Source organism: Bacillus rossius, chromosome 6 (assembly GCF_032445375.1).
Source record: "Bacillus rossius redtenbacheri isolate Brsri chromosome 6, Brsri_v3, whole genome shotgun sequence".
Taxonomy (NCBI): domain Eukaryota; kingdom Metazoa; phylum Arthropoda; class Insecta; order Phasmatodea; family Bacillidae; genus Bacillus; species Bacillus rossius.
The window spans coordinates 30,144,647-30,205,594 of NC_086334.1; the positions used below are offsets into that span (position 1 = coordinate 30,144,647).

Below are 60,948 nucleotides of genomic sequence, written 5' to 3' on the forward strand. Positions count from 1 at the left end.
GCCCCTTTCGCTCTTTTAAAAATACAGTTAAAAACCAAATACGGAAACAGAGCTACTCTCCCGCCTTCATACATGCTTTTTGTAACTATCTTTTGAGCAGTTTTTAAATCACGGTTTTTCCCCCGAGATTCTGCACAACGCACGTGTCATTTAGGTGAGGTCGATTTGGGACACAGTAGTGAGTTGAAATATCTCTAGTTTTTAAAGGCAGGCCAAGAAAGAGCTGTCATTATATAAGTATATGTAGAATGTATATACACTTTTTTTTCTCGATTTATCATCCATCGGGTAGACTGGGCCCTGTAGGTGGGATTAGGCTTCGCCTTCTTGCAATTTCAAATATTTTGATACAGCTTTCAATATAGCTTCTGAGTTTGTTTTTTTTTGACACGGCATAGGATTTAGCCTTGGCTACTTGTTGCAATCAACACTTATGAACTGGTGTGATTATCGTGACAGTTATAGTCGCACGTGTGAAGTAGTAAGTCGTTTTCTCGCGCGCTTACAGACTATAACTTGTTAGTAAATATGTGGTTGCGACAATATAAAACGTCTGGGAGATACAATTTATGCCTTTACGGGACAAAAATTGGGATAAATTGTTAAAAATTAGAATTATATATAAAAAAAAACGTACAAATCCGAGATAGCGGGGCCGAATTTCCTTTTAAGGTGTGAAAGAAAATATCGCAATAGGAAAATATGGAAAACTCTGCCCACGCCTCTAGATGCCACTACCAGTTTCACGCAGTTAAAAATGTAGGTACACTCCACACGGCCAGGTGCTCTGGCATCACTCGTCTCGCGTATTTCTCCCCAGTTTCCCGTGCCGTCCCTGCCGCATTGTTAGGCGTGAGTGGAGACGGCCAGTGTCCGGCGGCCGGGACCTGTCCGGCGGAGGCCGCCGCCAATGCCACCTCGGCCCAGGTGTGATGAACCTGCGACAGTTGAACCCGAGACGCGGCCTTGGCGTGTCGGCGACGTCGCCTTCGGGGAACAACGCCCCGGCTGCATTCCTCCCTCGCTTATAGACGCCTCCCAAGGTCCCCCCGTCCCCCTCCTCCTCGCCTGGTGGCCCGGAGGGGGGGCGGGGAGCGGCTCGGGTCTTCTAGGAATGCCGCTACGATCCCGAGATGATCTCGTCCAGACGCCGTAGCCTCGGGGTGCACCAGGAGCCGTGCTCGCCGCCATCTTGGAATTTTTTTTATTTTTTTATTTTGCTCGTTCCAGATTTGCATTTCGAAAGTTGGAGTGCAGGTTGTTAAGTTGCAAGCATCACCCATCTGTAGAAACAAACTTCTAATGAATGCTAACGATGCAGTGAAAAGATAATGTATTATTTAAAAAAAAAAAAGTTCAATTTTTAGCGTGTGACTGATCTTCCACAAATAGCGTTTCCACGCTAAACCATTTTATAGTTATTCGCAATTCTGACCTGACGGTATTCTGTCACACGAGAAAGTTCGACTATCACTGTAAGAGCGAATAGACGTTATCACGTCAAAAAAAGAACTCGCTGCCTGAAATTCTGACATATAAAGTAGGCACCGACTGTAAACGTTGCCTCTCAAAGTTTCTTCCTTCCAAAAAGGCAAAGTCAGTTTAACCGATAAGGTTGATTTACACGATTTTTTTATTTATTTTTTAACATTTGTTAAACAAGCCATGGTGATTTTTTATGCACGAAAGCCGAGATTGTGCGAAAATGACGGGTAATTTATGTCGCCTAACGTTAGCACGTTGTGACGGTGTGAAGCCAGGGGGCATAGCTTTGCTCTGAATTGAGAGCCAAAATCGTTGCTTCACCCCTTCAGTGAACATAACGTGTATACATATTCGGCGTGACTTAAATTTGAAAGAAGACGCCTTCACGTTTCTGATAATATTTTACCAGTAATCAATTTTAATTGCGTTTCATTATATAAACGTTGTAACGCAAAGTAGAGGCATTGATTCAAGCTTAATTTGTTAAGATATTGCTGCACTGCGCAGTTTGTCCACTTTTTTTACGGCCAGAAACATGACGAAACATTTTTAGTCTTCAAGGTTCCCAGTGCCCGTGTTGTCGCTCAGATTGTTACCAAAAGGAGTCCGGAATGTTAACAGGCCTCCCTCAATTATCTGCTGTTCTCTCGAAACTGATCATTACTGTCACGCATACAGTCAGCAATGTAACACTAATAACACCTAATTTGCGACACACTCGCCATGAGTTTGCAAAGCACCGCGCCAAAGAATCTGTACTATAATCCCCTGTGGACATGTGCTTCCCACGTGTAATTATTATCTCGTTATATCGCCTTGTTTATATTCTCAAAAGGTTCGCCGAAGTGCGATGCGTAGTGTCTGGTTTCAAGGCAAGTAAGTTTTATTATTAAGTACAGTAAGTTACGATCCACCTGTGGCCTCATTGGTACGAGACTTGCTCTGTAAAAAATACCTAGTTTCTTTTTTCAGTCAATGACACGCAGTGTCTAAATTACTCGAATTAAAACAAAATTTCTTTCTAGAGGCCAATTTGAGTTAATCTTTCTGTTAAAATTGGCAGCAAATACTGTATTAAAACTCTTTTTTTAGGTTTTTAAAAATGTTTCCATCTTTATTGTTTTACAATAATTATTCAAAAGTTTTCTAAGTGATAATCTAGTTACTTCAATACAAAATTTAATAGGAAATTTCGAGTAATTATTTTGACCACGAATATTGAGAACACTAATTTTTTTTATTGAAACTAACAATTTGTTAATAAATACAGAAAAAAACGGAAAAGGTTGGGGACAGAAATCCCGTGCGTATAAACCACACGTAAAACTAATGAGTATATCATATTTTTTGATCGCTGTCAATTTACATATATATGTGTATATATATTAATATTTACTTCTTATTCTTGACAGCAGACTACAGTTAAAGCTATTTCTAGTCATATTAAACTAAACCATGTTTCCATTGACTCTGTCAAACCAGCAAGCAAACAATTTAAGCGGATACCATCTACCCTAATTCGTGTGTGTTCACTTTCAAACTAGTTTATATGCAGATTGACCGTAGTCCCTCTAAATGTATTCTGGAAACGTGGGGTTACATCAACTAAATGTTTGGTTTCATAAATTATTTTACTTCTATAATTTCATGTTTTTGCCCGCAATTTAAATCGCATTCATGGTACAACCATGTTTAATTGTTAATAAATAATTTTATCAATTCAGTAAGTTTTTATCTAGAGCTTTGAAACACGTTAAATGCATATTTATATTAAAATTCTAGTTTGACTGAAATCACATAGTCACATTTTTTACAGTTTTTAATTAACCATTCATATGTAGTTTTGTTTCAAATCTTTTCAGGTTTTGACTAATATAAATACTTATCTAAAAATTTTGTTTTCTCATATCCCCGAAAAGAAATTCAGGTATATATAATTTTGGGAACCTCTTATTTTTACAGACTCACGAGCTGTATCCTAAAACTAAAGACTTTTGCGATGAAGACTACGTACAAACGAATAATACAAACTCACACAAACGAATAATACAAACTCACACAAACGAATAATACAAATTTGTTATCAATTTAATAATGTTCTCTGAGTTCATGCTAGGATAAAAATATGATTTGGCCTTTAACGATCATAAAACCATTAAATAAAGCCTCATTGAATAAATAAACAATGTTTTAACAATTAAACATAGTTTTATTACGGGTTCATTTTAATTTAAGGAAAGAAATAGGAAACTACAGAGGCAAAAATTTAGGAAAATATTCTAAAACTATTACGATTTCAATATAATAAACACTACATTTTTGTGTTTTGTTGAAGGTGTACTGAGGTTCGAAAATAATGAACCGCTTCTGCTTTAGATCATAATTTTATCCTCTATAAAAGTAATATAATTTAGAATATTTCGATAATTTGAACTATCCAACTTTTTTATGGATAGTATTTTATTTATTTACGTTAACTTCTTTGGATGATATCTGTAGATCAAAATTTGCAGTGTTTCAAGGCCCTAAAAATACATAATCCGGTATAACTTCAGACATGTACGATGTATTAAAAAAATATATTACAAATCTCTTCAATTTTATATCATATCTCAAGATGACATAAAACATACTTGAGGACTTGAAACACAGAGCATAGTTTGACAAAATATTTTATTCTAGTATTTTTGAACCCATATAAATCTTAGTTATTTCAATATTATCATAATAATAATAAATTTTGATAATGACAAGTTAAAAAAAATATTTAGTTGGTTTTATATGACATCACCCAGCTCAAACGTTTCAGGAATATTTCAGTGACGTCGGAGAAACATTGCAATGTATCAGAAATTACTGAAACGTAACTTAATCATATTAATAACTTCCAGGCTATGGACTCACAAGATTAATTTTATAGTAAATATACCCTTTGTGTTCTATTAAAAAATTCTCTCAATTTATATATGTTTCAAAACAGAATAGTTTTTTTAATCAATACTTTACTTATCTAACTTTTTTTTACCTTTGTACGATGTATAGGCCTAAGTGGAAAATTCTACAGTATTTTTACCTTCTTTCAATAATTATATTCGTTTACTGCTGTGATGATTTTAAGACCTATGCCAGAAGCTCGATGTAGCTCAACACTGATTTAAATATCATTCATTGGGTAATTTCACTCTAAAATATAGATTCAGAGGAAGGAAGAACTTGGGAGAAATACTGAACAGCTCCGTTAGTAGACACAGTATCTGATCTGTTAAACGTTATTGTAAACCTTCCAAATATTATATAAATCTTAAGTCTGAAACAAATTTTGATACGACCAACTCTTACTGAAAGGCATGGGCAAAGGGGTAGCCAGGGTGCCTACACTTCAATTTCCTCCCCCCCCCCCCCCAACTCCACCCACAAAACTCCTAAAATGAAGAAGCCCTTCAGTGTAACTGTGAAACAAGAATGCTAGGCTAATTTCGTGGATCCACAGAGTTTCGCCCTTGCTGTAAGGTATGTCCATGAAGTCGCAGACACACTTAGTGGACACAATGTTCGAGATGGTTGTAAATGTTCTAAATTTTTTTTTTTTTGTAATTGCAGCCATTAGCGCAAGAGGCGATTAGATTTTGTCAAAAGCTGAGATCATGCAAGTAAATGGGTATGTTATTTTCAAGAAAGTTTTCACGAGCAGCATAGCACAGACCCTGCCTACCTGTGTCGGGCCTGTATCAGTCTCATGGCCATGTCATTACTATCGAGAATATTCTAGAAAGCCTACGTGAAATGTTAGATGCAGTGAAACAGTGGAAGGATAACATTAGAAAAAAAATCGGCCTGTTGTAATACTATATTGGGTTGATCCATACTTTTTTATTATTATTTGAGAACTTATAGTTTATAAACTGTGCCAGAAGTTTCCGAAATGTTTCAAAATAAATAACGGACTTCCCGAAATCTACCTGCGCCTTTAAGCCGAGCCGAAAGGGATAGTTTATATAAGCGCTGTAAAACCAGTTCCCGAATAACATTTGCTTGCAACTATGATGCCTGAGAAGTGTTGGGTGAGGAGGGTGGGGGGATGACTTTGATTAGCTGATGATGATAGCAAATCGGACGTGTGCGAGCTTAAAAACGCAGCGAAGAAAAAAAATAAATAAATATGGCGTTTTTACTGTCGAGAGTCTTCTGTCCCTCTTCCCCCCCCCCTTTTTTTTTTTTTTTTTAACAAACCCTGCGAGGATGGCGAGCCTTAATCGAAGCCAGGACCGTTGCTCGAAAGCTCCCCGGGGAATTGTTGAAGCAGAGGGGAGGGAAGCCTTTTAGCAAACCAGTTATCCCCGGCCGACCTTTCCAAGGACACGTGCTGGGGCTCGTGACGCCCATGCTTCTCTCTCTCTCCCCCCCCCCCCCCCCCCCCCCCCACAAGGGGACGCGCGATGGCGCCGGTCCGTGGGAGCGGCCGCTTCTCTGGACGTAAAGGCCACGTCGCACTCCAACTGTATTTTACAAACAAGGTTTGAGAGGTAAAGTTGAACGGAAAATGGTCTCTATACCCCCCCCCCTTCTCCTCCTCGATTAAAGTTAGACAGCTAACCTCAAAAATGTTTCAGATCATGCCAATCTATTACTCTATTAAAGGTTAAATGTTTTGTCTGAGCTATCTCGAACTATTCGAATTCAATCTCATGCTGAAATTAAATAACGCATTACATTGCTGACTTGTTATAATTTTTTGTGAATTTTTAAAACTCATATTAATAATAGTTACATAAAAAAATTAATGTTCAGTAATTTTTTTAAAGTTGTAGACGTGAAAACTGGGTTTTACATATAAAATTATTTTGCCTACGACATTCACATTAACATTATTTTAATTTTCACCTTTATAACCTCTTTAATAGCCCACGTGTTCTATCGCCATTTTAAAGTTTCGTTGTGACGGAAGGGATGCAATATCCATTTTAGCTAGGCACTATTCTGATTGGCTGATGCAAAATGTTTTATGGAAACTCAAGTCCTCTAACTTGTCAAACGAACATGGCTACACTAGAGACGTTTTCAGGGACGTCATAACCCTCCAACATTTTCTGACAAAACATATTGGAAGGTATTGGAAGCGAAATTTTTACCGTGTGGAACGGCCTTAGGCCTTTCAAATATACATTGTTACCAATGAAACAATTTTTATAGTGTCTACGCAGTGGCTTTTCAGTGACAGCTAAATTTTGCAATCACTAATACAATCACGTTTTTTTTTCCATCCTTGTTGCAGCCATCTTCAATGGCTATTAACAACTGAACGCCTGGTGTTCTGACACAATGAAGATGACTGCAACAAAGCATGCCGTAGTCACTATTTTTTTTTTTGTTGAGACTAAACAAATGGTATTTTTGTCACCACTAAATGTTTGGTAGGGTGTGTATTGACAACATAATTTTTTTGCGGTCATAAAACTGTTTTTTTTTGTGTGTGCCCTGGGCTCCAAGCGATTAGATATCTGAGATCAAAAATTTATTTTAAAATTAAATGAATAATGCATTTTTTTTTAATTTGCAGTGTTTACGAACTACTCAAGTGTGCTAAAGCAACCATTCCATTTTGACGCATGCTAATCGCCGTGACGAAATGCTCCTGTAGACCCGTTGGTACTACAGTAAATGTCCCTCGAAACATTCCGTGCAGATGACCCCAGGACATACTCCGAATGTAAATGCTTGTATCTCTAGGTAGACCTCCACGAGACGTGCAATTAATGTTTATTATACTCTTGAATGAGCATTTTCGGGAGCCCTTCTTGGTACCTGCTTTCGGAACCCTTCCACCACGCGTCTAAATACGTAACTTGGGTCTCTGTTATAAAGTTGAAGGCACTCAGGTTAGCAACTGGTAAGCGCAACAAACCGTAGCTGTGTAAAGACCAATGCTAGGGATTCGTTTAAAAGCTTCAAAGTAACACGATAGAAATAATCGTAAAAACGACATCATGAAGTGAGTATTGTATAATTATAGATGTGAACAACACATCAGCAAGCAACTAGCGTTAAATCTTCGTTGTGATAAACGAAAATATTTTCCAGATGGAAAATGAGGTAGGGAAGTCGTTCTCATTTTGACTTCAATTATTAACTTTACAAATACTGCACTCACCGACTGCATGACTTATCACTTCTATGCCTAAACAGAATTTCATAAGCCCAGTGATTTGTAGGCATGCGTCGAATAAGGAAAAATTGATATATAGTTGTAAATATGGAAAAGTATCACACTAAATCTTATTCTACTCTAAATTAACGAGAGTATATTAATGAAAGCAGTCACTAATTTCAAAAACAGAACGTTTTGCAAAAAAAAAATAGATCTATGAACTACTTTACGTGATACACGGCCATCTAACTGGGCGAATGGTGGTGTGCGAACACATAATTACAATCCCAGTTTATGAACAGAAAATTTTTCATCAGTGGTTTCGAAAGTTTTTAGTTAAAGCTGCACTCTCAGAAGTTCGAGATACTACGTTAAATTAATGTAATAATAGCCTATCCTTCTATTTTATTTTCAAAACTCTGTTATTATCAATTCTTAAGCGCTACCATGTCAAAAATATTGGTTGACATTCACAATATCGATTTACTTATATCTTCAAGTAGGCTTGGCAGAATATGATATTTAAAAAATATTATAATTTTGAGGTCAGAATGTATTGTGCTATTCATTCGTTTGATAAAATAATTTAAGTTGTTTTATTTGTTTTTAATTAAAAGTTTCTTGTTTTACTAACTATTTCCAGGGAAATGACTTACTAAATGGTAATGAGAGTAATGCTAAATAGTATGAGATGACTATGCAACAACCAAATTGGCGTGTGTTTGTGTTAGTGAGGCGAGATGATAGGTCGACGCTCGCTGGTGCTTCTAGCGCGATATCACCTCTAGGCGCAAGGCTGTGGGCTGGCGCGCAGTCTTATCGTCTTGCATATAGAAACTGTGAGATTTCAGTGGTAACCGTAACATTAAATGGCGGAGAAATGAAGGTAAAGGTGTAATGCAAATGTCCCTTTAGTGCTTTCAAGAATCTGTACCGGATGTTTCATACCTAATTTTTTTTTTTTAACGCGTGTTATAGCTACTTGTCAAAAAATACGATTTAAAAACGAAACATGGGAACAAAACTACTCGTCCGACCACAGTAAGTTTATGGTTAAATGCTTTTCCGTAAGCAGTTTGCAGATCGCGTGGTTTTTTTTCCCTGAAGCTCTGCCCGGACAGGCGGGGGAAGGGGAGGGTGGACGCGGAAGCGTCGGCGTAGCGGGGCCCGCGCCAAATCCCGACCCGAGACGACGGGGGGCAGCCGGATGCGCGAGGCGCCCCCTCTAGCGGCGCCGCGCGCGCCTACCCGGGTCTACGAGGCCGTCGTGTCGCTACCCGGGTCGGCGCCGACGACGGCTGGGGGGAAACCCCCCCCCCCCCCCGCGACCTCCTCCTCCTCCCCCCCCCCCTCGGGTCAAACACGTCCGTTGGGAGGTCGCGGCGTCCAGCATCCGGCTACTTCGAGTCTGGAAACAGAGTTAAAACTTCGGACGCCGCGGGTACGCAACCCGGTGTTCCGCCTGGGAAAACAAAGTCCTTGCGCCGTGAATCCTTCAGTATAACGAGCATCGCCGGGAAGCGTGATCGTCAGAATAACTTACATATTTTTTTTTTTTTTAATGTTATCTTCGTGCACCACGTGGAATTTTTCCTCACAAACAGCTTTTTTTTTTTTTTTTAATTTTACAAGCTTGCAAGGTCAGCATGCGACAATATTTATTGAGCAATATTTACGCCAAGATTTCATTGAGTCTCGCTTTCATGCGCCGCAATTCCTCCTTTTGTGGACTGTAGCATAACGCATCGTCTTTGAAGTCACCGAACCTAGAATTTATTTCAGAGAATTAAAATTAACAATTACATATATTATATTAGAAATAAATTGTTTCCACGAACAATATTTATAATAAAATGGTAGGCCTATGGCCATAATTTTTTTTTTAGTATTCAGATGTTTTTTTTCTCAATACGCTAATATCACATACGTGCTATGTACTAAGCATAACATTTGTTATCTTTACAGCATATTTAGACATTGTCTGCAAAGCAACTTCAGGGTGAATAATAATAAATGAAATGAGCCACTTTGTTAACCAGTTTGATAAGACGAAGCAAGTGGCATTGGCAGAGCAGTGAATCGACTATGGATCTTTCTCACGAAAGTGCTCATTGACGACTTTGATGTAAGATGGTGGTCGGGTGAAAATGTGACCACGAACCCTGGTGTAACAACTACCCCATGTTATGGGCAGGTTTACTGATTGTCTGTTTTGAAGTGGAAAATACTATATTGAAGTGTTGTGAGTGATGCTATGCTTGACTTCAAAACAAGTAAATTGTAATTTTAAGTCAATACATCTTACTCGGAGAAGGTGGTGGGAGAGAGGTTAGCTGAGGTTGTAGTTATTGGCACGGTGGTATTATAGAAACTTTGAGATACCACTTGTAAAATAATTATAATTACAATCTGCACAAACCTCTTCTTTGATATCAAAAACAGATATCCTTACTAGTTAGTACTTAGTTAGTAGCAATCTATCTGCGATTAGCAAGATGGCCCACTGTGAAGTAGGTATTCTTGGAGTAGAATGCACGTGTTTCTTCAACAGTTTCTTGAAAGGTAACCGTAGGTATCCAAACGATGGGTTGTTTTAGTGATGGACTAACCACAATCTCGAGAAGTACGTGTGTCCTTGGTCTGAGTCGGCGATTATAACTAATGGTCTAAAAAGGAATCGACTTCTTCACTTTTAACATCCGGACAATTTACCCTTCTAGTGGCCTACGCATTTCGATCACTATCTTGGACAATTTTTTTAAGCCAAATTTTTTTTCCGTTAATATGGTCACGATACTGTCAGACTGAAAATATAGTTCGTAGGCCACCACGAAATATTTTGTCAATATAGACCCCACTCTATATTTTGTGGCGGCAGTAAAAAGTGGACATTAAAAATATTTTTTTCTTGTCAACACACATTAGTTTGTTGTGGCCAATTTTTTTTTTTGGCAGGGTTCATATGTTACTGATAACCTTCCTTAAATGTATGATATTATAATAACCCCCGATGAACAAAAGTGTCACCAGCATCAAACATGATTCGCCATGTTGACCCCATGAGGCCAAACGGCCGTATTCGGACCCAGAAATTGCAATGGCCAGGAGGAACTCAGAGTGCAATGGCGCGGAGCCGCACCGCCCACCCGCGCGCGCGCCGGAGATGTCCCGCCTTGCAATGAGCGCCGTCGTAATAAACCTCGCCCACGGGGTCTCCGGGGTGGTCGCCGCCTGCGACACTCCGGCACCGTGAGAACGACCCGAGAGGCCGCACCCGCGACCTCCCGGTGGCGCCGTGTCGCCGTGTCGCAACCCGCCGGCGCCAGTTCCCGCTCCTGTGGACCCTCTGGGATCCACTTCCGAGGGTCGTTCCTCTCTGCAGCCGCACGAAACACAGCTTGCCACAACGTGCCACTTTTTGTTTGGGATGGGGTTCTCTTTTGAGTCCACCGCAGGTTGTCTGAATGGGGCAAGGGTGATGGGCGGCAACGGTGCTGGGATGGTTTGCTTCAGCTTTTTCACCTAACATCTCCGGTTGCGATGAGATGGCGCATTCCTTTCCCATTGCCTGGTAACCGCGCCGGTTCAGTCCTGCTCTTACTGGGAAGTAGGTATATACCTATCCGGCAAGGTATTATGATTGGCTTGGAATAAATTTGCACGGGGAAAGTAATCTAAACAGCGTTCTGGGTCCGGTAGATCCATATTTTGACGTCTTTTGGGGCTTCAAAAGTCTTCAGATCAGCCGGAATGCGCTGTATACAGTTCGCGTGCTCAAATATGGCGCTATGGCCCCCGCGAGTCGCAGCACTCTGGCGCCACTTGCGTGATTCGGAACAGGTCCCTTGTCCTCCTCCTGCTTCGGAGCGGGGGCTTCACCGTAGTTGGCGATCTCGTCGCGTCCACTTGTCAGCTCCGGTCGGTGGACGATGACACTCCAGCGTCGCTTCACTCGCAGCGCGTTCGCGTGTATGAACAGGCCTTACAATCACTAAACAACCAAGTGAACGAGCATCCTCCAGACATTTGGCGTTTCAAGGGGCGTACGAGGCTCGAAAGCTCTTTTCATAACTACTAGAAATTCCCTTGGTCTTTAAGCTGTTCTTCTTGGCACAGGACACCAAGCCTGCTGTCACAGTTCATTGCATTAGTCAACTTCTATACAAGATAACTTTCAGCACACGTTGTGTTGACAGTAGTTGGTCCATGGATGATGAATCTGTGTAAATATATGTTTAATTCCTTTTCTTTACTGATACTTTCACCACATACTGAAACTTAACAATCGTCACAAACTAAGTGACTTGTATATTTATATTTGGCAATAAGAAGCAACTAAACTGTCAGCTGTGGCATTAATTGTAACTAAAATGTGTGAATAAAATAAAAATTAATTTTTAATAAAAAGTTGGAACAAAGAATCAGTATTGTAATTCACTGTGGCGTAATTGTATACTTAACTTATGTAAGTACTGAACTGATGAATTTAGTATTTGTGATTTACTAAAAGTTAGATTCACAACGTTTTCAGTTAAGAAAGTAAATTTATTGAACAACTTGCAAATAAATCATTACGTACATACGGTACTGATGATATTACAAATATAACCACTTTGCTTGTTTTTTTTGTAGGTAACATCAAGTATGGTTGTTTTATTTTTTTGTATTCGTCAACTTGCACACACATGTTTTCCAGCAACATGTCTGGCTCCCCGCACCCACTTGCTTGTACTTCCAACGCCAAATGTTAAACAGGACACAACTTTCGTGATGCTATCTAAAGCTAGGTAACCGGAAACGTACTTGTGCCCTACCACCTTTGCCAGGTTCGGGTGAACAAGCTTCCTCGATACAAGAACCTTCGACGCTGGGGTTCGCAGGTAAGACCAGGCTGCCGAAGAGCGTGGTCCTTCCACCATGGGCGGGGAGACTGCATCACCTTCTGCTTGCTCGAGAGCAGCGGAGTCCGAAATTCCCTCGGTGGCGATTCCTCTGTCGGGAGTCAGTGCACACAAACTTACAGCTCTAAAGCACTTCAACTCGTTACCTCTCATCTTACAGTCTTCTGGAGAGTAACAAGTTCCTCCAAGAAGACTCAACCTCCAATCTCCCCCCACAAAATTATCCGCTCCCTTTAACGAGGATGAACCAACCACAGGTAGGGGGGGTTAGCCCTGGAACGACTCCTGAAGATAACAAGCGTCCATATCGTTGTCCAGGCAGCAGTAATCGGTCAGTATTCGACATCTCAGGTTAGCAGACCTTCAGAAAGCTCTGTATCTGTGTTCTCCGTAGGCGGCACTCTTCCTCAGAGTTCTGTTCTCCAGCGGGCGTCCTACTGGCAAGTACCTCTCTGGAAAGATGGACATTCAGCCTTGACGTCCACACTAACCTTCCAGGCAGCACCAGTCCCCCTCCTCCTGACAGCACGCTGCTGCGACGTGCCACGTGACGGGGGGGATGCCGTGTGTGTCCGCAGGCGTGCCCGTCGGACTACTCGTGCGTGCCGGCGTCCTCCACGCTCCAGAGGGTGTACACCCGCCACGGAGTGCAGGAGGCGAGCGTGGTGGACGCGTGCCGCTGCGAAGAGACGCCTGCCGCCTGCACCCGCACCGACCACGTGGTCCTCCTGTACCCGGGCACGCCGTTCGAGACCCGCCTGGACGTCGGCTCCTGCGCCGGCCACTGCCGGGAAGGTTCGTCTAGGGATGGCAGCAATATAGTATCGATATATAGGAAATATCGATATTTCTGCTTCAAAATATCGATAATTTGATATCGATATTTTTATATCGATTTTTTGAATTTGAATAAAATATTATTTTTCAATTAAAAATATAACTAAAATTATCTGTGAATAAATTTGGTACAAAAATAATAAAATGGTGGATTCGAGACTTCAGAAAGAACAAAACATTATTTAGAAGGAGGGGCAAAGGGGAAATGTTGGATTTGGGCGGTAGGGAATTCCATATGTTGGCAAGTTGAATCACTCCAATTCAGTGACATGTCAACTGTCGGGTAAAGGCAGTGGCCGGTGACGTGAAAGTAGATGCGTGGACGTATGTATGTCTAGTAACTGATTTTATATTCGTATTCAGGCTTTTCAGTGTTGTAATGTTACGGAGTGATTTTGTATTCAGTGTTGTGACGGTATGACTCCTTTACTAAACTCAGTAAAACTAATGGAAAGTTTAATTCCTTTATATGAGCTTGGATGAATCAAGAACTTAATATAGCATATTGTTCGAGTGGGGAAAACGGGTTCGTAAGGATAGCCCAATTAGTTTGTTTACAGTTTTTATTTACTACTAATATTTACATTACTAATTAATTCTGTTCACAAATCACTCGCACTTAAAAATTTATGTTCATTAATCACTAAATATCTGTGCAGTCCACAGTTAGCACTCCTCACTGGAGCTAGGCTCAACAGTGGTTCGCCCCTTACCACGCGCCTGTCCGTACACACAGTCTAACGCCACTCGGTATCGATACAGTTCAAGCGATATATCGAAATACCGATATTTCGATGTGTTGAAAATTTTTGCCATTCCTAGGTGCGTCTCGCTCTGTTCTGCACCATGGACCATGGACTAATGACAAATATAGATGATTATTGTCTTCTGCGCAGGGAGTCATCGTTGACTTGCGATGAGCAGCGTAACTTTCATATTCAGCTTACAAAATCAATGTCATATGCGTTCATTTACAAACCGTACTCAACACACACACACACACACACGCGCGCGCTGTTGTTTAAATTATTTATTATAAAGTAGTAGTTGAACATACAAAGTGTTTTGAGATTTTATAACCTCCACCATGACAGACATATCTGACTATTATATTGTAAAATAAGCTGTTCAGTAATGGGACAAAAAAAAATTTACTGCACAGCTTGCGCGCGCTTTATATATCCTTCATTGCTCTGTGATTTTTACCTGTCAGACATGTCGTAACTACTGTGTTCTTGGCGTGGTGCAACACTGTTTAAGACGTAGTGTCAAAATAAACTAATAACTGAATGACTAATCAGGAATTTTACCAATTCAAAGCAGAATAAGTTATACATCCATCTTTACTGCGGTGGGGGAAAAAAAACAATAAACGCGTTATTTTGATTGGCTAGGAATATAAAAAAACTTGGTTATATTAAAGGAAATTGCGTCAGCGTTCGGGGTCATCACATTGTAACAAACTATACCTATTGGTTCTCGAGATTTAGGTAAGGCCCACTCTATTGCACTCTGACACAGATGAACCTGTAAACACTTCAAATAGCATACAATCCATAAATAACTTTATTTTTAAGCAATTTAAATACCTAGAGCTGTTCATTTACCTAGTGTAACAAATACAGTTAACTTTCAGGAATGAGTGGCGATTTTCCATGTTTTTTTTTTGTACTGAAAATGTCGGAGGTGAACTTTAATTAGTAAGGGGCCGGTAGATAGGTGTATACCTAGGTACAATATAAAACAGCCAACGTTGAGCAGTAACATATTGCAAAGTATAAACGTGATTGGTATCTCAGGACATGTTTTTCTCGGTCTACTTAGGCTGTGCGACGTCAAAATCACGGTACATGCTCCCAAATGGGCAGAATTCAATTAGACTGTGACGGATCTTTTACGTGGCAAGTGGAGGTACTAGTGCCCATCACCCACCATGGGCCCCGAGGACCGGAATTATAACGCTATTCAAACGCGGCATGGTACTAATGACTGAGCGGCTACGCAGAGAGGTTGAGGAGAACCCATCACGACATGCAGATGGGTTGTGTCATTACGAAAGGTCTTCAAACACATTTGAAACCTATGGGCACCAAGGATAGAAACTTGGACCACAAGGAAAACATCTATATCGTCTCGCCTTAATAACTTCTTAACTATTTCCTCTGAGACACAAGTGCGGTGTCGTTTCTTAGCATACGTAGTCAGCCCGCTAATAAGACCTCTGAGTTTGCGTTGCGAGCGATGCTGCGAAGGGGGAAAAGGGGAGGGGCGCAGCTCTTAGTCCTTCCCGTTCATTGTTACGATCCAGACGCGGTAGGGCGGTGATTCGAGCATGTTTGTCGTGGTCGATCAACTTAAGTAATACTAAGTGCACATTGGCAGTGTTTCTTGGTAAAAAATTTAAGTAGGTGCGCAGAAGAAGGAGGTGTCGGGAGGGCGCTGGGGCTCCCGAGTTTCTTAGTTCTTTAGGTGCTGACTGGCGGCGGAGTGAGTGGTCAGTGCAACCACTCACCACCAGGGACGCTTGCGTCCCTGGTCACTAAATCCAGTACTGGACAATTAGCAAGGCGGACCACGAGTCCAAGTGCCCAACCCCCGCATGGTAGACTCTTTTCTACTCTGTCCAACGCTTCATCCAGACCATCCTCTGTCTCCTGTAAATTCCTACACGTAATGCATGCCAATTTGCATCCCACATGAATGTGCCCAGGGTTTTCCCTGTGTCTATGCAGGTTTCACCTGGGCCCAACCTATCTCTAGTTATAGTCTAGATTTAAGAGTGAGGGGAGTTAGTCATGGCGCCAATCGCTGCCATGGCTGGCCAATCCCCTCCTAGCACATGATGCATGCGACCCTCTCCTTGCATGGCTAATCCCAGCATGACTAGGCGTATAGGCTTCGGCCTGAGACGCACCTAGGTCCCTCCCTAACCCGGACCCCTCCAAAATACACTTAGTTTTAGTTAGGTAAAAAAAAAAAAATCCGAGCTGACGGCCGGCCGCGCGGGTTGCAGGCGGCTGCCGCCCGACGCGCAACAGGACAGTCAGCCTGCCGGGCCCCGGCGGCTCCAGCTGCCACGCCGTGGTGGAGGAGTGCGGCTGCGAGCCGAGCTGCTACCGGGTCAGCTCCGAGGAGACCGTCTACGACTACGGCAACGTCGGCAACGACACGGAGGACGCCGAGCCCGAGATCAAGGTGGGTCGCGGCCTCCCTTCCGAGCACCGCACCAGTTGCCAATAAATATACCTTGTAACGCCACGAGAACGATGTCGTCAATTCGCACCAAACCTTGCCAAGGTTATTTTCGCTTATACTAAATACTTCTTTTTTTTTTCTAGATAAAACTTAGTATTCCTTACGAAAAGTAGCTCACAATTTTACATTTCAATTGATGTTTCATTCAAGCACATATTTTTTTTAAACCCTTGGAAAAGATAATCTAATATTAAAACAATTTGACTTTATTTTGTCGTATCATACTTTATAATGTGCGCAGTTAATACTGGAAAACAATTCAGAGAACGGTAAAGAAAAAAATAATAATTGGAGGTGCGGGGAAAACGCACGAAGCATAAATTCCAAACACGGTATATCTGCCAACACTATTTGGTAGTGATGTGTAAATGTACGTGTTATAAATATCTGTAGTTTTACGTGAATATTTGATGTTCCATTTTTAAAAAAAATTACAGTGCACGCTTTTTTTTTTTTTTTTTTTTTTTACTGACGACTGAAAGCTACAAGTGAAGTACTTGCCAGGCCGTGTGTGCGATGGTGTGCCCGTGTTGCCGGCAGCTGATCGACGTGGGCCGGTGCGTGGGCTCGTGCGCCGCGGGGCACGCCGCGGCCTCCAGGTGCCTGCTGCGAGACCGCAAAGACCCTCGCCGCTGCCTCTCGGCCCTCTACAACAAGCGCGCCGCCTGCGAGCCGCACGCCTTCCGCCTGCTCAGCTACGTCACCAAGGAGCGCGACGTGAAGGAAGTGGTGGTCGTGACCGCGTGCAAGTGCGGCTGAGCCCGCCCCCTGCCGCCTCCGCCCGCTTATTTATTATACCTACTCTCACTCGGGTGCCTCTGGTGCCGCAGCGACCATTTCCTTCCCAGTCCCCCGCCACGTCTAGCGCCCGGAGAGTGACTGCGTGATCCCAATCTCCGCTACCCACAAACCTTCACTACAGCTATGAACAGGTGCCGTGCATATTTCGCGAAAAAGATTTCCAGACCAGTTTTGTGTGTTAAAAACTTTGGTAGCACTGTCTGTGTGTTTCGTGGTTATCTGGATTTATTTCAGCATGCTGATGAAGCAAACGTGTCCTGAATGACTTCTCTTGCAGACGGCCATAGTCGCTAGCGCATGCCTACCCTATTGCAGAATGAACGTTTAGATTATTTCGCGATAAATACGTGTCCTTAATTTACGAGATGCGGTTTGGGTGTCTGTTCTAAAGTTTAAGTCGCTTTGATCAGCATTCGGTTAGCAAAATAAACCGCAGATGTATGAAGGCCAATTCTATAAGTTTGTTTGGTAACTTCTAATGAACTCGTTATAGGTATAATCTTGAAAATTCCGTCATAAACTGCGTATTGGTAAACAGAAATGTCAACAGCACATCATTATAAACAAAAATTGCAAACGGAAATGGAGGATGGCGTGGCGGTCTTTATCATTTTGACTTAAATTATTAACAAGAAGTATATTGCACACGTCAGCTCTCCCTAAATGCTTGCTTCCATGGTTTTGTATCATGCATCTACGACACATGGAACTGTTATAAATTACGATTTACATTGTTACGCATACAGATCATGAACTAAATATATGCTATACCTATACCGATCCTGTCCTCTGCGCAATAGTACTGGCAAAACCAGATGCTGTGAACGTTGACACGTGAGTTTGTTTACAAATGATACTTCAAAACTTTTTTTAATCATTTCATTTAAAGCAATTAGTTAACGTTAAACATTTTAAAGTGCACCAATAATTAATTATTAAACACCAACTTCATTGATTCTCGGACAAAAAAAGCTTTCAAATTTTTTGTTACTACTTCTAGGCTTCTGAGGTGAGGCCACGTACTTGTAAGTGATGTGCCTGACATTTCGGCGTGCCTTGTTGCAACCATCTTCAAGGGCGATCAACAGTCGGACATTTCATCACGTAAGGCCCTATCACACGATGGAAGTTTCCTTGTAAGGTCTCTCATGGCCGCTGGCATGGATGGTTCTGCGGAAGAATTAGCAGAACGCTGGCCATTTTCATGGAAGGTTTTGTAATAGGTCGTGTTCGAATTTCTATGAAAGGTTTCGTAGAAGGAGGAAATTTCACTCAATCATAATGAAGTGGCTGTGTTCCTCTAGTGTTAAAAACAGTAATTTATCTTGGAGGGATTTTAGTTTTCTTGATTATTGAATCTTATCTCGGTGAACATATGGTCTGTTGGGTCAGTTATTATATTATATAACAATTATCAGAAACTTCCATGTTTATAACATACAAAAAAAATATTAATTATCATAACATAACCATTCGCACAAGCTAGGCCTACGCCAGTCATAATTCTACGTGTGATAGTTTCTTCCTGAGAAACATCCATACCTGCTGCGATGGAGGCTTGGCTAGCAGTTTTGCTGGAAGCTTCTAGCGGAGCCTTATGAAACCTTCCATCTCAATGTTGTGCGTAAACGTTTTCCACTGCGCAGCTTGCGCGTATCCATGTTCAGTCAATTATACGGATCATTCCGTTGTCGGTACCGAAGTTGGGAACCTTGCTGTCCTATTATAGACTGTTCTCTACTCCTTCCTCTGATCATTTTTTTCTCGGCGTGCGACAGGCGAGGTGACATTTCTCTCTCGCGCAATCACACTTTCAATCGAAGTACAGATGGGTTTGTGTCATTACGGATTTCATAGTTTTGACGCGAAATGTCTTTTAAAACATTTGAAACTTACGGGCACCAGGATAGAAACTTGGACCACAAGGAAAACATCTCTATCGTCTCGCCTTAATAACTTCTTAACTATTTCCTCTGAGACAAAAGTGCGGTGTCGTTTCTCAGCATACATAGTCAACCCGCTAATAAGACCTTGAATTTGCGTTGCGAGCGATGCTGCGAAGGGGGAAAGGGGGAGGGGCGCAGCTCTTAGTCCTTCCCGTTCATTGTTACGATCCAGACGCGGTAGGGCGGTGATTCGAGCATGTTTGTCGTGGTCGATCAACTTAAGTAATACTAAGTGCACATTGGCAGTGTTTCTTAGTAAAAACTTTAAGTAGGTGCGCAGAATAAACGTTCGAAACCAATATCTCGGCATCGGCCCGCACAAGAGCCAGCTGAAAGTGTAGGTTAGGCACATCGTCGGGAAGAGGACGACCTAGGAGCCCGGATGTCCGACGTCGAACGAGACGGGACGGCGTGAGCCCATCTGACGCAGCTGCGTCCGAGATCCGTCAGACGCAGCGAGTGAGGACGACACCCGTGCAGCTGTCGGAAGACATCTCCAAGCCGACGGATATCAACCTCAGTCTAATAGATGCGAAGCATGACCACTTGCGTGTGGCAAACGAACGCTTCAAATCGGAATTTTAAACAACCCTGTTTGGTCCATCTTGCCCCGTTTTGCGTAGGTTAAAATTAAATTAGGAACGCAGTCAAAGTCTCGCTTTCTTTCCAATCGAATACGCTTAACTCTCTGCCGCAAACATTTCACTTTAAACCAACGGTCGTGCGCTCGAGGCAGCCCCAAATATTCCTAAGTAAAAAATTAAAAAATATATATATGCAACCCTAGCTCAATGATTTTATTCTTTTCCGAAAAAAAACAAAAAAAACAGGAGAAACGTATCCTAATAAGTTTTTTTTTAGTTGCGAAAACTCTAAAAGCTTGCAACGAGTATATTTGTGGACTCCCATTAACTTATGAATCAGAATGTTTCATACGTGAATACTACTGTTGATGTGTTTGTTCTTGCTGCTCGCCGTGTATCCGTCAAACGTATCGGGTGCAGCAAGAACCGCGTATAACATAACACGAATACGAATACAAGGTATCGTCGTATTAAACATCATACTCATTAAAAATAACAATTTCCGTACCTCAGGTTCGTCTAATAAAATATAAACATACGTGAGCTCACAAATATTAAGTTATTTGTTTTAGGAATTTATTTTAGTCATAAAAATATATTTAAATAGGCACGTATTGATTTAGAATGTAAAAAATTAATTTAATTCTTATAAACTTAAAATTGTATTTTAAAGGGTGTTCAATAAAAAAAATATAAAGTTGGCGTTCAAAAAGGCTTTTTAGTTATAATTTTACAGTTTTAAAAAAATGTGTAAATAGGCACTTTTCACAAAATGCTTTATCATAAGTTTAATTTGGCTTCCCGAAATTATAATACAGCGATATAAATGTTATTTGATAGCTGAATTACTTACTCATGACTTTTTGAAAACTGTCATTATATTTTTTTTTTCAGGCATTCAAGATATATTTATTATAGCGTGTAGAGCATTACTTAAAAAATATTTTGTTTTATTATTTATGTATTTACTAATCAATTAACTTTTTTTAGAATTCAATGTACGTATATGTGCATGAAAAAGAATTAATAAAAATCACAAAAGCAAACAAAAATTTGGCACATTTATAATTCGTGTTTTGTCATAAATTTGTTGTCGGATTCAGAAGTTATTCAATGAAAATCGAATATTAAAATGTTTTAAAAGTAATTTTGTTTACTTATATTTTGTTAATTGATTTTGACTTATATGACAACTTGTGTATTGCATTCCAATTTTTTGTTGTTGGATTTAAATGTTAATGTGTACTAATATATGTATATATATAAAGTGAAGTACTATAGTGTTGAATGAGTGCTTCCCAACAACAAGAAGAATTATTGTATACTTATAATTAATGGAAGCAAATTATTAATGGTTGTAAGTGTGTCACTTTTTATTTTGTATAGTTATTTGTTTTGAGAACAGATGTGTTAAAAAAAATAAGTATAATGAATTTGTGTGTGTTGTATATCATTCTTACAGCCTGTAATATGTTTATTTTGTAAACAGAAAATAAAAGAGGTGTGAAAATTAAAACCAATAATTATTCCTCTCCTCATTACATTGATAAGTTTTAAATACGAAGATGTAAAACAATATTTTTGTTATTGTTTTTTCTAATATCTGAAACACGACTACAGTATTTGGCAGAACAAATCACTTAGATTATAGCACAGAATTATTTTTCACAGCATGCACGTAATGGTCATTATTATAGCACAGCAATAATTTTTACGACATGCAGAAAATAGACACCATGTATACTTCGCTTTTGAAATTGTTTTTGTACCATTGAGTGCCAGTGATTTCAACGTGATACTGGAAAATGAACTTTGTACGTCCCATATAATCATTAAAAAAAAAAGTATATGAATAGCGCACACCAAATTGCTAAACACGCAGGTTTAATTCGTGCCAAAACATGGTTTGAAGTGAAACAATTGACGGGACGTTCATGTGGAAAACAGGAGCACCCAGAGAAAACTCCCTGGCCATCGGCAACAGACAATGAACTCCGCGTGTCCAGAAACCTCGACTCTCAACCATCGGGCATAAAAAAGAGATAATCGAGTCTGAAGATCACAAAAGCATCTCTGAGATGGTGCTGAGACAAACTCATTTGTCATTTGTTATTAAAAAAAAAAAAGAGCGCGTGTAAGTCAGAACACGAGATAGAAGTGAAACTTCTTTGGCAATTGAAACCTCAACTCGTAAGTACATCGTAATGGTAGAAAAAAAAAGGGGGGGGGGAGAGAGAGAGATAGAGAGAGAGAAACAATATTCTAAAAAAAATAGTATTATTAGGGTTTAAGGTAAGTATTTAAAGGATCAAAATTAAAACATATCCAAAACGCCACTTAAATTTTGGAATTCATTTCCTTGATTTTTATACTAATGTTTATGGGTAGCTAAAATATGAAACGTACGTACGCAACCATTCACACGTTGTGTAAAATATTTTTAACGTAGCTAACCTAACCTAACCTAGCGTTTACAGAAATCTATAGTATTTTAAATACCACTTACCTAACCAAAATAATTAGATTGTTAATTATTGGTAAACTATTTAAAATATTGAAATGCCACTTTGCACAATGATTAGAAATAAGATAACCCTGCGCGGGATTTTTGGCTTTCATTTCTTTTTCCGCGGTTTTTTTGTTTTCATGTATTTAAGAATCCTAACCCTTTTTTTATTAGAAGTGTGGTTGAAATAAAAATAAATTAATAGATATGAATTAACAAAATTCTTACTCAATTCAAAATAACTGTTCAGGATATAAATAATTATTGATCTCTCAATAATGATTAATGAACAATAAATATTACTCATTGTTGTAATACCTCATAAAGAAAAACTGTATGTTACTGCTTCTTCAATCAATTCTGCCTTTTGGAACACGCCAAATCTTTTATCTAAATATGAAATTCATAACAAGTAGCGCTATACATGCGGGAAATGCAGAGACTGTCTCAAAAGCTTTTTCTGCGCTGCTGGTTGAACAAGGCGGAACGCGAGCGCCCTGCTATAAGTAATATATAAAATTCAAGGCATTCTCAACTGACTGTATAGGATACATATATTTTTTTTTCTGAAACAAGAACATGCGCACATGCTCTGTCTTATTCTTTCGTTCATCCATATCTCTCGATTATATATATATATATTTTTTTTTTGGGCGGGGGACGAATCATTGCTCAAAGAGGAGAACGAAAACGAGCCCAGCGACGTATATAGCATAGTTCTCTCTTTATATCTCTTTGGACAAGTACTTATTCTCTGTCCTTTGCACGTCATAAACGTTTCACAACAATGTTTCACGAAAACGTTGCATTTAAATTCGGCATGAAATTTTACTCTCATAGCGCTCAAAGAAGATTCACTTCATAAAGACTGAATGAGTCGCGTTATAACTTTCTGAAACATTGGTTAGGACTGGCAAAAAAAAAAAAAGCCAAACGCCATAACACACATTCTGGTGCTTTGAACTTTTTTCTTTCATCCGTGTGTTTAAATGATAAATTAAATCAGTCGATGATGAAAATTGTAACAAACGACATTTAAATGTATAATAAACAACAATTTTAATATTAAAGCATCATTTTTTTTAAAAAACAATTAATAGTTGACATGAAAACTAAGAACATTAGAAAGATTAGAAAGCCTCTTGCAAAACTAGAAATGAAAATAATGTTAATAATCTACTCTTCGCCGTTACGTGTTTTGTGTCGGCCGGATAATCAGGAGATGGTATTGCGAATATAACTGAAAGTAAGCTTGCAGTGCAAAACGCCACATACAAACACGATTTGCCTGGCATGCAAACCCATAACCACTCGCGCAGACGTTGACATGCGCTTCAACCAACATCACGGAGGTCACATTCGGCGTTTGATTGGCTGGAGAATCGAGAAACTCCAGGGGCCTAATCCACAAGAGTAAGAGTTACAAGTAACAGGTAAATAATCCTACAAGCTGCAAAACACGAAATTAATTGTATTCCACAAATGTGCAATAAAACACATGCAGATCCCAGTGAAATTGTACAAGTTTACGGGAGATTTTCTGCAACTGTACAGTTATAACTTTATCCATATCTTGTAAAAAATTCTTTGAGGAACACCTGTAACATGTAACTTGTGCGTACGGGGATCTTGTACTCGCACATTTGTGATACTACAATTGTGTCTTTGTGCAATAGGCCCCGGTAAGTCCTCATGCAGACTTACACTATGTCACAAAATCCGATTACATAGCTGAATTTATTTTGCTCGTGTACCTTTCACTTTCCTAAAGTCAACTAACACACTGACTAGCCACTCATTCCTTTGTCACAGTTTTGTGACTGCTTACATCGCCACTGCATGGACCAGGACTTGGAGCGCAATTTTTCGCGGCTATTGTCTGAGGTTTGCTTGGCTTGCGGGTTATAGCCAATCAGAAGTAAGCAGAAACAAAAAAAGCCTCTGACTGTACACACAATCGCAGCCAATCACACACCTCTGGGGCGAGAGTGTTTAAAGGCAAGAGACTCTCAGTAGGAGACTGATTGGTTTTATCTGGGCACAAATAATCTAGTTTTAGTCTAGAATAGTCAGTGAGGGGAGTTAGTCATGGCGTGAATCGCTGCCATTGCTGGCCAATCCCCCTCCTAGCACATGATGCATACTACCCCTCCTGCATGGCTTACCACCTGCATGATTAGAGCACATAGGCTTCGCCCTGAGACGCACTTAGTCTCCCTCCATAACCCGGACCCCTCCCAAACACACTTAGTTATAGCTAGATTAGGAAAAAAAATATAAGACTGCTACCCAGAAGATGGTGACTGAAATATCGAACTAAACGTCGGTAAACCCTTCGCCTACGACGCGGTTATCACACACAAAACAAGCACCCTGAGACAGCTGGTCGTTGTCGCAGGATCGAGAGGGCGACAACGTCGAACTGAAGCCGGAATGCGACCAATCAGCGTGAGTGCCAAGCACTCCCGTAGACGCCACAGCGACGTCATTGAGAATTAAAAATGGCGGGTTTCGTTCAGGGACGGATCGTCGCTCCATCCTGCAGCGCCTAGCCGATCCAGAGGAGGCTTCCGTCGGGGACGCTCTCTCGCAGAAGATTCCGTCAGAGAAGTAGTTTGTAATACTGCAGGGAAGATATTGTAACTTTGTACAACACATGTGGCCATGGTTATTTTTCGCATATGTGAACTACAGTTTTTTCGATGTAATACCGAGTATTCCTTGCAAAAACTAGCGCTCAATTTAATGTTTTAATGTTTTTTTTTATCATGCTTATTAGTGTTTTAACGTTTTGACTTTTAATCGTATACCTACATACAAGGAAGGTATTTAGCTTGCAACCCGTTTATTGTAAATTAAGAGAGTGACATGTCTGTCAAGGTTGCGATCTTGTAGCGCAGTTACGATGTTTCAAGAGCACTGGGTGTGTGGATGGGTGTGTCGGCAGACGCTTCTCCCGGCGTGCACCGCGGTTCGGCGACGGGCGCCGGGGCGGGTCGTGACGCCACATCCTCATCACGTGACGCACCAGGAGACGGCGGCGCTCATTGCCGCTGTTCCCGGCGCAAGGCCAATGCCACGGATCCCAAGCAATTAATTGGCCGAGAGCTGAGTCGTCCCTCACTCCCGGTGGACTCGGCAGAGCGCAGCACTATAGCCTACGCCGAGCCGAGTCATCTTACATCACGCATCTTCCGGAGTCATTTCATTTTTTTTTCAGCTTAAGAGGATAGGAAAGGTCGCACCGCGCTTGAATGACGAGAATATAAAAAAAAATAACAGAATATGAACGACTTGACATAATTTGATGGAGTTGGGTTTGACACCTAGTTATTTTCGTTGCCGGTACCTGAATGTACAGAAATAGCCAATACAGTGACTAGTTAAAAAAAATGCTAATTTTTATCAATGAAATAGGGGTTAATAAAAACAAAGAAAAAAATATTGGCTATAAAATTATTTAAATCACATAAGCAAAACCTCTACAATAACCAAATCTTTGAACGAAATGCAGTTTTACAGCTACATCATAATAAAATGTTACAAAAAGGTAACATTAGCTTAAAATATTAACAAAACTCTCACAACGTAATTACTTTTAAATGTTAGAAATATATCTCATTTTAAAAGTGTATCACGTGTAGCACACGATGGATCTTTTAGCAAAATCGAAGAAGACAACATGACGTGGTTATACATTATATAAGAAGTGTGAGGCGAGATGATAAGTGCGACGATCGCAGGATATTCTACAGTGGTGTTGCCTCTAAGTGCAAGGCTCTGAACTGGCGTGCAATCTTCTCGTTGTGCATAGGGCAACTGTGAAATTTGAGCGTTAACCATAACATCTGATTGCGGATAAATTAAAATAAATGTGTAATGCAAGTTCCTTGAGTGCTTTCAAGAATAATACTGGACGTTTTATGTCTAAAAAGTATTCTGAAAACACACGTTTTAGCCCTTTTCACTCTTCTAGAAATTGTATTACAAAATACGAAAACAGAACCACTAATTCGCCCTCGGTGTATTTTTGAATACTTTTCGTAAACGGAACCAACTCATATATCTTTGAGTAGTTGTCTAATCACGGGGCCCGTAATGGATGTAAGAAGTAAGAATAATACTTTCATGTAGTGATAGTGAATGGAGATTTTTTCTGTATAAAATTTCATCCAGCGCGAAATAAAAAAATAGTCCGGGCTGCTACTGCAGATGCTAACGTTAAAAAAAAATCACTAATTTTCCAAATACTCATTTGGTACACATTTTAACTTTTTATCGCACAGCTTACCTACAAAAAGCATTGTAATTAAAAAGCACGAAGAAACCATTTTGATGTATGTCAATTTTACGATTTTGTATAACTGCTGTGAAAATTCAATAGCTTTGATTATTCAACCTGTACTAGGGGGTACTCTGTGTACTTTTTACTCTGTGGTCCCTCCTCGCACGATGTTTATACATCAACTCCGCAAATACTCGCTCATGTGTACGGTATAACTTTCGTTATTCAGCCACTCGTATAACTACTTGGGACTGTGGACTGATGGTAAAAAAACAAATTAAATAAAATCAGCGAAATACAAAGTTATTTTATTTGGTTTTATTTAGTAATTATTCCGCTGGATCCCATACAAGCCACTACGCCTCGAGATATAGAAAGCATAAAATGGCATATGGCAGAAAAAAACATATTTTCACAGTAACAAAAAACAAAATGAGCTTAAACAGATATAAGTAATTCATATGCTTCCGTGGTCATTGATAATTTCTTTTGGCTTTCGATGTTGACAATTACAGAAACAGGACAGTCAGAGAAGCCATACAAATATTTAAAAATCGAAACATCAATAGTGAAGATGGCTGTAAGCTACTTATGGAAAAGCAAAAACAAACACTAGTGCTGCTACAGCATCAATTTTTGGATGAAGCCCTCATAATGCATATTACATTTTTTTGTGCCTTCAGATGTTAGGGATAGTCTATGCTGCCTTATTTTTAAGGAAGTATGACTTGACGAATAAAATCGCCCTTCTTGTTGCAACTGGATAGGGCCCATCTTTTTTTGTGTAAAACGAGCGCAAATGTTTTAGTGGCAATGATACAATACCTGGCAACAGATCGTATTCTGTCGATTTGCACTGATTTGGAGACAGAAAAACCGAATATTTTCCTACTTGCTCCAATCCATATGTTTCCAATTTTTTGACGTAACCTGCGTGTCGAATAGTTCATTTAAGATCTACAATTCCTTTCTAACTGCAAGTAATTGTCTTAAAACTTGAATTTGACATTATTTTAACAAAGTATGCATTCCAAAAATATGTTCTGCAAAAAATAACGACAGTGTTTTCGGTGTCTCGGGACAGTTAAGGTTCGCTTCTCCTTTTATCTTTAATCGTAGTTTAACTTCTACATTTGTTATTTGCACATACTGAGTACTTGAATAAGAAAAAAATCTAATTAAATCCCGTCAATATTTGTATTTGCAGCAATAAATCGAAACAGGCTTTTGAGTTAATCACCACGGCCTTAATATATGACTTATTTTACTATCTTTAATAGCTGTTTGTTCATAGAATACAAATTTGCAAAGTATGTTATACGAAAATACTTTTAATTTTTGCCAAGTATGATGCGGTGAGATCATGTACGTATTGTGCAATAGTTATAATAATGCAGCTAGTCTCAGCACATTGATAATTAACTGGCATGCCATTTCACATTTATGGCTTTTATACAAATAATATTTTCAATATTTTTTTGACGTGACAACGTCTAATAAATCGATGAACGCCGGCTGAACGCACGAAAAAGTGTCCCGTTACGCACATTGTCCCGTTACGCTGTGCCCCGTTACACTCATTGTACGCTTGCGCCGCATCTATCTCTCTTCCACTCGATTGGCCTATGAATCTACTACTATATTAAATAGGTTAAGGCGGGATTTTCAAAAGCAGCTTTTAAATTTAGTACTTTAACTAAACTATCATTTCATCAATGTTTTGTTATGACGTTGTCACGTTAAACTATCGTCCGTAAACCGACTTTACAGACAACCATTATTTTTTTTTGTGTGTGTTAAGGCAACTTTGCTTTATTCGAAAGCACTCGCTGTGGCTTTTTGAGCGCGAAAGTCGTCGCAGTTCTATCTGCGTGGTTGATCGGATTGAACGTGTTATGACCTCGGGGGAAGTATCCGCCTGAACGGACGAGTGGCCGTTAACCCTTTGGTTGGTGAGGTAAAAATTAATTTTTGTGTATCCTCTAGAGGGAAGTTTTCAAAAAAAAATTTTTTTATTAAATTTTTATTTCTTACAGAAATCTTAAGATTCTTTAGAAAACTACAAAATCTTATTTTTTTTTTTTTGCAAAAACAATTATTGACATTAGTTTTAAGAACCTTCAAAACATTTTAAAACTGACATTTTTAATTACATTTTTTTAAAAAAATACATATAATAATAACATATACACATTGTACACACCGATCAGATATTTAAAAAAAAAAATCAATATTTCGGTGATTAAAGTCGGAGAGCGCGCGCTTAGAGGCAGGTAGTCCTCGGCGAGGTGAGCTGGGCTTCGCCGCGGCTTGGCACACGCCCACCCGCCTCGGCCGTGCTTCATGACCGCGCAGCGCGACCAAACAGTGAGGGGGAAGCCGGACGAGGGATACAAAACAAACAGAAAATAAACAGTGAGGCATAACGGCCGTAAATAACTGCCAGCGTAGGACCGGGACAGACAGCCCGGATAAAAAAAAAAACGCCCATTCTCTAGCGGCCGAGTGAATGGGCCGCAGCCGGATACACAAGACAACTCTTTCCTTCGTAAGTAATTAAACTGACGTTCTCACTATTTAAGCATCCCCGTTGCGACATATATATATATATATAATGTTGAATCAGCTCAGTAAGGTTGATGTTTGTTTGTAGTAAATATTTACAGACTGGTTTCAGTCGTTTAAGCTAAAACAAATACACTAACATCTACTTAGTTTATAATATGTGTTTGAAAAAATTGTTTTAGGTTAATATAAGTATAACTTATAACTCGCGCGGAAACTTTAAAGTATTAACTGTTTAGTGAATTTTAACAAGATAAAACAGTTTTTTAATAAAATTCTGTAAACATCTAACTTCGGTAACGAGCAAATTCACCTATTCTCATGTTGTTTATGTTGCAAATAAACTTTTAGGCAAGGAAATTTTTATATAATGGGTGTAAAAATTCACACTAGTGTTTGTAATTGTTAACATTTGCGCATGTTTTTTCTTCCATTTCATTGAATTTAGATGTATCTTAAAAATAATTATGACAAAACAAAAATTTTAAGATAATTGTTGTGTTAAATTTACGGAAGTAGCATTTAACTAATGGTTATGGCGATAAAACGAAAAATAAATCAACATGGATTGTGAGACCCCACTACTTCTAGCCAACCAGCTAAATGCGTTTGTTTGAAACAATACTCCGACAGACACGTGCCCATGTAAAAATTATTTAATATAAATCCAACGCATTTCACATTCTAATGCAATAGTTAGTCTGATTTGCAACATGGGCATACTAAGTCACATAAGACTTGTTGTTAATGGCAGCCAGGTAAACTGAATTTTAGTTCAACAATATTACAAGCACATTTGTTTTGCTAATTTCATTTGGAATCTGAAATTGCGTTTCTTTATTTGTATTTTGAGTCGCAATTACTGTCCTAGAGACATACGGCAAGTAAGTTGCTACTTTGTCGCAGGGTGGTAGATCGATTGTGATTATCGATTTATGTGTCGTTGCAACTATCGTGTTCACTTCTTGTAATGGCTAGTGGCCATAATAAAGAAGTGTTCGTGTTTTATAACATGCGACAGTCACGCAGCCCATGATACGTTTTTTGACAGTTAAATTTCTCGTACAATTTTTTTTTGTCATTGCACAACTTGTGTGCACCATCGCAGTTGCGAATACTGGAATTTTAATAAGGCGGAGAGATTTGAAAAATAATTTTAAAAAATTTCAACACTTGCTTTAAAAACGCTTCCATTATTATTTCCACTTATACAGTGTCATATGACCAACAGAAGTATCCGTAGGCGACACAAGCGTAACAGCTCACCTTGCATCACCTATTCACTAATATATTGCACAATTTTTCCCCACTACAGGAATAGGGACATTTTATATATCCTCCCCCCCCCCCCTCTTATCCAGCACTTGCTTCCACAACTGGCGCACTGTCAATAATCCGTTATTACTACGTGGAAGGAACCACAAAGGTGAGCAGCGCTGCCCCTGCGAAACAGGCCACCCACCGTGCATGTCTCCTTGGCGGGATGCATAAAGACATGCGGCGCTGCCCCTACGAGACAGGCCACCCACCCTGCATATCGCCTCGCTGGCGCGTCGCAAGCCATCGCGTGTCCTGATGGCGAGCGCAGGTGCCCTACCCGTCGGCGACCCGCCATGTCTGTTTTCAACTGCTGTTGGTGTGTCGGTGTGCGGCATTTGGTGGGAGTCATTTCGTGAGTGGAACGGAAGTCCCATATGGGAACGGAAATGTGAAACCACAGTGCTGCCATAGGTGGTGGATGGTGCGGACCAAAGTTCACAAATACAACGGGAAACTTTATAGTATTAACTGTTTTTTTTTTCAACAAGATTTTAACAAGATGGGCAGTATATTAATAAAATTCACTGTCAAAAATCAAGTCCAAAGCCGGGGTTAAGTATATTTTTCCAAGTATTTTTGGTTTAATCGGAGATGTTACATTATATAGTTTAAAATTTCGGTCTGTTAATCAAATAATGCAACAGTTGACGTAGCTGTTCCAGTAGCGAATTCTAGCGGCGGGCGCTGAAATTACGTTTGATTCGTGTCCAGAAATGTAGTTGAAATCACAATTTGTGTGTATTTATCACGCTCGGAATTATTTGAAATAATTCGACATTAAATTTCGTGCTAGAGTTATAAGTTCATCTTCAACATGGGAATACACGACTTTGCTCGTTACCGAGGATAGATGTTGGACATCATTGGCGAGTACTGAAAGAAACGCTCACTTTTTTTTAATTTATGTTCTACATCCCACCCCCCTACCCGGCTATTCATTGCGCCACTGCACCATTCTCATCTCATCCCTCGTCGTCGTCTCTGACAACCTCGATGTCGACTAGACGTCAAGGGGGCCCGCCTAGTCGGGGGGGGGGGGGAGTTTAGTTAGTGAGGCGGGATGATAAGAGCGACGCTCGGCTGGTGCTTCTAGCGCGGTGTCGCCTCTAAGCGCACCGCTGTGACCTGGTGCGCAGTCTTCTCGTCGTACATAGGACAACTATGAGGTTTGAGCGGTAATCATGGCGTTTTATGGGCGAGAAATGAAGATAAAGGTGTAAATCAAATGCCTTGTGCTTGCAAGAATCCATACGAGGAGCTGCATGCCTAAATATTAATCTGTAAACACAAGTTTTTAGCCATTTTCACTCTTCTTAACATATAGTTTTAAAACGAAATTCATATACGCTATCAGGGTATTCTTAGATGTTTTTCGTAAACAGACCCCACTCTTATATCTTGGTTAAATAGGCTACACCATCTTGGATTTTTTTTTCATGCTATATTTCCAATATTGAACTATTCACCAGAAGTTTTTGCACGTCCAGGCATACATCATGTCTCCCGGGACCTGCCACAACATGTTGCAACCACACATTTGTAAGGGCCGCGAGAAAAAAAAAAAGCTTTTTTTTTTTTCACGTCGGTGACTACACACCTAAAATAAATAATCACAAGCATTGACTTCAGACAGTAGCCGAAACAAATAAATTCGGCACTGGAGACTTGTATCGTGAGGTGGCGAGGCCTGAAGCCTGTCGAGGGACTGGGAGGGCGTGAAGCACGTCGCCGAAGAGAGGACCGCGCGCGAAGAAGAGGCGTCGTGCGACGTCCCCCCGGGAGGGGGGGGGGGGGAGGAGTGCCGGAGGGAGGGGGGTGGGGGGAAGTGGGCGGGAGGAGCAACCCCCGCGGGCCGTCGCGCGCCACGCACACACGGAGCGCGCGCTCCCCGGCGGCAGGACACGCGACGCACGATGCACGCAGGCGCGGCGACTGTGGCGTGGTGGCTGGCGGCGCTGGCGCTGGCGGCGGCGCGCGGCGGGCCGGCAGACAGGGAGCAGGCGCTCAGCAGGCTGCAGGAGGTACCGTCACGCCCTCCCTTCCTTGCCGCCGCAGATATACACTATCGCCGTCAACTGGAGGCATCCAGTACGAATTTAAAAAAAAAAAAATCACCCTTAAAAAAAATTGGTTGTCTGTAAAGTCGGTTTACGGACGATAGTTTAACGTGACAACGTCATAAAAAAAACATTGATGAAATGATTGCATACTTTTATGAATAAAATTGAATCATTTCTATTGAGTTATCACTATTTTGTATGGATACAAAGAAGGAGTGAAATGAAATATACAATTTAATTGAATAATTTACTTTTATTTGCACTCATTAATTCAAATATGTTTATTACTTTAACGAAGAGATTATTTTAACTATAATTTTTATACATGTTTGCTATTTAACTTCTTCCAATATGTGTTATTCTGTTAAGGATAGGACGATGATAGGAAAAGTATGAAACGAATGGGAGTGTTTCAAGTTTAATGTGCCTCGAAAAAGTCAAATCGATGGTTGTTTCAATCGGGTGGAAGAGAGATAGATGCGGCGCAAGCGTACAATGAGCGTAACGGGACAATGTGCGTAACGGAACACTTTTTCGTGCGTGCAGCCGGCGTTCATCTATTTATTAGACGTTGTCACGTCAAAAATTAATAACGAAAAATCAAAATTTCTTTGCCGCTCGGTTTCACACAAGATACCTATTCCCTTTTTTTTTTCTCACATGCTATCAATTTACAGGATTTCCAGTAACTTTATCACGGTAGCTCTCATTGCATTTTATGTTTCGTCACAATATTTTACAATAGTGGTAAAAATATGTTACAATATCGTGAACAGTTCGTTACCGTTTACAGCTCGAAAATAACGTTAGTTAAATGTCTTCTCGCAAAATTTGTGACCCAACAACAAAAATGCAAGAGACCTCTCGGAAACAGGAAAATCCCTCATTTAATAGTAACGATAAGAAACGATAAGACCAAGCCTTAAGGGTATTCTGCACCTATCACATTATTTTATATTCACGCGAAACATTATTCTGCTCGCATACTTTCTGACTGGCTTTTCACATCTAAACATCTGTCACGGAATATATATACATATTTTTCGAGCGTTCATCAAAATAGGTTAACCAAAATGGTTTAGGTTTTTAAATGTAACTTGTCCAGTTTTGAATTCAATGCTGCAAGCTACTTCGTGTTATTTTTAAATTCTCGCTAAGATAAATTAATGTAGCTTTATCTTGGTGTCAATATTCTCAAATTGTAAAAAATTTAGGAATTTTGTCACGTAAATAAAGTTAAATACATTTATCTACAAATTAATTTTATTATTAGTAATGATAAACACTTACTATGTTTTAATATCATTTGATTTCTTGCTTTGCATAGGAAGTTAACAAATAAAATTAGAGCCCTTTTAAATTGAATATTTCCAAAAGCTTATATATATTATATATTATATATATACGAATTAAAGCCTTGTCCGAATTCAAATTCGCAGTTGTGTACTTACGACCTTACGTACTTAACTTGCCCGTGTGACGTACTTGACGATTCCGGACAGTTTCAGTGTTTGGCCTCTTCAAACGACAATAGCAAACTAAACAATTTGTTTAAATTTTTTTCAACAAAAACTTTTATTGGAATAACAATGTTTAGCTGAAATTATACGTTTTTAACTGTTTATTATTTATGGTCATACGAATTTTGGGCAATTTATTTTATGATTCTACCTTTGTTACGTAGTTACTACCTGTATACGTGTGCATATTTTGTTAAAACTTCCTTATAAACATGTTAAAATATTAATTTTTTATTCGGTGTATTAACACCAGTCAAATATAGAATGGAAATTATTATACGAGTCTTAAAATTACTTAAATGTCGATCTATAACTTATAAAGAGTTTTTTATGGCAACTTATTTAACTACTAGTACGCGAGAAGTGTGCAGATTTGTTTACTTGCATACTTCAATTCCAGTTTTGACACCCCTTGTGATGTAACTTCCGTGGACAAGTACGTAAACTGTTCCCTGAATAACTTTCCAATTATAAAGTACAGTTATTAAATATTCTTTTTACTTTTCCATTGTTTTAAAAAAATTATGCCCGACAGAAACATAAATTAAAAAATATATATAATTAGGTACCGATTTTCGTAAGAAATATTATCTCGATAAACGTACCTCATATATGCGGGGGGGGGGGGGGGAAATAAACATAACATTTGTTGTAAAATGTTACGATATCTTTCTTGTGACATTACAACGGGTTTCAAAGTGAGTATTTTGTAAAGGTAGAGAAATGTTCTTCTTCTGTGTTTGCACGCAATGAGCGAAAACTTTATGAAGCCGGGGTGATGAGGACGTAAGTTCCGACAATGTGGGGCGACTGAAATGCTGCCCCTTGGAAGGGCAGCCCTTCAGGATTTTTCTGGCAATGGTTTGTTTGTACAGCGACTGGAAGGTCAGCCCATCCAATTTCTGAAAACATGTTTCTTTAAGTGTTTAAATAATCCTGAAAACTTGCCCCTTGGAAGGGCAGCCCATCAGGATTTTTCTGACAGTAGTGTTTTAGAAAGGTTGTCTGAATTGTTGCCCCTTGGATGGGCAGCCCTTCAGGATTTTTCTGACAGTGGTTAGTTTGTAAAGCGACTGGAAGGGCGGCCCTTCCAGTATCTTAAAATGTGTCTATTTTAGTAATTTTATAATCCTGAATTGTTGCCCCTTGGAAGGGCAGCCCATCAGGATTTTTCTGATAGTGGTGTTTTTGGAAGGTTGTCTGAATTGTTGCCCTTTGGAAGGGCAGCTCTTCAGGATTTTTCTGACAGTAGTGTTTTAGAAAGGTTGTCTGAATTGTTGCCCCTTGGATGGGCAGCCCTTCAGGATTTTTCTGACAGTGGTTAGTTTGTAAAGCGACTGGAAGGGCGGCCCTTCCAGTATCTTAAAATGTGTCTATTTTCGTAATTTTATAATCCTGAATTGTTGCCCCTTGGAAGGGCAGCCCATCAGGATTTTTCTGATAGTGGTGTTTTTGGAAGGTTGTCTGAATTGTTGCCCTTTGGAAGGGCAGCTATTCAGGATTTTTCTGACAGTAGTGTTTTAGAAAGGTTGTCTGAATTGTTGCCCCTTGGAAGGGCAGACCTTCAGGATTTTTCTGACAGTGGTTAGTTTGTAAAGTGACCTAACCTAACCTAACCTAACCTAACCTAACCTAACCTAAACTAAACTAACCACTGTCAGAAAAATCCTGAAGGGCTTCCCTTCCAAGGGGCAACAATTCAGCTCCGCCGACAATGTTACGGCGGAGTTCGTCGTCCCGATGACGGAGCCGGGAGATCGCGTGCTCGCAGGTGTTCGGGCTGCCCGGCAGGGACGCCAGGCCGCACGGGCGCCACGAGGCGCCGCCCCAGTTCATGACGGAGCTGTACGACGCCGTGGCGGGCCCCAGCGGCCTGGCCAGGGGTAGCAGCCCCTACGACGCCGAGGTCGTGCGCAGCTTCATAGAGAGAGGTGAGCGCCGCCCTTCCTCCACTGCCGAGACTCACGCCTGGCTCTCGCCCGCTGGATAGTTAGCTTTTGTCACTAAATTAACATTACAACATACTGTGATGATTAAAGAACATTTTGCTAAGTAACAACAATAAAACTTTGGGTATTTTACGCCTTTGTGATATATTACTAGCATAGCTGCATATATTGTGAGAAGTAAGGTATCAGCTATTATCGGGCAAGCAAACCAGTGAAAATTAATTCCATTTTTTTTGGTAGCCACATATCTTGTGTGATGTGGCATACCAGAAATACTGCATCTCATATATATATATATATATATATATATATATATATATATATATATATATATAATTATAAACAGTATCAATTTTTTTACACAGTTTAAATCTCTTCTAGTAGTAATAGACCCACCCAAAAAGATAGCGTCACATGTCGCGCAAAACATTGTTTCAGTTTCCACTGTAAGCGTCGCACTTCTGTTATCTCCCTCCTTGTTCCATGTTATCCACATTCCATGATCACGAACCAGTGTTCGTGGTGCATTTCGTTATAATCCGTAAGATACGGTGTAAATCAATGACGTCAAAGTGCAAGCAATCGTTGAATAGTTGACGTGGCTGTTTAATAAACTTTTTTTTTCTTCCGTAAAACATGACTGTTTATAGTTTCGCTGATAAGTTGTATATTTATTTTTAGTCTGTTATTTGCTTGTTTAAAGTATATCAAGCTTTCAAAAGATATAATTCTCTGGCGGTATGATTAAAAGTATCAGATTTGTTGTGCCTAACACGCCAGCCTCTTGATTTACTGAAATCTGTAAACCATGTCGTAAGTTTGACAACTGAAATCTGTAGTCTACACTTACCTGAAGAGATCCAAGAAGATCGAAACATGGATGCTTACATTTCTGAACCTTGAGCAGCCTCATGGTATAGGTGCAGAAATCTGGGTTGTGGGAATGTGGTTTTACAACCCAGATTTCTGCACCTATACCGTGAGGCTGCTCAAGGTTCAGAAATGTAAGCATCCATGTTTCGATCTTCTTGTATCTCTTCAGGTAAGTGTAGACTACAGATTTCAGTAGTCAAACTTACGACATGGTTTACATATTTCAGTAAATCAAGAGGCTGGCGTGTTGGGCACAACAAATGTGATAACTCATATCAAGCTTTCACTGATTTTTTTTCTTCATATTTATTAAATTTAAAGATGTGCATAGTACAAACGTTTAAAAATCCCGTGCTTATAAAATATATCTACTTATTATAGATAAATGACATCGCTAACCTTTTATACTTAATATATACACTCATAGTGAGTAAGTGCTGGAGGATGTGTACGCTGGTTTGTTGACGCGCAAGACAACTCGCACGAGCAGTTCTTCTTCTTCAACATCACCGGGCTGGACCCGGGGGAGCGCGTGCTGGAGGCGGAGCTGCACCTGTTCCGCGTGCGCGCGCCGCCCAAGGAGGCGCACCGGGTCTTCCCGTCGTCCCCGGACTGCCTGGTGAGCGCGCCGTCCTCTGCAATTTGTCTTTTTTTTTTTTTTTGCCTAGTCTAAGTTAATTCTAAGTGTGTAGGGGAGGGTCCAGGTTAGGGGAGGACCTAAGTGTGTCTCAGGCCGAAGCCTATACACTCTACCATGCGGGTTTTTAACCATGCAGGACAAGGGCGCGTGCATCGTGTGCTTATTGGGGTTTACTGGCCAGCCATGGCTGCAATTGGCGCCATGACTGACGCCCCATTGGTCGCCTAGCTTAAAAGCTAGCTAATGTGACCCAGGTAAAACCTGCATAGACACAGGGAAATCCTGGGCCGGTTCATGCGGGGATCAAATATCATGCATTAAGCAAGCAGGTAACTACTGGACAAGAGGGAAGAAGGGTCCAGGTAAGAAGAGTTGGAGGGGCTGAAAAATCAACCATGCTGGAGTTGGGTGCTTGGGCCTTGCGGCCCGCATTTAAAGTTTAAAGTTTGGGAACTCCTGGTTAATAAGCCTTTGAATATATATATATATATATATATATATATATATATATATATATATATATATATATATACTGTATAGAAGTCGCCAGCCCAGGTTAAAATTTCTAATACGGTTTTGAGGTAGTTGGTTAATTCACCGCCGCAATCGCCACCATCTCTAGGGCATCGACTCGAGGTGGTCCCTAGCGGACAAGTGTCGAACTCTTCAAACACCCCTTCCCCACCCTCCCTCAAACATGCGTTGTCCTCCACCCACCCTCTACCCCACCTCTCATCCATACAGTTTTGTGACGCACAAACTCCCGTTGAACGACCTTGAGCTGCAGTGAATGTTGGTTGGGGGGGGGGGTGCGGGGAATGACAGCGGGCGACAGTGCTGCGCTCTAACGTGTAAATAACAACCTAAGACGATACAGGGCGTTACGGCAGCGCCCTGCAGCGGTGAAGTTCCCAAGCTGCTCATCATACGCTCCTGAAAAACGTAGAGTAAATCCTATCCTCTAGCGAATTCTATACAGTATATATATTCAAAGGTTCAGCTGACGTGTGCGCGTGCGCCCGCAGCAGCTCAGCTCTCTGCGTGCGGCGTTTGGCACGAGTGCTGCCTTCCGTGGCGGATGGCACGGACCAATGTTCTCAAATACAGAGGGAAACGACGGATTTCACCAGTACGGGCAGTGTTTCAATAAAACTCACTGTCGAAAATCAGGTCCAAAGCAAGGGTTTAGTATTTTTGTTTTGACGTGAATACGTCTTTGAAATTGCTTCCATAGTGGGAGGCAATTTAAAAAAAACGAATGATAACAAAATCGGGGGATACAGTTTGGTGTTTGCAGCTACATATCTATCACATCCATCCAAAATTTAATTGCACCACTGGAATAGCTAAAGGATCAAAGAATTAGTTACGCTAAGTGAGGACTTTGACGCATCGCGCTCGGTGGATGGGAAAGCGCGTCATTTTGAGGTCATTTTTCTGCGTTTAGAGATTTCCATTTAGTACAACTTTTGACTCGGAGAAGCTATGACGTTCGTTTGAGTTTCGATCGTCAGCTCTTGTCAAAATCTATCGATTTCACATATAAAACATTAGTGTAAAATAGTTACAGTGAATGTATATGGTGTTAAATTTTTTAAAAAAAAATTGTTCCTATCATAAACAAAACATGGAAACCCGAAGGACTTCTTAGTGTTCAAACATGATTATAACATACATAAAAGAGCGTATTTTATATTTTGTATTGAAAATATCACCTGCTACGTACACGTATTCACGTACAAAACAAGGCCGTGTCCATGACACAGCCACGCCACATTTTTTCCCCCAAGTCTTTTTTCGCTTTAATCGGAAACCGTTACCTCATATAGTTTAAAATGTCGGTCTGCTAATCAAATGATTCAATAGTCGACGTAGCTATTCCAGCAGCGAATTCTAGCCTAGGGTACGGAAAGCACGTGTGATTCGCGTCCAGAAATGTAGTTGAGAACACAATTTGCGTATATTTATCACGCTCGGCATTATACTTTAAATTTATTGTCCAAGTTTCGTATTTTAAAGGTGTTTTCAAAATAAAAACACATGAATTTACTCGTGTTACAATCTCTGGCGGGTACTGAAAGACTAGCGCTTTTTTTCACCGTTTTTTTAAGTACTTATATACAGCGAGTTAAAAAATTCATGGTTCATAGTTAAGAAGTGATAAAAGCAACTTTACAAGCACAAATATCCCTACACTATGTGCCCGGAACGCAACTGGTCAAGTGCTACAGGGCGCTTTCCAATAAAATATATAAACGCGCGGTTTACAGCATCAGCAGCTGCCATAATTTGTGCTGTGGATCTCCACCGAGAGAAATATTTGTTTTCCTGAACAATAAATTTGTTTTTATATGGAGAATCCAATGCATACAGTTGGTTCAAACAAATATTTTGTAGCAGAAAAGATTTTGTTGATACAACAAAATGGTTTCGTCAACTCTATTGTATAATTTTTTAAGTGTACAAAATTATTTTTGCTATAAGTAAATGTTGTTAGGCCAACAAAATACTTTGTTATATCCAGTAAATATTTGTTTTGACATACAAAAGCAAATATTTTTCTTATAAAAAAAATTGGTTGTCTGTAAAGTCGGTTTACGGACGATAGTTTAACGTGACGTCATAACAAAACATTGATGAAATGATTGATCCAGAAGAAAAGGAAATATCATATTCGGCCTGAGACTGAGCCGTAATAGGTTTTTGCAACCAAACCATTTAGGCATTAAAAATATATTCTTTGAGGAAGAATTTTTTTTTAATTTTTCAATCTTTTGCATGATAAAATCTACCTCTGCATACTTTTATGAATAAAATTGAATCATTTTTATTGAATTATCACTATTTTGTATGGATACAAAGGAGTGAAATGAAATGTGCAATTGAATTAATAAATTTACTTTTATTTGCATTCATTAATTCAAATATATTTATTACTTTTGAAATGTTGCGTGCGCCATATTTATTTTTACAAGTACAAAAAAAATTTTAAGAGTTAGGTACGCTAATCACACGCCCACGAGACAATACTAAGGTAATGTAGTTTCAAATGTTATATATATATATATATTTATAAAAACTTTGTTTACGGTAGGGGTATAATATTAACACGATTTTATAACAAATACGCATCCCAAATACACCAAACTTATTTATAATGTGTTACAATATTTTTTAAAACATTGTGCAAAAGATCCCGGGTGTAATTTGAATTATTATGTGTAACTGTAAAACACCATTGTTGGTTCAAAACGTATTTGAATTTTCAACATTATTTTTAAATAACCGTACCCATGGGCGCAAATCTGCAGGATTTCCAGGGGGGGCCCGTGAATTCTGTGGTTTAAGAATTTTACGCTAGAGGTCAACCGAAACAAGTCTTCTCTGGATGATAAGCTCGTATGTTATACACTTTATTTTTACGTAAGTGATATTAACAATAAAGCAGAGCAAAATGTTTTAGTAATTATTAATTCATGACTATAAGCAGTGATCTCTCAAACATGTTTGAATAATTTGTTAACCTAAGTACATAAAATATCCATGAAAAAAATATATAATAATAATATACGTGAATATAATGCAAATATATAACACCCCACCGATACATTACCATTTTCCAAAAGTGTTTATTCTAATTTCAATTTAAAAATAAATGATTAAATTAAAATAAAACAAATATTTAAGGGGGGCTCCCATACAACAAACGTGAAAACAGAAAAAAAAATTCACAAATGATGTATTTCTGTTGCCGCTATAACAAGAAATACTAAAACAGAATAAAATAAATATTTAAGTGGGGCTCCCATACAACAGACATGATTTTTTTTGCCGTTTTTATAGATAATGGTACGGAACCCTTCGTGCGCGAGTTAGACTCGCACTTTGTCGGTTTTTTTTTATGCCACATCACATAATTACTGCGATTCAAATGCTGTTCGTGAAATTCTTTGTTCACAGTTTTTGATGCGCCCTAAAAACCCAAAGCGCCAAAGCTAATAAACGGATCAACATCAAATGAACGATCGAATCATATTAAAACCCTTAAAGAATATTTTATTTTGTAAAGGCATCAACCAGGTAAAAAAGAAAAAAAAACTTAATGATACAAATGAAAAATCTCGGAGATAGAACTATGAAATTTATCCTTCAGCTAATTAAACTACATACATTTCTCGGCTTATATTTAGTATAATCAGTGTTTTGGAAGTGAATTATTTAGTTAAAATATGCCGCTTGATTAGTTATTAAAGAGACGCGTTTGCTTCCTTATTAACTTAAATACGTATGTGTAACGTTTAAATACTTCTTTCTCACTCTTACTTCTGTTTACTCGTGCAGTGTTGCAGTTATCAAATAACAAATGTTATAAAGTGATTATCGGCCATGAATTGTGAAAATTATCGATTGATAATAAAAGGGGAGTGATTTTAAATTCCATATTGACGAGGAAAAAAATTATTCCCTGTATATTCACATGTAACGTACAGAGCAGCTAGCCTTACAGAATGAAGATGAGCTAAAAAATTCCAGAAAATGGTATATAAGTTTCAGTTCGTAAATAAACTAAATTCTGCTATAATTACTGTTAAAGTATTAAGTTGTTTATTTACTGGAAAAAAATAACGTTACATAATCACTTAAATAAAATATATTACCTAAATAATAGTCACTACTTATAAAACAATCAAGCTTACCAGGTGAGATTCTGTTTTCCGTGTCTTCCGCGTCACGAACTTATCCATGTTGATGTTTGCCAAGAAAGCAGAAGACTGGCGCACACGAGAGCAAAACCACTTTAAAAACAGACTACCTGAAACCTATAATACTGTCGATTCAGAGCACAAGGTAGTGTGGGTAACAATGGGGAGGAAATGCTAACGGAACCTTAACCTAGCTTCGTCCTTTGGAATGAACGGTTTCTATGAATTAAGGGTTTCAAAGTTCTCACTGGAAAACTCCATACCATGGCTTTCGCAGAAGGGGTAAGGGAAAATAACTACGGAACTCGACGGTATGAATGTAAAGCATGTCAAAGTGTCTGTCGTCGTTGTAAATAATAATCTGATATATATGTTGCGTACACCATTAACTTTAAAATCAAGAAGTGGGCCCCCCCAAGGGGGGGCCCATTAATTCCAGGGGGGGCCCGGGCCCCCCTGGCCCCCCCCCGGGATCTACGCCCATGCGTACCGATTGTGCTGAAAATCGGTGGACGATCGTTAAATTACATAATATTAATAATTCAAACGACGAAAATATGATTGAAAAGTCAAATCGATGGTTGTTCCAATCGAGTGGAAGAGAGATGCCACGCATGCGTACAATGAGCATGAAGAGAGATGCCACGCATGCGTACAATGAGCAAACAGAACACATCCGTAGTGGGACATCCGTAGTGGGACACTTTTTCGTGCGTGCAGCCGGCGTTCATCGATTTATTAGACGTTGTCACGTCAAAAAAAAACTTTTTCTCTGTGTCCAACGAGATGAATTCTTACACGAATCAAGAGAAGGCCGACATGCATCATATGTACCTACTCTTGCGGACGTAAATGCGAGGGAAGCTCAAAAATTGCACCGAGAAAGTGTTACAACAAGACGCGTGTTAAGCCTGCGTCACACTTTGCGCTCGAAATTTCAAGCGGTTGTTGTGATGTGGTATTTGTGTGGTTGATCTGCCATTTCATCTCTTTTCTGTCTTATTTCTCATAATTTCATAACAGAGCACATTTCGCCCTCTAGCGCTTCACAATTTGAGTTCCGAGCAAATGTTGCATAGTGATGTATGCTTGTCTGATTACTGTGTTCTTTCGTCCACTAACTTATTTAACAAACATTTGTTAATATGTTAATTTCTATCGAAATGTAAGTTTAGTAACTCAGATATATTTCAAAAAGTAAATAAAAAATTTACGTCAGTATAAAAGTTATAATTTTACCGGGAATATGTATAATAATCGTTTTAATTGTGGTTGTCACTGTCTTTTTCTACACCCTCTAAAGATTTTAAAATATTTATTAATTCTATTTACATAAGTAAAACATATTTGAGTTTCCAGATGGAACATAATTAAAATATTTTAGTAAGCACGTATTTTTCAAAAGGGTTTCATCTGGAAAATCAAAATGCTTGAAATTCATGTGTCATGACAAGGTTGTTTTTACTAATGCCAGTAAATCACACATTTTTTTTTTACTTTTGAGCATACAGACAAACGTCAATGACAACCAGACTAAAAACTATTCATAAACAGAAAATTCAGCAAAGTCATAACGTTTGTATGAACTAAATTGAAATTTTAATTTCTTAAATGGTTATATGATATTAAATATGGCAATGGCAATATGATATTATAAATATTACAATATATAACAACAAGAGATTTAAGAAGTCTTAAGCTAACTGCCAAAAGTAAACCCTTTTTATGTAAAATTAATTTTTTGCCTCTGTTTGAAGTTACTGTACCTCACACTACATTTTAAAAAGTTTGTTTCAAAGAAATTTGGATAACAGAAAACCGATAGCTAGGGGCAGGTATTTTTCGCGAAAAGATCTGAACGCCTATTAGACTGCAACAAGGTATACCCGCAACTGTGGTTTCATCCTTGTGATTAGCTTCCGTCTGCGAGAGAAGTCGTTGCCTTATTTTACCGAGCCACTCAGGACGCTTTTGCTTCCGTACTGAATTATTGTGATTGGTGTTGTAACAATCGACACGTAACTGAAAGAAAATCACCCAATAACGGAACACAGACAATGCTACAGTGTTTTGACTCTCAGCTAGTCTCGAAATATTTTCGCGAAATCTGCATGCCCCTACCGATAGCTCATTGGTGTAAGAAGGAATTGTCGTTTAATGTTGAATAAATTAATATGGGTTCGTTAGTATTTTTGTTTGCTCGCTCCTTCCATGTTAGGCAACGGATAGCGGTAGCAACACGGATAGCGGTTGCAACACTAACGTGGAGACGTGATGTCGCAGCTGCACGTGTACCAAGTGCTGGATAGCAGCGCGCTCTCGCAGCCCGACCTGCAGCGCCTGCTCAGCGTGCACTACATCAGCCGGGGCGGCTCCGGCTGGCTGGTCGTGAACGTGAAGCAGGCCGTGCTGGACTGGGTGGGCGGCCGGCGCCCCAACCTCGGCCTGCTCGTCGTCGCCTCCGACGTGTTCGGCCAGCCGGTGGCGCTCAGCGTGGCGCGGCGCGGCCGCCACTACGGCTCCAAGCAGCCCGTCCTGGTCCTCTTCGACGACTACGGCCGGCGACCTCCGGAGACCAGCGCGTCCGGTTCGGGTACGTAGGCCACAAGGCTTCTCAGTGGCATACACCTGCCGAGCCTGCAAACACGACACCTTGTCTTGAAGTGACGCTGTCGCCAACAACTAAATCGCCTACACACACGTGGCACGTTCGTTTGAGATGGCGCAGTGTCAAACACCTGCCGCGCCTAAAAACACGACACATTGACTTGAAGTGACGCTGTCGCCAACAACTACATCGCCTACACACACGTGGCACTTTCGTTTGAGATGGCGCAGTGTCAAACACCTGCAGCGCCTACAAACACGACACCTTGGCTTGAAGTGATGCTGTCGCCAACAACTACATTGCCTACACACACGTGGCACGTTCGTTTGAGAACGCGCAGTGTCAAAACACCTGCCGCGCCTACAAACACGACACGGCTTGAAGTGAAGCTAACGCCAACAATTACAGTGCCTACACACACGTGGCACGTTCGCTCGATTACTGCACTTGCATTACAGAGGACCCTGGTTGGAATTTCATGGTTGACGGAAAATTCATAGTGGAACTTCCATTGGATATTGTTTGTCATAATACATCCAATCATCAACTAAATTAAATTAAAAGGACTGATCTTCAGGGGCGTAGGGAAGGGGGGGAGATCATAGGGATCCATCCCCCCCCCCCCCGAAATGTGTGGAAGGTTTTTTTTTTATTACCTGAGTTGAGTTTGTAATTTTTTTGTATCTTAAAAGAAATATTGTAATAATTCAATTGCCACACATAATTGTTACTGAGCCATTGTAACCATAAAAAGTATTCAAGTAGTTTCATCTTTCTCCGATAGATGATAAACAATGCCAAACGATACAGAACAGTGTAGGGAATTAAAATCCGCGTGAAAGTATTTAAGCATTTAACAATTGCATTTTTACGAACTGATGTTTGCCATACTGTTTGTTGTTGTTGGTGATGATGATACTGTTCTTTGTTGACACTGGCGTTTTATTTATATTTTATTAAAGCTTAGTGTGTCGGTGATATTTTGTGATGAAAAAATGAGTAATCTAAAAAGAAAACATTCACAAGCATTTGAAGCTACTCATAATACAAAGAAAACTATCAGTCATATTTTAAAAGTGAACAACATGTGGATCGTGATGATTCTCAAAGCACCTCTTCGCCTGCTTCATCATTGGACTCTCAGTTACAACAACATAATTTACCAGCACAAGGCCAGCCACAAGTACCTACCACCGAACCTGATTTTATCAACGTAACTAGTAATATATCCGTTGATACTTGTGACGATGTTTTAAATAATCAGTTTGATGTTGGTTTGTATGTAAATAACAAAAGACTTGATGATACTCTGAAATACAACATAGTAAAGATGCTATGGACTCCACCAGAGAATTATAAGTTTCCAGCTGGTAACAGAAATTTAAAATTTCAAAGGCATTGGCTAAGTGAGTTTACCTGGTTAGCCTACTCAGAACACTTACAAGGAGCACTTTGCCGTGTTTGTTGTGTGTTTGGAAGTGAACAAGTGGGTAAAGGAGAACATCAGCCTGTAGGGGCTTTAGTAGGTCAAGCATTTACTCGTTGGAAAAATGCAAAAAGTGACTTTAGACAGCATGAATCCACATCTTACCACAAGAGATGCCATGTTTTTGCAGATAATTTTGTTTCTGTATTTGAAAGGAAGCGGGATGATATAATTCTCGCACTTGATTCGGCAAAAAAACTGAAAATTCAGGAAAATAGAGAAATACTTATGCCTATCATTAAAACAGTTATATTTTGTGGTAGGCAGGAGATTGCATTACGTGGCCATCATGACTCTGGGCCATTGTTGACTGAATCGTTAGAAAATGATGGTAATTTTCGCAGCCTTTTAAGATTTCGCTTAGAAAGTGGAGATGAAATCCTAAGAAAACACATTGACACCTGTTCAGGTAATTCTTCATATATAAGCCCTGATATTCAGAACCAGATTATTGATGCCTGCGAGGAACTTATTTCACACAAAATAGTAAGCAGAGTTAATGCTTCAGAGTGCTTTAGTATTTTAGCTGACGAAACAGCTGATACAAGGGGAACTGAACAGTTATCGCTTTGTGTCAGGTATGTTAACAATACAGATTCTGGCTATATAATTAGAGAAGACTTTTTGAAATTTGTGCCAGTATATGACCTTCGTGGGTCAGCTCTTGCATCGACGATACTTACAACTCTGAAAAATAGTGGTTTCAATTTAGATAATTTGTGTGGCCAAGGATATGATGGCGCAGCAAGTATGAGTGGACGATTACAGGGTTGCCAGTCTGCTATTCGCCAGTCATACCCAGCAGCTGTGTATGTTCATTGTGCAAGCCATTCTCTTAATTTAGCTTTGACTCATGCTTGTAGCCTGCCATAAATTAGAAACTGCATAGGGACAGTAAAAGAAGTAGTTTCATTTTTTAGAAGTTCGCCCAGAAGACAAGATGTTCTAAGAAATTGTATACTGCAAAAAGACCCTAGTATGCAGAGAACAAGACTTTTGAAACTTTGTGAAACTCGATGGGTTGAGCACCAAGAGTCATTGTTTTTGTTTCATGAACTTTACGATTATATATGTGAATCACTGTTAGAGCTTCAAAATATTAGTCATGCAGACACTTCTACATAGGCATTCAACTTTCATTGTGCTTTACAGCAGAGTAAATTTATCATTTCACTTGAAATATGTTGCGAAATATTTGGCATCACAGTCAATTTGTCAAATATTTTACAAGGTAAGAAGTGCGACATTTCCGCTTGTGTTAAGTATGCAGAATCGCTAAAATTAGAAATTCAAGGTCTGCGCAGTAACGCCACCACTAAATTCAATACTATTTATTCCTCTGCAGTAAAACTGGCGAAAGACAATGATTTTGAAATCACTATACCGAGGAAATGTGGAAAACAAGTTCAGCGTTCAAATTATGCTACAAGCAATGCAGAAGAATATTACAGGCAGTCAATTTACATACCTTTCCTAGACTATTCTATTAATCAAATTTATCAAAGGTTCTTGCTTCACAAAAATGTTTTGTGCTCATTATAATTTCTTCTGCCAAGGAAATGTGTTCACCTTTCAGACATTGACATTCGAAGCAACATTCAAACTCTACTTGAGCAGTATCCTCAAGATATATCTCAAACGGTGGCTGTTAGTGAAGTCCAGATGTGGCGACGAAAGTGGCTACATGAAAAGAACACTGTTCAGTTGCAGAGTGATTTTATTGAATCACTGAATATGTGTGACAGTAATTTCTTCCCATTCACTCACAAAATGCTAAAATTGTCGGCTAATTTGCCAGTGTCCATAGCATCAAGTGAGAGGTCATTTTCTACACTCCGTAGACTTAAATCATATCTGCGCAACAGTATGTCAGAAAACCGTTTGAATGGATTAGCATTGCTTACAGTTCACCGAGATACAGAAGTTGATCCTGAAAGTGTTTTGGACATATTTGCAAGAAAAAATCGCCGTATACTATTTTAATGAAAAATTAGAAGTGACTTAAAAAACAGATCTGTGTACAAAATTTAGAGTGCAGCTAAAGTTTTTACTAAATTGCAAAAATTGTGCAAATCACAAATGTACTTTATATCATAACGCACACCTAAAACAAGACTGCCACATCTCAAAAAATACAGTTTTGAGATAATCACATTTGAAAATTTTAATTTGCTCTATTAAGTTCATTTTTGTATGTAATTGCTCAATATTTTCGCCACATATATAATATTGCAATGGCTATAAGTACAATAAAAATGGTTTGTGGTGCATTATTGAGAGGATTTATTTTATTGTTGTGGCAGTTAAAGGTATCACAATATAAGTGCTAAACTACCACATTTCTGATCATGGCACTATTACATTAACATTTTCAAATTAAGTGTGCCACAATTATAAATATGGCTTTATTGCATTAACTCTACATGTCAAGTTTTAATGAAAAGGCGCCACAATTCAAAATATGGCTCATTTTTTTGGCACTATTGAGGGTGGAGAAGTGACACAATTTAAAATACAGCCATACGGCCATACTGCTGTAGTGTAACATTAAATTTAGTTCTAACTTCTAAACAATTAAAAATATTGATGTATTGTCTTTGTATTTTTCAAAATTGAAAAAGCTATGTCCAATTAACATAATGGAAGTATTACTGCAACAATAAGAACCAGTAATTGGAACTAAAAACAGCAACAAATTAAATGAACGAGACAAAAAACATTAACACCAGACAAATTAAAACTACATCATGAATTATGAAAACGAATTAACAATATTAATGCATATCAAATGTTTTGAAGTATGGAGTCCAACTTTCACTGGTACACAACCAAATTAATCAGTTTATGCTATTAAAGAAAAATAAAAGTCCAAAATAACATTTGAAGAATAAGTTTTAAAAAAATATATAAAACTCATCAGTAACAATTTACTGACATCACAAAGCATATTATAGTCACACGCAAATACATAAAACATTCTCATATTGTATAACTGTTCAGAGTTTAACAAGATACAATAATAAATTACTCAGAATCATAAGGCACAGTAGCATTCTTCCTGGTTTTCAGATGTTCGTAAAACATGTGATAACTCTTTGGAATGAGGTTTGATTTGCACAGTTGCACCAGGTCCTTTTTTTTAGCTTCCAGTATCCCTGGACTTTCTGAGAAAGCTTTTTCCAATGTGAGTGTTGATCATTGCTTGTTCTTGCTCCTTGTTTTTGATGACAGGTTTATTTCCAAGAAATGTTCTTGTTCAAAGGAAGTTTTGTACTGTAGCAAATTGGGTAAGTGTTTAGTCACTTTAATTATTTTAATGTCATGCCACAAAACTTTGCAGCCATCAGTGTTTACTGTGAAGTTGTCTCCCATATTTAAGGCAAGCTTCTTCACATCTTTGAAATCCTCTGATACAAGCTCATTAACCACAAAAGATTTTCCATTCTTTTTGGCATTCTGAATTACTGTCACCCATTGTTGCGGACAGTAAATAGAACCACCCTTCAAAATTCTTTTTTTTCTATTAGAGAATGCATGGCATCGCCTTTATTCTGTGTATGGCCTACAATTAAGAATTTATGTGTGAATCTTTGTTATTCTTAGCAATGTCTTTATCATGCTGCTTTTCTTGCCTGGAAAGTTCACTTTCACGTTTATGAGAATTAAAGTCATTTTGCATTGCCAATTTCTCGTCATTGCAGTTTTTATATATTTCGCACAATGTGCACTGGTCCTTCTTCGGAACAAAGAAGCCAATATTAAACTTTTGATTTAAAATGTTTCTGTATGTGCTTAGTTTGCATGGCTTGGTATTGTGGTCTGAACAAGCTTTCAGAAACATTCTGTACATTTATGCAGTGGTGAGTTCTCCAGATATGAATTCCCTTTGGGTATTCTTTCTCAATTAGTGGGACTCTACCTTTGGGAATGAGTTAATATGATCGCACACTCGTTGAACTAAATCTGGATCCAAACATTTATGTTTTCCATGATTTCCCCTTAGATCTCCCTCAACAGACGGAAGATCTCTGTTTCCTTTTAACAAAGCAGTTCTGATCGTCCGGTCACCAATGTTTAGTGTTGCCATGAAGAATTTTTCACATACTCTCTTCCTATCCCCACGAATAATGAGGTAATAGGCATTATTGTCTTTTCGAGATGAACCTTCCCGAACATATTTATACCTGGGTGTGATAGCAGTAGTACAATTTACTATGAAACATGCTATAGAGTAATGTCACTCATTTTCCAGTAGCTCTGAAGTGATTCTTTACGTTCTTCTTCGGATATATCTGAAGAGCAATGCTGCTTACATTTGGGACCACATGCTGGCTGTAATTTCTACTCTTGGACTTCATTTCCTTTAGGAGTGATGTATGCTTCTACAGTATTGTGTTTTCTTTTTAGTATGTTTCTCTTCCAGGAATCGTAACATATTTTCCTTTTTCTAGACATTCGTTTGACTTCTCCTTCTCGTGTGTGCCAGCCTCTGTATTTTGTGTTTCTTCTGAATGTTCCTTAGTTGTACGTGCCTTTGCTTTCAAGACATTATGTCTTTTTATAACCGTGTTCTCTTCGCTGTCACAGTCCTCAGGTTCTGGGATCCAGTCCTTGTCTGCATCCGAATCATCAAAATCACTTTCACAGAAATCAATTACTTTCTTGAAAACATTTATTCCAGCTACTGAAGTGCTTGGCCCATCATCTATAACTCCAGAGTGTATGTTGAGAGTTGTCACCATGTTGTCTTCTTTCACTGCGTCCGTGTTCTGGATATGATCTTGCTGTACTACATTGGAATTGTCAGTCTGAATCATCCCCTGTTCTTTTCTAACATTACAGTTTATTACATTTGTACCTAAACCCAAAAGGGAAGGATTGCAATTAATTAAGTAAGATAGGTGAACAAAATATAGTGTGCACAATTAAACCAGACAGAGCACAACCATAATAAAACCAAGAAATAGTAAGTGGAAAAAGTAAAAGTAATGAGGTAACATTTTGACAAGTCCTCTAACTAAAAATGAATTTGGATTTAAAAACTTTATAGAAAACATTAAACAATGATAATGTTATTATTTACTTCAAATTAACCTGAGCGGTTATTGTATATTCCAAAGTGAAGGTAAAACAATTTTTTATGACTTTTTCTTTACCATTGTGTTTAAATATTGTGGAAAATGTCCTATCTATAATTATTTTTTCTTTTAAAATTAGTATTTAAATGTGGACTTTTTTATTTACTTACTAAATCGATGTAACCACAAAAATCAAATTTATTTTACATAGTACATTCGTTAGGTACCACATTTGTTTATTTGTGGACACAAAGAGTTTGATCTTTAAATGCATGTTGCAATGGGTTTGTTTGATTAATACAAAAAATAATTTTGGATTTTCGCCATTGTTTGGAACAACTTGTCTTAGGTTTTCTTGTGTATGTTCTTTGAAGCAATGGCGAGTCCAAAATGATTTTTTTTTATTAATTAAACAAGACATGATATTTGATGTTCATGCTTTTCACACTTTTTGTCATGAGCCAAGCTTTACAAAAAGCAAAATACAAAATTAAATTGATACAGGCAGTGTCAGAAACTGCAGAATTTGTTGAAAAAAATTGCCTATTGACAACATTTTGTATACAAAAAATAACTACGGTCTTCAGGATTCATAATTTAAGTAGGTACCTAACGAAACTTGTGAAATATAATTAAATTACCAAATTACGAAACGCTGTATTGTTATAACCATCAAAGAAGAATGAATGGACGGTAAATTATACACAAGTCACAAATGAATAAATTCATATTGAGCCGGGGAAAGAAAAAAATTTAAATTTTTCAACCGAGATCGCCTTACTCTTGAGATTTTAATTTATTTTCTTCTAAAAATAATTACAGAATAATATAAAAAAACAAGGTTTGCCATTTTTTCATATTGCATTATAGTAAAAAATAAAAATGTTTGCCAACTGTTACCTATTTAATTTAGAATTTATACACAGATGAGGTCTGATCATTTTACTGTATTACATTTTCACAAGTAGGCTCCTATGTAAAAAATTAGTAATCTAATAACAATGTTCAATTCAGACACAGCCTCACATTAAAACAACATGGTATGTGCTTCTCTCCGCAGTCGTTATGCTAATTGGGGTAGTAGCAATATTGTAATAAAACAAGTTACCTGCATTTTCACAGTTGTTAACATGGGTAATATCAAGCTCACGAGGTATCTGCCCCGAAACGTCATAATATTCCTATTATTACGTGAAAAAATCTATTTTCATAACATTCACAACAATACAACGATTTACCAAAATAATATACATACCATAACAACATAATAAACAGAAGCAGATAACTCATGTTATTAATTCAGAATACCAACTCCTGAAAAAAGTCATTCTGAGTATGAAAACACTGATTCAAACAATTGAGTGCTATCTAGCTACTGTGGTACTAACTACTACAAAACGTACTATAAATATCTCAACTGTTTTGCCAAAGATAAGTAAATAATTGAATTTAAAATGACATGACATCCAGTCAGCAATATTATCTGCAACAATGCGAAACTGCCACAAGTAGATATGAAGCTTATGATAAAATGTGCACTACAGTGTTAAACTGACGTAACTTCAAATGTGGCATGTAGTGAAATTCTCTTCACAGATTAAAACTGCCATATTTAGACATATGGCACACATTTCAATATTTCCACATTGTTAAACTGCCACATCACTAGTTGAGGCATGCTACGATTATAGGGGAAAAAAATTAAAACTGCCACATTTCAAAATGTGGCGGTATTGAAGTGTTGGCAACCTTACTATTACAAATAGTGTATGTGCAATATAACCATAAAACAAAATGTGGCAGTGTTGGTTAGCAGAACCTACAAAATCACAAGAATTCTAAACTGACACATCTCATCAAACAATGGAATTTGAGCAGATACAGATGTGGCAGTTTTTCACCGGGAAACAGGCCACGTTTCGACACGGAAAATTGGTATAACTCGAAATTGACCATTTTTGAGTTGTGGCGGTATTGTTTTGGGTGTGCGATAACACAGTTATTAATGATGTTGCTAATGTTTTTACATACATGTAAGTGTAAGATTATATATTTTTTTCAGCCAAATACATGTCTGGAGGCATAGAGAAGTAGGGGGAAGGGAGGAGTGGCAAAGCAATTTTTGTGACTTCTGAGAAAACCAAATATTCTCGGAGTTGAATGTTATAGGTTGAATGTGCATACAGTACATATTTTGTGTTCAAAAGAAGGCCAGATTTTCTGGAGTTATTGTTACCTTCGTTATATTAAGGGTGTTGTAATTTTTTGTGAACTTTTTAAATTATAGTAAACAGCCTGCATCTGTTCCCGTTCCTCATCCTTTAGACATAAGGAAATTTGAATGTTTTGTGATGCCTGAAGAGGACATGTTTCTGAATTTGTTTTTTTTTTATTTTGGAAAAGTTAATTTGTTTCATTTTAATATTCAAAATAAATAATATTTACAGCAGTACAATATTCAATGTTATATTATGAAAACTGCTAAAATAGCACCATTTTGCATGTAAAAATCCAAATTTTTCCGGGGGAGGTCCCCCGGACCACCACGCTTCGTAAAGGGGGGTGGGTGAATAGCCAAATGTGTAATCTCCCCCCCCCCCCAAAAAAAAAATAAAATCCTGGCTACGCCCCTGCTGATCTTGTGTTTTCAGTTACAGTAGTTGGAAAATAAGAGGCGCCAAATAAAGTTTATTTTGTGTAATTATTTTGAAAGTTGTCTTCCGTTATCGTTGATGTGTGTTGCTCGACAAATGGACTGGCGTCCGAGAACCTCTCCTTGGATGTCCCAGTCTGCGATCGACGGTCGTTCCAGCGGGCTCACGTCTCGGGGATGTCCTGCAGGGCCGGGCCCGGCGGACAAGGAGCGAGCCGCGGGGTGGAGGGCGAGGCGGTCCTTGTCCGTCAGCACCGAGGAGAGTCCCCGCGGAGAGTCGCCCCGCGCCCCGGACAACATCAACTCCAGCGTGCCCGAGTGCTCCAGGTACCCGCTCTACGTCAACTTCTCCGAGATCGGCTGGGACTCCTGGATCGTGGCTCCTGAAGGTGAGTCGCCAATCAGGATGTTTCGAACACGCTTTATGCCACTGTGAATATCATTTTCTTTGCACAGATTTCGGAAATTTGATTTAATTATTTTCATGAATGTTGATGGAATTTAATCGTAATGCTTAGTTTAGGTGCAGTTATGAATTTTTATCTCCTTCTGTAGTCTGTCTGGTATAAAGTTCTGTACAGTACTGAATATAAAGATGATATCATGTAGTTCTCTGACTAGTAGTTAGGAACACGATAAAAGGAAACCACGCGGTGCTCGACGGAGAGAGTTGGACCCGGAGCGAGACCCGTGATGGCCGCGCTGTGATTGTCGCAGGCTACATGGCGCACCAGTGCAAGGGCCCCTGCGACTTCCCCCTGGGGCAAGGCCAGGCGCCCACCAACCACGCCACGGTGCAGAGCATCATGCACGAGCTGAAGGAGGGCGTGGCCAAGCCGTGCTGCGTGCCCACGTCCCTCGCCTCCTTCGCCGTGCTCTACCTGGACGACCAGATGAACGTGGTGCTCAAGAAGTACGAGGACATGGTGGCCGAGGGCTGCGGCTGCCAGTAGTGGGGGGAGGTCCCGCTGGGCTCCACGACGCATCCGCGCACTGCGTCCGCCCAATCCGCCGGTGAAGTGACGTCCCTTCCGGATCGGTGGGATCTGACTCGCGGCCTCAGCGGGGAACCCCCCTGTCTCAACTTTGTCTTCACCGCAAGAGACATTCGAACATCGTGCTCTTTGATCTCTCACCTCGAGGAAAAGCTGTTATCGCTTATGTCCCGCTAAACTGTGTGCGATTACTAATGTCTGATCGCGACGCAGGAAACGCTTGCTAACCTTTTGTCGCTCGAACAAAATCTCCAAAAGCAAAAATATTATCTAATAGTCACGATTTTAACTATTGATGTATCACTTGGCGTTCATATACTCAAGAAAGTTGTGTGAATTTGCCTCGACCGTACAAAATAATCGGTAACAGGCAAAAAAAGATGTATCTACAACACAGTGTTGGAAAGTAGGCAGTGCCTGCTTGTCGACCATTTCGTATTTCGTCGTCAGTTCTCATGCTTACTAAACTCGGGTGGCGCTCATCTTGGCCTTGGCATCATCTTTATCATGACAATGATCCTTAATTTTTCTAAGATGTTTGTTAAATATAGCATTAAACTACAAAATAATTTGGCTTCATGTGAATGCCAAAAGGCGCCTCATCTCTAATGATGCCCAAACTTATATAATCTTGTTACCTACACTAAATGCTAGGCTTTATTATTTTTCCCTAACCCCGTTCGTAGTTTTTATTGGTCATCTTCCTTTAAGGTATTATTGGACCCCCAATATGTTTAACTCCTATCATCTTATTATTTTTACAGACACAATGAAAAAATGTTGGAGCGTGCAAAATTACCATGAATTTCTCTTTATCAAATTAAAGTTCCCATTAATGTTCTGTGTGATGAATGGTTAAGTTGGTTTAGCAGCTATATATGTACAAGAGGAAAAATGTAACACTTTTCTTTAATTACATAGTCTATGTGATAAGAAATAATATTAGCTTTCACAGACCAGTTGAGAAAATAATTGAGCTATAACGAGTTTAAATTTCGACTTGCGCATGTGACTTCAAGACAATACTTGTCAGTTTTATTAAAGTTTGGTTTATGACAGTAAACTAAACAAATCTCTTCTTCTAATATTAATAGCACAATATATTTTTATTCCCCCATCTATTCATATAAACCAAATATGTTTTTAGAATGTTTATATTGGGTATATTTCTGCCTACAGATATTTTTTAACACTTAGACCATAGGAAAATTTTCACTGTATAGATAAATATATGCTGGCGAATGATTAAAATTGAAACTTTGAGAAAGTTAGAAAAATATTGCTGAATTCTTGCAGGTAATAAATTTATCAGTATATTTGTGAAAGATGAGATTAAATCAATCTGTTTTTTAATAAAAAATAAATGTTTACTGCCATGTACATTTCAAGGTGTTACACAACTACGCCGGTATGCGTAAATGTATACGTGGAGCTCAAAAAAATCAATTAAGAAATCATTTATGGCTAGTTAACAACTTGATAGCTAAATAAATTTAATGTTTGACAGTCTAGCCACTCACTTGAAGCCTTTGCATTGTAGAACTTCAGGAATTATTTTCGTCAATGGAGTCATATTTCATTCCCACGTGACACATTGACATCGAAATCCACGAATGATTTGTAATTTCACGTGTGAATTGCGACAGTATTTCAGAATTACGGTTTGTTGTGCTAGTGGTCTTTCAAGGTGGGACGCTTCCTTCATGATATGACCATGTTTAAGTACTCTTTGGTTCTGAGTAAAAAGGTCAAGAGAACCGAAAACTGGTCAGTGCTCTCCACCTAATACAAAAATAATAATAATAAAATCGTGCTTCAATATATTGTGTGGTCACCTGTCGATGTTTTGATATACGGAGATGCCCCCGTTGCTGTAGCAAATTAATATTTGACGTAACTTTCTGCTGGTGCCCCTAATTTTCGTAGCGATTAGGTTAGGTGAAATATAAAAATAATGCTTGTTTTATTTATATCTAGAAATATTGATCTCTTGGGGGCAATGTGCTCCGATATCTCAGCAACTAATCTAATAGCGAAAATATCGGGCTTCTGATGTACAGCTTGTTAATTATAGCATTTTCCTGGTTATAAATACATGAAGCAAGTTGCTCCGGTGGAAGCTAGTCGACACGAGGAAAAAGAAATATGACTGTTGATTTATGATAATTTGATGAGGAATATTAAACGTGCCAGAGAGATACAAGACTACGAGTGGAAATGAAATTGCCTTCACAACTTCTTAATATTCATCGATAAACATCTTGCGTTGCTTCTTAACAGTTAGACTTAAAGCAAGTTAATTAAGAAATAATTTACTGTGATTTTATTAAGATTTATAGTAGCGCATGTGCATGGTTTGGTTTTGTGCAAAAGTGTTAAAAGAGGGATTTTTTTTCTTTATGGCAGTATTCCAAGAGCTTTGTAATAACGTTGTAAAGAAAAGCATTTGATCAATTACAAATGTCCTTAGCCAAATAAGTAATAGAAAAATGTCCAGTGTTTTGACTAAGTGTACACGCAATCGCAATTCAATTGTTATATTCCATACTTTATTAAAAATACAACCCTCTGAGAAATAATTATATTTTTATATAATACATGTAATGCATTTTATTTATTGCCACCATGCCCTTTCTGTCTAAATACATTCAATTGTCATTCGTTAAGATTCTTATGTAATGAAAACAATGACTCCGCTTATTTTTTACGTAAAGAATCATCTCACGACGATTTTTGGTAGATTTCAAAGAATCATGTACACATAATAGCAAGGTGATTCTTCTGAAATATATGCAACCAACCTTACTCCAGGCGTGCTAGACAAAGCTGTCTTGTTTAGGATCAAAATAATATTCACTAGTTGGGAAAGAGCGTGTGTAATAACATTCAACTACCAATACTAAAATAAAAAATACAAAACTAATACAACAATAGCATGAATTACATAAAACTACATATTATTTTGTGTAGAAATACATATATGTACCTACAATTAATAAAATTCAGGTAATTATCGGATTAATGCACATGTTTCTAAAATGTTAAAAATTTATTAAACCTGTTTATTTAAATTATTTATGTTAAAATTTATTAGTTAATTTTAAAATATAATGTTCATGACAATATTGGTTTTGATTTGTATCAATCAGAGAGAGAAAAAATAAAAACTATGGCGTCACGCATCATTTTTTTATTCCACCAGGTTCACCAACTTACTGAACCTACCCTTCCTCCACCTAGCAGAATCAAAAACTGTAAATAATTTTCTCCAATTACAACTTTCCACGCGTTTAAACAATGATACTATTCACTATCCAATAGTCACTAAGGCTTTCATCACAAAGTCTTAGTACCAGCAGCGTAGATGATTAAAATTCCACGTAATTAACCTTAGTCTTTCTAGATTTTGTCCCGTAGGCATGTTTATAAATAATTCACAGCTCTCTGTGAATTTTCCATAACACCATCACTTCAATATATATATATATATATATATATATATATATATATATAATACCTTATAACCTATAACCCGCGGCTACGTTCACGCAAACTCAGGGATTACTAATATTTTACCATTGTAAGAAAATAATGTGATTAATTCGAGAAATGTTTACTAAAGAAATAGACACAAAAATGGTCAAGTGTATAAGAGATTTAATTCACAAAAAAAAATCGTTCAAGAATGATACTTTATTAAGCTGTTATGCGTAAGCATTTTTGAAAATTTTAGTATAGATCATTTTATAATTCCCGTTCAAGTGTGTTCGAGTATTTATTTTACCTTGAAATCACACCTCTTTCTCATTTCAAAAGGTAACCAATTCAAAACAATGTAAAAACACATGCCTGTTTCATTTTAATTAAGATAAAGCCATCGTTTACATTTTATTTTTTCTTATAGCTATTCTTAAAATAATGAAATAATTTTATATTATTACAGACACCTACATTATTTTAATTATTTTTTAAAATATTAGCATCTTTAAAATGCAGAGTAAAGGTATCAGATTTATTTTTGAACTTATTTGTTGATTCTTAGTTATTACTACTTAAACAGAAATCCAAAATGTTCATCCCTCTCCCCTTGTTCACAGGGATGCCTATGTGAAAATTCAGAACGACAGTTTTAATAAATATGGCACTATCCCTTAACCAAATAAAACCAAACACATGCCGTTATTTTCTGCTCTAGATGTGAAATCAAAAATATATTTAGTAACTTACATATTGAATTAAAATTTATCTTCCCAAAACTAATTTAATGGATCGATAAAGTTTTTTTAAATAAAAATATTTAACTGTTACAACTTAAGATGTGATATTTCAGAAAACGTTGACTAAGAGAAAGTAGTTTAAGGTATTCTTATTATTCATTGCCATCATCTTAAATTTTTATTTCATCAGAAGTTACTATTTTATAATTTTAAAGCCATAATTACAAACCCTCGTCCATTAAACAATAGAATTTAAGCAAGTAGTATAAATGAGTTATTGGTTTGCATGTGTATAAATAATACCGCGTAACTTACATTCCGTTTGATTAGCTTCAGATATTACTTTTATAATAAAACATAATTGACTGCCTTTTCACCTCTTTTGAGGTCGAATCTAGAAAAATGCTAAAGAAAAAAGAAATCATTCTATGGAATTATATAATGTACGTTATTCTTGTTCGTTTCTTAACTCCAGGTTAATTTGTTTGGCTATATGATTTATTACTATTAAAACCAATGTATGCCTTTGTTGTCGAATTACATAAAATTATACATTCACATTTTGTATCCAATATATTTTCTTATGCTTGATTTAGCTTTGGAGATATAATTAACTATTTTAAAACCATATTTACCCCTTCTTACCAATGAGGTGTTGAATTTCACAGAATTTTAAATTGTGGTTTGTTGTTTTGGTTTGCTTATTATTGGTACTCAATACATGTTTGGTTAGCTTCGGAAAAATAACTAATTTTCTAAAACCACATTTACCTCTTTTTCAACCCCCCTTAAGGGTTGAATTTAGAAAAGAAAAAAAAACAAGTAAATTCGTGGTTGGTTGTTTTTGTATGTTTATTATTGGTACCCACTAACATTTTTATTGCTGGGTTGCATTCGCAGATAAATTAATTATCATAAAACCAAATCTACATCTTTTTCACCCTTTAAAGTTTGAATTTCGCAAAATGGTAAAATTGTGGTGGAATTTATTATTTGTGCCCAGTATCTTTTCCTTTGTTTGATTAGCTGCGGAGATATAATTAATTCTCTTAAAAATAATTTATCCCATTTTCACCACCTTAGGGGTTGAATTTATAAAAATGGTTAAACTCTTGGTAGGTTGTTTTGTATTTATTTTAGTGGTAACCAAATCATTATCGTTTGTCTTATTAGCTTCGTAGATATAATAAATTATCTTAAAACCATATTTACACCCTTTTCACCCCATTATGTGTGGAATTTTTTAATTCTTATATAGCCTAGTGTTCTAAGTTAGACAAAAACTTCTAATAAAAAAATTAATAAAAATCTGTCAAGTTAGTTTTCGATTGATTTCGGAACAAACAAACAAACAAACTGACAAAAATTCTAAAAATTATATTTTTGATTTTAGAATAATGTTAGTAGCCATTTTCATATTTTTTTTAATTTTATAAAATGTACAGTTTTTTTTACCTCTAATAGTTTTATTATGTCTGTACACACACACGCACAAATACCAAATTCCAATTCAGCAAAATATTTTTCACACTCTAT

The 60,948-nt window shown here is 38.5% G+C and overlaps 1 protein-coding gene across 1 annotated transcript; it reads left to right on the forward strand.

Moving 5' to 3' along the window:
- The first annotated feature begins 32,533 nt into the window (after window positions 1-32,533).
- On the forward strand, window positions 32,534-58,377 carry LOC134532965 (bone morphogenetic protein 2-like). The gene is made up of 6 exons (XM_063370049.1): window positions 32,534-32,651; window positions 35,982-36,141; window positions 37,506-37,651; window positions 44,659-44,968; window positions 54,389-54,589; window positions 54,918-58,377. Exons 1-6 carry the CDS (start codon window positions 32,544-32,546, stop codon window positions 55,151-55,153), a joined length of 1,161 nt encoding a protein of 386 aa, XP_063226119.1. The 5' UTR covers window positions 32,534-32,543; the 3' UTR covers window positions 55,154-58,377.
- The last annotated feature ends 2,571 nt before the right edge of the window (window positions 58,378-60,948 follow it).

Coding starts and splice junctions, on each gene's coding strand:
- LOC134532965 (XM_063370049.1), top strand. CDS start 32,544: ATGCACGCAGGCGCGGCGACTGTGGCGTGGTGGCTGGCGGCGCTGGCG. Junction 32,652..35,981: donor CGCTCAGCAGGCTGCAGGAG/GTACCGTCACGC, acceptor GCGTGCTCGCAG/GTGTTCGGGCTGCCCGGCAG. Junction 44,969..54,388: donor GACCAGCGCGTCCGGTTCGG/GTACGTAGGCCA, acceptor GATGTCCTGCAG/GGCCGGGCCCGGCGGACAAG.